Here is a 62,796-nt window from a genome sequence, read left to right as displayed (position 1 = left end):
TATAAAAATAACCTTAAACACAAGGCCAAATAGACACTGGAGTTGTTTACCAAGACATTTTTTTTTTTTTTACCTTTATTTAACCAGGCAAATTCTTATTTTCAATGACGGCCTGGGAACAGTGGGTTAACTGCCTGTTCAGGGGCAGAACGACAGATTTGTACCTTGTCAGCTGGGGGTGTTGAACTCACAACCTTCCGGTTACTAGTCCAACGCTCTAACCACTAGGCTACCTGAGTTGCCTAGTTACAGTTCAGACTTAAATCTGCTTTAAAGACTTGAGGATGGATCTAGCAATGATCAACAACCAATTTGAAAGAGTTTGAAGGATTTTCAAAATTATAATGTGCAAAGCTCTTAGAGACATACTGAGAAAGAATCACAGCTGTAATCGCTGTGAGAGATGATTCTAACGTGTATTGGCTCAGGGCGTTGAATACTTACTGTATCTAATCAAGATATATTGGTGTTTGACTATTCATTACTTTTTATTTGACAAATGTTCGAATTTTTCTTCCACTTTGAAATTACACAGCATTGTGTCGATCGTTGACAAAAATGACTAAACTAAACCCATTTTAATCCCAATTTGTAACACAACAAAATGTGGAAAAAATAAAGGCATTTGAATACTTTCTGAATAACTTGTCTTCATAATGTGCGAACAGAAGCAGATGAAGGTTTGTCTTCATTATGTGCCAACAGAAGGACATGCCCCAACCAGAATCTATGGATTACAGGCAACATTCGCATTGAAAGGGTAGAGCTGCCACTTTCAAAGAGCGGGACTCTAACCCAGAAACTTATAAGAAATCCTGCTATGTCCTCCGGCGAACCAACAAACATGCAAAGTGTCAATACAGGTCTAAGATCGAATCGTACTGCTCCAGCTCCGACACCTTGAAAACCATTACAGACTACAAAGGGAAGCTGCGAGCTGCCCAGTGACACAACCAGACGAGCTAAATCACTTCTATGCTCGCTTCGAGGCAAGCAACACTGAGGCATGCATGAGAGCATCAGCTGTTCCAGACGACTGTGTGATCACGCTCTCCGCAGCCGATGTGAGTAAGACCTTCAAACAGGTCAACATTCACAAGGTCAGATTAGCAGGAAGTGTACTCCAAGCATGTGCTGACCAACTGGTAAGTGTCTTCAATGACATTTTCAACCTCTCCCTGTCCAAGTCTGTAATACCAACATGTTTCAAGCAGACCACCATAGTGCCTGTGCCCAAAAACACTAAGGTAACCTGCCTAAATTACTACCGCCCCGTAGCACTCCAGTCTGTAGCCATGAAATGCTTTGAAAGGCTGGTCATGGCTCACATCAACACCATTATCCTAGAAACCCTAGACCCAGTCTAATTGTCATACCGCCCTAACATATCTAACAAAAGGAACACCTATGAGCGGCCCAGTGCATCACCGGGGCCAAGCTTCCTGCCATCCAGGACCTCTATTCCAATTGAGATGTTGTGGCAGGACCTTAAAAAAGCCGTTCCTGCTCGAAAACCTACAAATGTTGCTGAGTTAAAAGGGATTTCACCCTGGCTCTGCCACAACATGTAGTCATTATCATATTAACAACGATACGTTTTGATCATAAACATCCAATCCACAAGCCAGAACGAGCACATTTTCATTTCCCTGGTAGAATTAGGAAGTTTCGACTTGCTGTGTTTTCGTGTTCTCATAGTGAACCACGTCACTCATAGTGAATGTAGACACCACGCCCCTCAGGCTCTGCCAACAAACTTAGATGATGCTATAAGGTGTTGTTTACTTGTGCTCAGAACTTCTCTCGGTGAGAAAGATTTTTTTTAAACGTTGTTTTTTTTCCCACTTAACGTTTGTCTTTATGCTTCTGTTGTGTTCGGTGCCTGGCTTTGTTAAAGGAAAGGCTCACCCATAATGAATGTTATATCGATTCCCTGGATCATTTCATGTTTTCATTGTGTATCTGAGTTATTGGCGTTCACGCAGGCACACATCCGTCCAGTATGATGTAGCACTGTGAAAAAGTCTCTCACTCCACCGGAAGTTCATAGGAATATAACTGTTATATCAGTAACCTATCGTACATGTCAGATTTCAACACTGGCTGATGTCATAACTCGGGAGAATGTCTTCTCTCAAATCAGCCATTCTTACCTTGAGAAATGTGTCATTTAACAGAGAGTCAAGCACATTTATCCTATTTGTCTGCTGTCTGTTTCGTCCAGGGTGCATTTCATGTTTGTCGTTGGCAGAGATATTATAGAAAGGAGATCGGAATACAACTTATAGCCACGCCCAGCAGACTGTCAACCAATCGTGTTCCCGTTGTCATGTTGCGTCAAGCGGTTGCTTAACTAATTGTCATGGAATCCCTTGTCAAAATCAGTGTATATATTTCGAGAAACGTTGCCTATTTTCCTCAAAAGTATCTAATCTCACGATTCCAAAGCTTTTACGATATTACATTACACATAGCAAGTTAATTATATCACATCTCGGTAAAAGATATGTAATGTTGTACTTCTTGTCGACGAAATTCGTGCAAGTGTTGTGTTTTTGAGCTGGTACCCAATAGCCTCCCATTCACTCCTTGTCCCAGAATCACCCAGAATGCACCGTGCTGCACGTTGACATAACAACGGAGAACGTTTCCCATCTCCTCATAAAGTGTCTCTGCCGTTGTGAATGTCAGAGTTCACATCGATCTGCAGATTGAACAGGATGAGATTGATCGGGCAGTTTATTTAGGCGATTTTACAGTTAAAATATATCTACGTTATATTCCGATTTTGTCTTTGGTATTATTGTGTGTAGCTATGTTTGCTAGCTAGCTTGGCCAGCCTATAGAGAGAGCATTGTATTGTGGATTTTGTAGTTGCCTTGAGCTTCAACAGAATACACAATAAGCATTTCATAAACATGAATTTGGGTTGTGTTTGTATGGGTTTGCTTTTGTGTTATCAAATCAATGATAACTTGGCTATATGCAAATGGTACCAGTATGGATTTCATGATAACTTGGCTATATACAAATGGTATCAGTACCGAGTCCATGGGTGTCCTGGCAGATATACATAAAACACTATATACACAGCAGTATGAGGACACCCCTTCATCCACTATATATACAGCAGTATGAGGACACCCCTTCATACACTATATATACAGGACACCCCTTCATCCACTATATATACAGGACACCCCTTCATCCACTATATACACAGGACACCCATTCATCCACTATATATACAGCAGTATGTGGACACCCCTTCATACACTATCAAATCAAATCAAATCAAATGTTATTTGTCACATACACATGGTTAGCAGATGTTAATGCGAGTGTAGCGAAATGCTTTTGCTTCTAGTTCCGACAATGCAGTGATAACCAACAAGTAATCTAACTAACAATTCCAAAACTACTGTCTTATACACAGTGTAAGGGGATAAGGAATATGTACATAAGGATATTTTTATTTTATTTTTTTATTTCACCTTTATTTAACCAGGTAGGCTAGTTGAGAACAAGTTCTCATTTGCAACTGCGACCTGGCCAAGATAAAGCATAGCAGTGTGAACAGACAACACAGAGTTACACATGGAGTAAACAATTAGCAAGTCAATAACACAGTAGAAAAAATGGGCAGTCTATATACAATGTGTGCAAAAGGCATGAGGAGGTAGGCGAATAATACAATTTTGCAGATTAACACTGGAGTGATAAATGATCAGATGGTCATGTACAGGTAGAGATATTGGTGTGCAAAAGAGCAGAAAAGTAAATAAATAAAAACAGTATAAAACAGTATGGGAATGAGGTAGGTGAAAATGGGTGAGCTATTTACCTATAGACTATGTACAGCTGCAGCGATCGGTTAGCTGCTCGGATAGCTGATGTTTGAAGTTGGTGAGGGAGATAAAAGTCTCCAACTTCAGCGATTTTTGCAATTCGTTCCAGTCACAGGCAGCAGAGTACTGGAACGAAAGGCGGCCAAATGAGGTGTTGGCTTTAGGGATGATCAGTGAGATACACCTGCTGGAGCGCGTGCTACGGATGGGTGTTGCCATCGTGACGAGTGAACTGAGATAAGGCGGAGCTTTACCTAGCATGGACATGTTGATGACCTGGAGCCAGTGGGTCTGGCGACGAATATGTAGTGAGGGCCAGCCGACTAGAGCATACAAGTCGCAGTGGTGGGTGGTATAAGGTGCTTTAGTGACAAAACGGATGGCACTGTGATAGACTGCATCCAGTTTGCTGAGTAGAGTGTTGGAAGCCATTTTGTAGATGACATCGCCGAAGTCGAGGATCGGTAGGATAGTCAGTTTTACTAGGGTAAGCTTGGCAGCGTGAGTGAAGGAGGCTTTGTTGCGGAATAGAAAGCCGACTCTTGATTTGATTTTTGATTGGAGATGTTTGATGTGAGTCTGGAAGGAGAGTTTGCAGTCTAGCCAGACACCTAGGTACTTATAGATGTCCACATATTCAAGGTCGGAACCATCCAGGGTGGTGATGCTAGTCGGGCATGCGGGTGCAGGCAGCGATCGGTTGAAAAGCATGCATTTGGTTTTACTCGCGTTTAAGAGCAGTTGGAGGCCACGGAAGGAGTGCTGTATGGCATTGAAGCTCGTTTGGAGGTTTGATAGCACAGTGTCCAATGACGGGCCGAAAGTATATAGAATGGTGTCGTCTGCGTAGAGGTGGATCAGGGAATCGCCCGCAGCAAGAGCAACATCATTGATATATACAGAGAAAAGAGTCGGCCCGAGAATTGAACCCTGTGGCACCCCCATAGAGACTGCCAGAGGACAGGACAGCATGCCCTCCGATTTGACACACTGAACTCTGTCTGCAAAGTAATTGGTGAACCAGGCAAGGCAGTCATCCGAAAAACCGAGGCTGTTGAGTCTGCCGATAAGAATATGGTGATTGACAGAGTCGAAAGCCTTGGCGAGGTCGATGAAGACGGCTGCACAGTACTGTCTTTTATCGATGGCGGTTATGATATCGTTTAGTACATTGAGTGTGGCTGAGGTGCACCCGTGACCGGCTCGGAAACCTCACACTCAACGTCAACAAAACTAAGGAGATGATTGTGGACTTCAGGAAACAGCAGAGGGAACACCGCCCTATCCACATCGATGGAACAGTAGTGGAGAGGGTAGCTAGTTTTAAGTTCCTCGGCATACACATCACAGACAAACTGAATTGGTCCACTCACACTGACAGCGTTGTGAAGAAGGCGCAGCAGCGCCTATTCAACCTCAGGAGGCTGAAGAAATTCGGCTTGTCACCAAAAGCACTCACAAACTTCTACAGATGCACAATCGAGAGCATCCTGGCAGGCTGTATCACCGCCTGGTACGGCAACTGCTCCGCCCTCAACCGTAAGGCTCTCCAGAGGGTAGTGAGGACTGCACAACGCATCACCGGGGGCAAACTACCTGCCCTCCAGGACACCTACACCACCCGTTGTTACAGGAAGGCCATAAAGATCATCAAGGACATCAACCACCCGAACCACTGCCTGTTCACCCCGCTATCATCCAGAAGGCGAGGTCAGTACAGGTGCATCAAAGCTGGGACCGAGAGACTGAAAAACAGCTTCTATCTCAAGGCCATCAGACTGTTAAACAGCCACCACTAACATTGAGTGGCTGCTGCCAACACACTGTCATTGACACTGACCCAACTCCAGCCATTTTAATAATGGGAAATTATGTAAATATATCACTAGCCACTTTAAACAATGCTACCTTATATAATGTTACTTACCCTACATTATTCATCTCATATGCATATGTATATACTGTACTCTACATCATCGACTGCATCCTTATGTAATACATGTATCACTAGCCACTTTAACTATGCCACTTTGTTTACTTTGTCTACACACTCATCTCATATGTATATACTGTACTCGATACCATCTACTGTATGCTGCTCTGTACCATCACTCATTCATATATCGTGTTCCAAGATGGCGTAGCAGCCGGACGTGTGTTTTGTCTTGTCCCGTCCTGTCTAGTGTAAATATAGTTTTCTTCGTTTTTTTTCTGTATATATTTCGTATATCTATCTATATAATATATCTATAGTCCATCTATATAATATATCTATAGTCCATCTATATAATATATCTATAGTCCATCTATATAATATATTTATAGTCTATCTATATGATATATCTATAGTCTATCTATATAATATATCTATAGTCTATCTATATAATCTATCTATAGTCTATCTATATAATATATCTATAGTCCATCTATATAATATATCTATAGTCCATCTATATAATCTATCTATAGTCCATCTATATAATCTATCTATAGTCTATCTATATAATATATAGGAACAATTCCAAGATGGCGTAGCAGTCGGACGTGTGTTTTGTCTTGTCCCGTCCTGTCTAGTGTAAATATAGTTTTCTTCGTTTTTTTTCTGTATATATTTCGTACATATTTTAATCTCACTTTCCAACTAGAGCTGAATATACTCTCCTGCAACCCGCATCACCCAATGTGGTACGGATCTGCTTTTTCTATACTTTACTTTAGAACCGGAACCACCATCAGAAGCTAGCCAGCTAACTAGCTACTAGCTAGTACTCAGTTAGCCATTGCTAGCGGTCTTCAAAGCTAACTAGGACACCAGCGACATCAACCCAGAGCATATCAGACTGCTCTTTCTCTACCACATCTCCGGATTCCTACCGCAAGCTCTGAACCTTTACACCGGATCATCGCAACTAGCTAGCTGCAATCCGAGTGGCTACTCCTGGCTAACGTCTCTGTCCCAAAACAAGCAACAGTTAGCCTTGAGCTAAGCCCATCTCCCGACTAGCCGAAGAGGCCCAACAATACCTCTTTTGCCAATTGGCCTGGACCCTTTACTGCCGACACGGAGCCCCGCCGATCCATCACGACTGGTCCGCCGACATAATCGTCCGAGGTGGTTTCAACAGGCTTTTTCGTTGCGACATCGCCAAAGATCCATCTGCTGGCCAAGGCCCGCGAGCTTTCTGAAACGCTGTGTCTCCAGCTCACCTAGCGTACTAGAGCTCCTGTAGCATACTCCTGGGCTACAATTACCCGGGCCCACGACCGGTCTGTCGATGTCACCGCAAGAAGAGGAATAAACAGACTCACCCCATCGCGACGTCCCCCAAAGGTTAGCTCTCTAGCCCTCGCTATCTCCCTGCTTGCTAATTCGGCCTGCTAACGGCTAGCTTGTCTAGCCCGGGCCTACGAACTGTTAGCTTGTTAGCACAGGCCTGCTAACCATCTGAATCACCGCATCCCAAACACTCTGAACCCATTTACTTTCTATCTCTAAGTAATCCTTCTCACCCCCCCCCCTAAAAAGATTTAGATGCACTATTGTAAGTGGCTGTTCCACTGGATGTCATAAGGTGTATGCACCAATTTGTAAGTCGCTCTGGATAAGAGCGTCTGCTAAATGACTTAAATGTAAATGTAAATGTAATCTCTCTTTGATTTTTATTTTGTTTATACCTCCCGGAAACCTGCCTCACCCACTGTGATACGGAATCGCTATTACTTTTAATTTTTATTTTATTTTTATGACACACTCAAGAACCTCCAGACGCTAACCAGCTAACTAGCTACAAGCTATTTAGTCATTGTTAGTTTTTTATTTTTTTTATTTTTTTTTTAAAAACCTGGATAACACTCGCCAGCCCAGCTTCCCTGCCCAAAAAAGTTATTTAGTCTGCCTGGGAGCAAGACATCCTGGTCCGTGACTGGGCTGGGTTTCTTCTTGTAGTCCGTGATTGACTGTAGACCCTGCCACATGCCTCTTGTGTCTGAGCCATTGAATTGAGATTCCACTTTGTCTCTGTACTGACGCTTAGCTTGTTTAATAGCCTTGCGGAGGGAATAGCTGCATTGTTTATATTCGGACATGTTACCAGACACCTTGCCCTGATTAAAAGCAGTGGTTCGCGCTTTCAGTTTCACGCGAATGCTGCCATCAATCCACGGTTTCTGGTTTGGGAATGTTTTTATCGTTGCTATGGGAACGACATCTTCGACGCACGTTCTAATGAACTCGCACACCGAATCAGCGTATTCGTCAATATTTCCATCTGACGCAATACGAAACATGTCCCAGTCCACGTGATGGAAGCAGTCTTGGAGTTTAGAGTCAGCTTGGTCTGACCAGCGTTGGACAGACCTCAGTGTGGGAGCCTCTTGTTTTAATTTCTGCCTGTAGGCAGGGATCAGCAAAATGGAGTCGTGGTCAGCTTTCCCGAAAGGGGGGCGGGGCAGGGCCTTATATGCGTCGCGGAAGTTAGAGTAACAATGATCCAAGGTTTTACCACCCCTGGTTGCACAATCGATATGCTGATAAAATTTAGGGAGTCTTGTTTTCAGATTAGCTTTGTTAAAATCCCCAGCTACAATGAATGCAGCCTCCGGATAAATGGTTTCCAGTTTGCAAAGAGTTAAATAAAGTTTGTTCAGAGCCATCGATGTGTCTGCTTGGGGGGGCATATATACGGCTGTGATTATAATCGAAGAGAATTCTCTTGGTAGATAATGCGGTCTACATTTGATTGTGAGGAATTCTAAATCAGGTGAACAGAAGGATTTGAGTTTCTGTATGTTTCCTTCATCACACCATGTCCCGTTAGTCATGAGGCATACGCCCCCGCCACTCTTCTTACCAGAGAGATGTATGTTTCTGTCGGCGCGATGCGTGGAGAAACCCGTTGGCTGCACCGCCCTGGATAGCGTCTTCCCAGTGAGCCATGTTTCCGTGAAGCAGAGAACATTGCAGTCTCTGATGTCCCTCTGGAATGCCACCCTTGCTCGGATTTCGTCAACCTTGTTGTCGAGAGACTGGACATTGCCAAGAAGAATGCTGGGAAGTGGTGCGCGATGTGCCCTTTTTCGGAGTCTGACCAGAACACCGCCGCGTTTCCCTCTTTTTCGTAGTTGTTTCCTTGGGTCGCTGCAAGCGATCCATTCCGTTGTCCTGTTTGTAAGGCAGAACACAGGATCCGCGTCGCGGAAAACATATTATTGGTCGTACTGATGGTGAGTTGACGCTGATCTTATATTCAGTAGTTCTTCTCGACTGTATGTAATGAAACCTAAGATGACCTGGGGTACTAATGTAAGAAATAACACGTAAAAAAAAAAAAAAAACTGCATAGTTTCCTAGGAACGCGAAGCGAGGCGGCCATCTCAGTCGGCGCCGGATATATACAGCAGTATGTGGACACCCCTTCATACACTATATATACAGCAGTATGAGGACACCCCTTCATCCACTATATATACAGGACACCCCTTCATCCACTATATATACAGCAGTATGAGGACACCCCTTCATCCACTATATATACAGGACACCCCTTCATACTCTATATATACAGGACACCCCTTCATCCACTATATACACAGGACACCCCTTCATCCACTATATATACAGGACACCCCTTCATCCACTATATATACAGGACACCCCTTCATCCACTATATACACAGGACACCCCTTCATCCACTATATATACAGGACACCCCTTCATCCACTATATATACAGGACACCCCTTCATCCACTATAAATACAGGACACCCCTTCATCCACTATATATACAGGACACCCCTTTATACACTATATATACAGGACACCCCTTCATCCACTATATATACAGGACACCCCTTCATCCACTATATATACAGGACACCCCTTCATCCACTATATATACAGGACACCCCTTCATACACTATATATACAGGACACCCCTTCATCCACTATATATACAGGACACCCCTTCATCCACTATATATACAGCAGTATGTGGACACCCCTTCATCCACTATATATACAGCAGTATGAGGACACCCCTTCATCCACTATATATACAGGACACCCCTTCATCCACTATATATACACAGGACACCCCTTCATCCACTATATATACAGGACACCCCTTCATCCACTATGTGGTCCTTCTGTAGCTCAGTTGGTAGAGCATGGCGCTTGTAACGCCAGGGTAGTGGGTTCGATCCCCGGGACCACCCATACGTAGAATGTATGCACACATGACTGTAAGTCGCTTTGGATAAAAGCGTCTGCTAAATGGCATATATTATTATTATTATTATATATACAGGACACCCCTTCATCCACTATATATACAGGATACCCCTTCATCCACTATATATACAGGACAACCTTCATCCACTATATATACAGGACACCCCTTCATCCACTATATATACAGGACACCCCTTCATCCACTATATATACAGGACACCCCTTCATCCACTATATATACAGGACACCCCTTCATCCACTATATATACAGGACACCCCTTCATCCACTATATATACAGGACACCCCTTCATACACTATATATACAGGACACCCCTTCATACACTATATACACAGGACACCCCTTCATCCACTATATATACAGCAGTATGTGGACACCCCTTCATACACTATATATACAGCAGTATGTGGACACCCCTTCATACACTATATATACAGCAGTATGTGGACACCCCTTCATACACTATATATACAGGACACCCCTTCATCCACTATATATACAGCATTATGTGGACACCCCTTCATACACTATATATACAGCAGTATGTGGACACCCCTTCATACACTATATACACAGGACACCCCTTCATACACTATATATACAGCAGTATGTGGACACCCCTTCATACACTATATACACAGGACACCCCTTCATACACTATATATACAGCAGTATGTGGACACCCCTTCATACACTATATACACAGGACACCTCTTCATCCACTATATATACAGCAGTATGAGGACACCCCTTCATCCACTATATATACAGGACACCCCTTCATACACTATATATACAGCAGTATGTGGACACCCCCTCATCCACTATAATTACAGCAGATGGAGGACACCCCTTCTTCCACTATTGTAATGCGGTCTGTGTGCAGCTGGTGTAGAGTAGTCAGGCGCAGGACAGATATGAGTAAATAAACGTACTTTACTCAAAATATACAAATGCGATACAATAAAGAGAGCCCACATCAATGGACTGTACTACATACAAACAATTACTCACAAACAGACATGGGGGAACAGAGTAATTGGGGAATTGAGACCAGGTGTGTAAGACAAAGACAAAACAAATGGAAAATTAAACGTGGATCGGCGATGGCTCGAAGGCCGGTGACGTCGACCGCCGAACGCTGCCCGAACAAGGAGAGGGACCAACTTCGGCTGAAGTCGTGACAGATTAGTGGAATCTGTGTGGGTAGCTGGACAGGTAGGATGACTGACAGTGAAGGTGAACAGGAATGGATGAGACTGAGGCAGGAATTCCTTTAACCATAAAGTGGTATATTTACTGAGTAGTCTGTGGTAGTCTGTGGTGGATTCATGAACGCACAGAACTTCTGGATCAGATGGAGTTAAGGAAGAGAAAGCAGCGAGATCAGGCGAAGGCAATTTCCTCCTTTTATGGAGTTGAGATCTGTCGGACATTTCCACCTGACCTAATTAAAGCGCCCCTGGCTCTGCTATATGGCAATGAATTAACAAATTATTCCACCATGGGCCTTTTCTACAGCCACCCTGGAAATTTGTTCAATTCCACACTCCTCACAAAAGGCTCATTGCTCCCCGTCCTCTGTCATCTCAGGGAGAGGAATCAGTCGGGCAACTGGCCGGATATATGTCTGGTTCTTCACCTGGATCTCCACTGATCTAACACGACCATGGGTCCCAGGCATGGTCTTAGTTATACGGCCCACCGGCCAGGAGGCTCGAGGCAGCTGAGTGTCCACCATCATTACTACTTGGCCAGTTTCCAGGCTGGCCATTTCTCTCCGCCATTTCCCTCTGTGCCGTAGACTTGGTAGGTAATCCCGAATGAATCGGGCCCAAAAATGGTCAGCTAAGATCTGGCTGTCGCCACCGGCGTCTGCCTACGAGGTTGGTATCAGCATACATGGCTTGAGGAAGTGACGCATCTCGGCGTCCCATCAAGAGCATATTCGGTGTAACCGGATCGGGGTCAGCGATGTCTGCAGAGAGATATCCCAAGGGTTTTGAGTTCAAGACAATTTCAGTGACAGTTTGGTCCCCCAGTACGACTCGTAAGGCCGTCTTTACAGATTTGATCTCTCGCTTCCATGTTCCTCCAAAATGAGGAGCTCCTGGAGGGTTAAATTTGAATGAGATTTGTTGGTCCATCAGCTGATCCTGGAGGCTGGGTTCCATGGCTTGGAAGGCTTCCTCCAACCTGGCTTCTCCTGCCCTGAAGTTCGTACCTCTGTCAGCCAGGATCTCGAAGGGTTTCCCCCGTCGGGAGATAAACCGCCGTAGGGCCATGAGAAAGGCTTCAGTATCCAAACTCTCCAGTAGGTCCAGGTGATCACATCTAGATGTCAAACACTTAAATAGAATCCCCCAGTGCTTTTCCGCGTGACTACCTAGCTTGATCATCAAGGGGCCAAAGCAATCTACTCCTGTTGACCAGAAGGGTGGTTTAAGGAGGCACAAGCGAGCAGGAGGTAAATCTGCCATTTTGGGCACCGTAGCTCCGGCTCGCCATCTCTGACATTCTACGCAGGCGTATTGGTGCTTACGAATGGCTCCTCATCCTCCAAGTATCCAGTACTTCCACCTCATCTCCCCATAGACCCTCTCTGGCCCTGGGTGGAGAAGCCTCTCATCATAACTCTTGATGAGGAGCCGGGTAAGAGGGTGTCTGGAGTCAAGGATAATTGGGTGGATAGCATCTGGGTTCAAAACCTCTGCTTGGCGCAGCCTCCCTCCGACTCTGATCACTCCAAGGATTGGATCATATCATGGGGCAAGAGAGAGAAGACGGCTGTCCTTATCCACTTCCCTACCGGCTTTCAGAGCTTTTAACTCCTCAGGGAACCTAACTGCTTGTGCTTGCTGGAGGAGTAGTGTCTCTGCCGCGAGGGAGGTAGGTATCGAAGCCACCCCATCTGAAGTCTGGTTTGTGGAGGCGATCAGATCCGGCAGTGTTTGGGATTGTGCTAGGTCAGGGAGAGCTGTTGTTGGTTCCGTAGAGATGCTGTAGCATTGGGCGGACTTCCTTAACCTCTTGCTCCTACCTGACACGCAGGCGTCCCATCTAGACATCTGGAAATGCAAATGCGCTACGCTAAAGGCTAATAGCACTCGTTAAAACTCAAACGTTCATTAAAATACACATGCAGGGTATTGAATTAAAGCTACACTCGTTGTGAATCCAGACAACAAGTCAGATTTTTAAAATGCTTTTCGGCGAAAGCATGAGAAGCTATTATCTGATAGCATGTAACACCCCAAAAGACCCGCAGGGGACGTAAACAAAATAATTAGCATAGTCGGCGCTACACAAAACGCACAAATAAAATATAAAACATTCATTACCTTTGACCATCTTCTTTGTTGGCACTCCTAGATGTCCCATAAACACTATTGGGTCTTTTTTTAGATTAAATCGGTCCATATATAGCCTAGATATCGATCTATGAAGACTGTGTGATCAACGAAAAAAATAGTGTTTTATAACGTAATGTCATTTTTTAAAATTAAAAAAGTCGACGATAAACTTTCACAAAACACTTCGAAATACTTTTGTAATGCAACTTTAGGTATTAGTAAACGTTAATAATCGATCAAATTGATCACGAGGCGATGTATATTCTATAGCTGTACGTCTGGAAATAATGTCCGGGTAAATCTCAACCAAAATATCCGGTCGGAGACCGGAAGAACTGCGCTGTTTGACCAAGAAACAAATAGTAGGCAAATGACAAGACTGTTGACATCGTGTGAAAGCTGTAGGTATTGCAACCTCGGCCCCATTTAATTTGGTTCACGTTTAACAATTGGTTGAAGTCGCATGGATATATTTTCCCATTTTCAGTGATCAGATTTTCCTGCACTTTTCGATGAAACGCACGTTCTGTTATAGTCACAGCCATGATTTAACCAGTTTTATAAACGTCTGAGTGTTTTCTATCCACACATACTAATCATATGCATATACTATATTCCTGGCATGAGTAGCAGGGTGCTGAAATGTTGCGCGATTTTTAACAGAATGTTCGAAAAAGTAGGGGGTAGGAGTAACAGGTTAACTCATGAGCTTCAGTTGGCTGCGGAGGGGCCGCACGCCAGGGGGCTGTTGGCCACTCGTTCTCTGGTTGGGACAAGAATTGTGGTCCCAAGCTCCAGCGATGGGGTTGAGCCAGTTCCTTAAGGGTTTTGCCGCGAGTAACGTCATCAGCAGGATTGTTTATGCTATCAACATACCTCCAGTCCTGGACTTCTGTTAGGTCTTGGATTTCCGCAATGCGAGTTCCGACAAACACCTTATACCTGCAGGACTCCGACTTGAGCCAGGTCAATACAGTGGTCGAATCACTCCAGGAGATGACCCTTTGGATTTTTTATTTATTTATTTGACCTTTATTTAACCAGGCAAGTCAGTTAAGAACAAATTCTTATTTTCAATGATGGCCTAGGAACAGTGGGTTAACTGCCTTGTTCAGGGGCAGAACGACAGATTTTGTACCTTGTCAGCTCAGGGATTTGAACTTGCAACCTTTCGGTTACTAGTTCAATGCCTAGTTCAATGCTCTAACCACTAGGCTACCCTGCCGCCCCCATTGGCAAGGTGAGCTCGGCTCGCAAGGTAGAGGCCAACTGGGCTCCAGAAAGGGCGGCACTGAGTTCCAGCCTGGGCATTGACAACTGCTTCTTGGGTGTGACCCTGGACCTGGCCATGACAAAGGAGACATTGGTGTGGCCTGCCTTATCCTCCACTCTTAGATAGGAAACAGCCCCATAAGCTCGCTTCGAAGCATCACAGAACACATGGAGTTCCAGGCATGATCCCAGTTGGTCAGCACAGGATGGTACATGACATCTTGGCATTTGGACATCAGAGAGCTCCGTTAACTCAGTTTCCCAACAGATCCATCGTTCCGCTAGGTCAGCCGGGTGGATTGGTTCATCCCAGTCCCTCTTGGTCTGCCACAGGTCCTGGACTAAGACTTTGGCCCGTGTTGTGTATGGCAGGATATACCCAAGGGGATCGTATTGACTGGCCAGGGTCCGATAGATGGTGCACAGAGTGGGGGTTTCGGTACTCGGGGATGAGCGGTGCTTATGCCCCAGGGTATCCGGTATGCAGCTCCACCTCAGTCCTAGAGTGGGCTCTTCTGGGTTAGCACCAGACTGCGTTAGCCATAGTTCACTGCTACTGGACCTGGCTGGTGGCGGGAGGTGCTGGATAACCTCTGCTCTGTTACTCGCCCACTGTACGTACTCTATGAAGGAGTGCTTTCGCTTCAGCCGTGGATGGGACGCTCTGTAAGCAGTTATCCACACAGAAGGCATTTTCCACTGAATCCAATACCTCTGGGTCACTGTCTGGATGCTCCCGTGCGTGTCTCTGCAGAGTGTATATGGCACAGCAAGGACTGCAGGTGGTGCCAAATGGGAGTACCTGCCATTCATAGATTGTGGGCTCTGCATCTCGTTCCATATCTCGCCATATGAACCCGAGCAGTGTGGTGTCGGAAGGCAGTAAACTAATCTGATGAAACATGGCTTTGATGTCTCCACTGATGGCTGTAGAGTGCTGCCGGAACCGGAGAAGGACACCGAGCAAGGAAGGACCTAAGGTTGGTCCGGGGAGTAGACAGTCATTCAGGCTTTGACCAGCATCTTGGAATGAACAGTTGAAGACAAGTCTATACTTCCCACCATGTTGCTGGATAACATGGTGAGGGAGATACCAGGATTCACGGAGTGCGTTTCCCTCTTCATGAGCTGTCACTTCTGTGACGTAGCCTGCCTTCACAAGGTTATGAATCTCTCGATTATGAACTTCTGCAAGCTCAGGATTCTTCAGCAGGCGTAGCTCCGTTCCATGCAGTAGTGGTAGTACAGCCCGTGTCGTGGTTGCCAGAGGAGGATGGTTGGGCACCCGTAACAGTGGGGTTGCATACCTGCGAACGCCATCCATTTCAGTGGTGGTGGTGCTCTTCTCCAGGAGGTCTAATGCATAGCAGTCATGTTTCGAGCGAGTGACCTCCTGTAGCTTCCGGTTGGAGAAGGTGTCCATCTTCCAGAGCATCTCAACATTCCGAAGAATGTGCACAGGGGAATGGATCTGGATTGCTTCTGGTGAAGAGGACTTGCTGTGACTGTACAGCTTGGGTGGAGAGAAGTAGATGGGATGGACCTTGCACAGCCCAACCCAAGGGTGTATGGACAGCAATGGGCCCTCCTTCTGGTCCAGCTCGTATAGGCTCAGTCGGGGTGACGAGATGTGGGTGGTCTGACTCAATCAGGATAAGTGGCGCTACTCTGGCCAGGTTAGGAAGAGGCAATCCTCGTAGATGAGGATATTGTTTCTGTAGAACACTTACCGGGCAGGAGTGCTCTGCGAGATTCAAGCCATCTGCCGTGAAGACATTGGTGACGTTATAGGCCGCGTCCCTGTTTCCTGAAGGTGAAATGCTAAAGGTCACAGCAGAGCCTTTCATTTGGATAACATCATGGCGCACCGTTCTGAGATTAAGGGTCTCGAGGGTCCCCTCCAGGTTAAGCTGACGGGTGTTCTTTCTGACCCATCATCTAGAACGGCAAATGTATCGATGCTTCTCCCTTCACTTTGCAGAGTGACCTTGACGCCCTTCAACATGACCCTTGGAGACCGGTTCTGCTGGTCGAGGTACAGCTCCTTTGCAGCTCCTACCATGAGCATACTCTGCTCCTTCTGTGCTTGGGGAATTAGATCATGCAACACAGTGAGATGGATTTCTTTACAGCGGTTTCAGGGTTTCCTCAATGTGCAGGTCTCCGCCTTATGGTTACGGGCACACTTGTAGCATCGCTCGCCTGAAGTGATCCATGCCTTCAATTGAGTTTGAGTGAGCCTTTTTACCCTGGGGCATGAGCCAAGGAAGTGCCCCTTACTATTGCAATATGGGCAGTAAGGCTGGAATTTGATGTTCTTGCTCTTGAGAGGGGTCTTCTTCCCGGGTTCCTCCCCGGCTTCACTATTTAAGTACATGGTAGTGGGATTTGGCCTTTTCTGTCCCTCCTGGCGTTCAAACTCCTTCCTTCCCCCTGGTGGCTATGGCTGAGATTGTGGCCTGGTGAGCGATGCTCTTCGCCTTTGCCTTCACCTCCAACCATGCGGCCAGGTCTCCGAGAGCATAGGTGCTTCTCAAGCCCTCTTTCAGAATGCCCTTATTTAAACACTGTTCAATGAAATTGTCTCTGAGGTACACTGTAAGTTTGCTAAGAAGCCTGTCCACGTGGGAGCCACATTTCAGCTCGTTCCCGTCTTCTCCTTCAACGGATTGGAGCATCGAGGTCAGGGATTGGACAGCCAGGGACAATTCTTGGAAGATAGCCTTGTCTACCATCTTAATTGGAGATGTGTTCAGGATGTTGTTTAGTTCATTCTGGACGAGCTGACGTGGCTCACCATATCTCGCCTTCAGGGCCTGGAGAGCGGCAGTGTATGGTGTTGCGGAGTGCATAAAGGATTGGGCCAGCCTGTATGCACTGGGAAACCGCAAATTATCCATTAGTACTTGGTATTTGTAGCGTTCTGACAGGTGACTGTGAATACCCAGTAGGCTCTCCAATGCCATTTCATAAAGGAAAAAGTCACTCTCCTTTCCGTTTTCAAAGTATGGCAGTTTGGGTCTGTGAATTCCATAGGCTGAGGCTACGAGAAGTTTCTCTTCTGGTTGCGTGAAGGATAAACCCGGGACTTCTGATGAGCCCACTGTGGCCTCATTGGGCCGGTCCCCTACTGTCCCAGACCCTCCATTTGTGGCAGCCGGAATTGGGTGAGAGCCCTCCGACCTGATGTTTGGGGACTGGCCTGGCCCTGGACGAAAGGAACGATTTGCCGTGATTGGTAATTGGCGGAAAGGCGAAGGAGTGATGCTTTGTCCAGATGGAGGAATGCTAACTTGTGTCACTGGCATAGAGGGTGTTGGCGGGGAGGCCTGTCACACGTGCTCCGTGTTTGCTGTTGACCCCGGAGCCTCCGGGGACTGTGTGCCATGTTGTACCAGAGGGGCAGATTGGGAAAGAAAGGCAGACAGGTCAGGTCCATGTGGAGGGGTGGTCAGGTCAACTCCCTGTTCGTTCCTCTCCAGGAAGGATGAGACCATCCGTGCCTCCTCCAATTCCCTTCTGGCTTGACGGTGCCGTCGCTGCTGTGTCAGGTCCTTGGCAATGAATCCCTGTTCCTGTAGAGCTCTACGGGCCGGCACATCCAATTGGTGACACCGTTCGTCAGCCTGTCGTTCCTCCTCAATCTGACGCTCATTTCCTCCAGTGCTAATAGTTTCATCCTCTCTTGTAGGACAGCGGTCTGTGAATCACTGAGGGCTAGTGAATGGCGGCTGCCATGGCCACTTCTAAAGGGGTATCCACTGGTCGAACTCCCACTCCGTCTAGCGTACTTCGACGATTTCCCTTTAGATAACTCACTTAGACCAGGAAACTCCTTGACATCTCTGGCGAAGCAGTGACCGAACTGAAATGTGTGATGTTTTTAGTAAGCATTTTATTTCTACTGGTTTTCTTTTTTAAATAAAAAAATGTCCAACATGATCCTGACCGGTCTATTGTTTCAGTCCCTCGGCCTGATGTGGAAAACAGTAAGCCTGTTTTTAATTTTCAAGAAAGACACAGAAGATGAGGTCTTATCTGCACTAGATTCTAAGGAATCATTAGGCTCTGACAATCTGGATCCATATTTACTCAAGTGTGCGGCACCTATTATTGCTGGTGTAGTGACGCATATCTTTAATCAAACATTTGTCGTAGGAAAGATTCCTAAAGCTTGGGAAACATCTTTTGTTTTACCACTCCTCAAGGGAGGTGATGGTAGTGAATTGGATAATTATCGGCCCATCTCTAAGCTCTCCTGTTTGGCTAAACTTCTAGAGTCATTGGTGACTACAATCTTTTTTAACTGGTAACAATACACTTTCTAGTAATCAATCTGGCTTCAGACCTAAACGCAGTACTATTACGGCCACTGTACGTGTTGTAAATGATATTACTAATGCCCTAGATAATAGAAAGTACTGTGCCGCCTTGTTCATAGATTGATCTAAAGCTTTTGACACTGTAGACCATGCAATACTTTTGGGTAAACTGTCGCCAATAGGACTGGGACTGGATGCCTGTCGTTGGTTTCATGACTATCTAAAGGATAGAAGTCCGGCTGTTAGAGTAGACGGCATCCAATCAAAGCCATTGGAGTTGATTAAAGGGGTCCCACAAGGTTCTATACTCGGTCCATTACTGTTTACTCTCTACATAAACAATATCGGTGATGAGATAAGAAAGTGTAAAATTCATTTATATGCTGATGACACTGTCATGTACTCTATCGCTTCAACGGCTGACCAAGCATTATCACAATTGGACACAGATTTTTTTAAGATATTACAAGGGTCTTTTATACAACTGAGACTTGTTTTAAATGCAAAGAAAACACATTTTATGACGTTGAATAGGTTCAAAAAGTTCAAAAATACACTTACGAGCTTAGATGGTTCTCGATTTAATCAGGTCTCTGCATATAAATACATAGTGATATGGTTGGATGATAAACTGTCTTTTAAAATGCATATTGACAAACTTTTATAAAAGGCTAAAAATCAAGTGTGTGTGTGTGATGATCGTATTAATGAGTTATCGGTTCCAATGAACAGATCAATTAGGCAATTAAACACACCATAGGAGACCCATGTTTTAGATAGACAGGTATAATCTCTAGGATCACCATCACCTACTGATAAGGGTCTCTGCATATAAATACTTAGGGATGATGAACAGTCTATTAAAATGCATGTTGACGAACTTTATAAACGGCTAAAAATCAAGCTAGAATTCCTCTTCAGAAACAGGACATGTTTGTCCTCTACAAATAGAAGACAAATTGTGCAAGCTACTTTTATGTCTGTTACAGATTATTTACATGAAGGTTACGGCATCGACACTTAAATCGCTGGATGCTACTTATCATTGCGCACTTAGGTTTATTACAGGTGCTGGCTACAGAACTCACCACTGTGTTTTATATCAAAATGTGGGTTGGACCATGTTTTGGAATATTTGTATTCTGTACAGGCTTGCTTCTTTTCCCTCTTGTCATTTAAGTTTGTATTGTGGAGTAACTATAATGCTATTGATCCATCCTCAGCTTTCTCCTATCACAGCCATTAAACTCTGTGACTGTTTTAAAGTCACCATTGGCCTCATGGTGAAATCCCTGAGAAGTTTCCTTCCTCTTCGGCAACTGAGTGAAATCCCTGTTAGGAGGTTTGCGAGGCATTGGAAAACCTCCTTGGTCTTTGTGGTTGAATCTGTGTTTGAAATTCACTGCTCGTTACATATGTGTGGGGTTCAGAGATAAGGTAGTCATAAAAAATTATGTGAGTGAGTCCATTCAACTTATGTGACTTGGTGAAGCACATTTTTACTCATGAACATATTTAGGCTTGCCATAACAAAATGATTGAAAACGTATTGACTCAAGACATTTCAGCTTATTTTTTTTCTATTTTTTAAAAATCAATTTTAAATTCAGGCTGTAACACATCAAAATGTTGAACAAGTGAAGGGGTGTGAATACTTTCTGAAGGCCCTGTGGCTGCACGGTTGTTGTAGGTTTTAATAAGTTGATGTTGTTCCTGATATAAGTACAGATTTATAATTCATATAGATTAAAGAACATCTAATGGGCTGTATCTAATTAGTGGATACTAACACTGCTCTCAGGGCAGTGTCTGCTCATTTTTACTAACAGAAGTTACTTTTCTGTAGCAGGTTAAGAGAACTTACCCAGTGGTTTAGGAGAACTACATTAAGTTTAGGGAAAAGGGTAGGGTTACCTAAAATGGTAGAATTAAAACTATTTAGCTATAAGCAGGTCTGCCCTGAGAACAGTCTTGATTTCCAGTAATGTGATTCTGCTACTGGTGTCAGTGTTGTTTGGTTTTGTTCCTGTTCTTCCGGCAGGTTCTCCAGAGGATCCTGATCAGGAGCCCAGTAAAGAGCAAGACTCCTCCCCCGGCAGCCAGCAGCAGTAGCAGCACGTCCACAGAGTGGTAAGAGTACCAGGGCATCCTGTTGGCCGACGTACGGAGGTGAGACGCCCCCTTGTGTCGCATCACAAACTCCAACCAGAAGAGGGCCTTGTCCATGGGCTTGATGGGCTGGTCCCTGTGCAGGCGGGACAGCCTCTGCATGTTCTCCCTGTAGGGGGCGTGGGTGAGCACCTGGTTCAGAGCCTGCTGGAAACTGGGTCCGTTGAACATGGCCAGCTCCAGGATCTTGGCAGCGCCTCTCTCCTGCAGACGCAGAAGATTGTCATACTGGTCAAAGAACAGGGGTATCCCCAGCACTGGGGTGCCGTGGTAGATGGCCTCCTGGACCCCGTTGGTTCCTCCGTGGGCCACAAAGGCTCTGGTTTGGGGGTGACCCAGGAGGTCTTTCTGGGGCATCCAGTCCACCAGAAGAGTGTTGTTGCCCAGAGTGGAGGGCCTCTTGCCCCGGTGCCTCCAGATCACCTTAGATAGAAGAAGAAGAAGAAGATATTAATTTCTCTTTAAATAACTTCTCGTTTACATCACTTGCATTGCAGAGAGCTTTACATATAAATGCTAATCATGAAAAACAATCAGGATACCTTCTGAGGCAGCTTGGCGAACACGCTGGCGATCTGGTCTGTGATATCAACAGGAAGTGCATTGACAAGAGTCCCCAGAGACATGACGATCACCCCATGCTCCCCGGCACTCTGGACAAACTCCTCCAGGTCTGGAGGCAGGGGCTGGGCCGGCTTGCACTGGAACCCCCCCATGTAGACGACGTTGGGCATGGTGGGACGGGGGAAGTCAAACACAAAGTCAGACCTCATCAGCCAGATGTCAGCTTCCTGGATCAAGGAGATGATGTCACAGCCCCCTTCGAAGTACTTGAAGCAAATTGCGTCATAACTCGGCCCAACCATGAACGTCTGCTGATACACGATGATGCTGTAGTGCAGCATGTTTTGGACCCGTTGGACGAAGGTCATCTTGTCAGTGAATCCAGACCCTGGGACCGGGATGTAGGACAGGGGAGAGGGGGCGATGGCAAAATGGCCCTCCCCGCTGGTGATCCAACGGGCGTTGAGCACCACAGGCAGTTTGAGGTAGTGGGCCATCAGCAGCCCTCCAGCCATAGCAGGGTCGGTGAGCATCATGTCATACTGAGCGTCCTGGAGACTCTTCATCAGCTTCTTGTCGTCGAACATGCGAGCCAGTGTGTCGCAAGCCAGGATGTGCGCTTCTTCTATCATACTGAGGAACTCCATGGTTAGTTGGAAGAACCTCAGTGTTGATACCACCTCTTGCTGAGCCTGAAGTAAGATATTAAACAGAGATTGAATGTTTCTTAGACAAAATAAATGGATGTCTTGCTGGATGGTTGATTGGCTCGTTTGCTGGCTGGATCGATTGATCAACCAATCAACCAATCAAGAAGACACATCAAACCTTAATGTGCTTCTGAAGGCACGTTATGAAGACATACCTTCAGGGTCTTCAGTAGGCACATTGCAAAGACATACCTTCAGGTTCTTCTGTACTGTAGCTACATTATGAAGACATATACCTTAAAGTGCTTCTGTAGGAAGGCCTCGAAGAAGCTGTATAAGGATTCTTTCTCCTTAATGGTGATAGAGGTGTATAGAGGTGACTTCTCTGTGATGTACCAGCTGGTGGAGGGTCTGACCACCGTGATGGTGTGGCCTCTGGCATGGAGCTCCTCGATCAGTACCTACACATTGGTGACGTTAGTAAGCTCACAAGGGAATGGTATTATGTCAGAGGCATGTTGTGGAGAGCTGTCAACAATGTGCCGTTATAAAAGGTATTAATCCTTTAACAGTGTCAATCTAAGAAACAAAAAAACATTTGCATCAAAATCTTTCAGTTCAAGCTGGAGATATCATGACCTCTGATCTCAATCCACTGCATCTGCCTAGGTCAGCCTTCCACATCTGCGGTGGAAGTTGGCCGAGCTACAGCAGCGTTTGTCAGACTTTGAGACATCACGAAAACGTCTGTAGGGTCCCAACGGTTTGACCTACAAAACTAATATGACCAGTCTATGGAAGGATGATGGTGTTCTCTGTTTTGTTTTACGACCCACCAGCAATGTCACTGGACTCGTCCGAAGCTAACCCATGCAAGCAAATGGAGGTATGAAGGTCATTTTGTATAACAAATAAGGGATTAAATATTCAAAAAATGAAAATAAGATATAATACAGACACTTCAAAACCATTTTCTTTTTTCCAATGTCATGCAATGCATTTCTATGGGCTATAGTAGTAAAGGCCAAATTCAATATTTTATCAAATCTTTTTTCAATATATTTTTTTTAATACCTAAAGGGGTCCTATAATTCAACATCATTTAACATAATTTAGCTAAATGATCCACAGTATGACCATCCTAAAACAACTCCATATGTTAGCACAGTATACACAGTAGTCTCATCGAGATGCAGGGTTCTTCAATTCCGGTCCCGGAGGGCCGACACCCACTTTGGTGGTTGTGGTGAGGTGTGGCCTGATTAACATGGTTGAAATCATTCATTTGAAATAGCAAAACTTGTGCAGAACACCATAACGGTAAATGCCCAATGGCAGAGGTGGCTATAGTACTGAAAATCCGTATTTAAGTAAAAGTACTGCTACTTAGGTTGTAATTTACTTTTTTTAAAGTAAAAAAGTATCCTGTCAGAAAACTACTTCAGTACTAGTTACACATTTGGCTTGGTCATTTTTAACACCTTACTGTAAACTGTGTGAAAACAAAAACAGATTTTTCTTCTTCTTGCGGACCTAGCTATTTACAACGTTTAGCGTTGTGTTTGGCGGTCAAATGTCCAAAGTCTGCAAAGCTGTCATCAAGGCAAAGGGTGGCTACTTTGAAGAATCTAAAATCTAAAATCTATTTTGATTTGTTTAACACTTTTTTGGTTACTACATTATTCCCTATGTGTTATTTAATAGTGTTGATCTCTTCACTATTATTCTACAATGTCAAAAATAGTCACACAAAAAAACCTTAAAGGAGTAGGTGTGTCCAAACCTCCGACTTCAACTGTACTGTATATATATAAACTCAGCAAAAATGAAACTTCCCTTTTCCAGGGTCTTTCTAAGATAATTCGTAATAAATGTTTATCTTGACAGATATTCAAGGGTTTAAACATTGTTTCCTATGCTTGTTCAATGAACCATGAACAACTAATGAACATGCACCTGTGAAACGGTCGTTAAGACATTAATAGCTTACAGACGGTCGGCAATTAAGGTCACAGTTATGAAAACTTAGGACACTAAAGAGGCCTTTCTACTGACTCTGACAAACAACAAAAGAAATATGCCCAGGGTCCCTGCTCATCTGCATGAACGTGCCTTAAGCATGCTGCAAGAAGGCATGAGGACTGCAGATGTGGCCACGGCAATAAATTGCAATGTCCGTACTGTGAGAAGCCTAAGACAGCGCTACAGGGAGACAGGAGACAGGATTGACAGCTGATCATCCTCGCAGTGGCAGACCACGTGTAACAACACCTGCACAGGATTGGTAGGTACAGGATGGCAACAACAACTGCCCGAGTTACACCAAAATAGCACAAATCCCTCAATCAGTGCTCAGATTGTCCGTAATAGGCTGAGAGAGGCTGGACTGAGGCCTGTTGTAAGGCATGTCCTCACCAGACATCACCGGCAACAACGTTGTCAATGGGCAAAAACCCACTGTAGATGGACCAGACAGGTCTGGCAAAAAGTTATCTTCACTGACGAGTAGCTGTTTTGTCTCACCAGGGGTGATGGTCAGATTTGCATTTATCGTTGAAGGAATGAGCGTTACACCGAGGCCTGTACTCTGGAGCGGAAACGATTTGGAGGTGGAGGGTCCGGGGTCGGGGTCTGGTCTGGGGTCGGTGTGTCACAGCATCATCAGACTGAGCTTGTTGTCATGGCAGGTAATCTCAACTCTGTGCGTTACAGGGAAGACATCCTCCTCTCTCATGTGGTACTCTTCATGCAGGCTCATCCTGACATGATCCTCCAGCATGACAATGCCACCAGCCATACTGCTCGTCCTGTGCGTGATTTCCTGAAAGACAGGAATGTCAGTGTTCTGCCATGGCCAGCGAAGAGCCCGGATCTCAATCCCATTGACCACATCTGGGACCTGTTGGATCGGAGGGTGAGGGCTAGGGACATTCCCCCCAGAAATGTGCTGAGAACTTGCAGGTGCCTTGATGGATTAGTGTGGTAACATCTCACAGCAAGAACCGGCAAATCGAACCGGCAAAACATCTCACAGCAAGAACCGGCAAATCTGGTGCAGTCCAGGAGGAGAAGATAATAATAATAATAATAATAATAAGCACTGCAGTACTTCTTCGGGCTAGGGGGCAGTATTTTCACCTCCGGATGAAAAGCGTGCCCAAAGTAAACTGCCTGTTACTCAGGCCAAGAAGCTAGGATATGTATATACCTAGTAGATATGGATAGAAAAAACTGTTAGAATAATGTCTGTGTGTATAACAGAACTGATTTGGCAGGCGAACCCCCAAGCACAATCCATCCAGGGGAATTGTTTTATAGGTCATTGTGTTTTCCAATGGCTTTCTAAGGCTAACCTGACTAATATGGGCCCGGGTTGCAGTTCCTATGGCTACCACTAGATGTCAACAGTCTTTAGACATGGTTTAATGTTTTTCTTTTGAGAAATGAAGAAGTAGTGCTGTTCTTTCTTCGTGTCACTCTGAAGGGTTCTCGTCTTTTTGTTGCGCCCGAACAGGACTCTGTGTTGTTTTTCTATTATAGTATTATATCTATTATTATTCTAGTATTGGAAAGATTTGAATCTTAAATCTTGCATCGATTATTTACGTTTTAGGATACCTGAGGTCGGATTAGGAACGTTGTTTGAAATGTTTGGACCAAGTTTACAGGTAACTTATTAGATACTTTGTGGTCATGTTGGGCGAGTTTGAACCGGTGTATTTCTGAATCAAACGTGCCAAATAAAACGGACATTTTGTGGATATAAAGAAGGAATTTATCGAACAAAACGACCATTCATTGTGTCACTGAGACATTTGAGATTGCAAAAAAGATGACGATCTTCAAAGGTAAGACATTTATTATATGGCTATTTCTGACTTTCGTGTCGCACCTGGTTGAAAGTGGTTTTCATGGTTTTGTATGCGGGGCGCTGTCCTCAGATAATCGCATGGTGTGCTTTCACCGTAAAGCCTTTTTGAAATCTGACACAGCGGCTGGATTAACAAGAAGTTAAGCTTTATTTAGATGTATTACACTTGTATGTTAAATATTTATATTTCTGTAGCTTGAATTTGTGACTCTGCAATTTCACTGGATGTTGTCAAATCTATCCCGCTAACGGGATTGGAGAGTTAAGGGATCCCTAAAGAGGTTTTAATGCAGCTGGTGGCCACACTAGATACTGACTGCTACTTTGATTTTGACCCTCCCCCTTTGTTCAGGGACACATTATTCCATTTCTGTTAGTTACATGTCTGTGGAACTTGTTCAGTTTATGTCTCAGTTGTTGAATCTTGTTATGTTCATACAAATATCTACACATGTTAAGTTTGCTGAAAATAAACACAGTGAGAGGACGTTTTATTTATTTTTTGCAGAGTTTATACATAAATATATGTATTTTTTCCAAGCAGGCCGTGGATGACTGACTGCCCAGAAAGTTTCCATTAATAACATCCCCCGGCCAGCGGGCAGTCCTGTATGTCGAGCCCTGCGACATAATAGATAATAATATAAACCTATGTAACTGGAGGGATTTTGTCAAATGTAACTAAGTAAACAGTAAGTTGCAGTTCTTGACACACTGAAACATGGGCGCCTGGCACCTACTACCATACCCTGTTCAAGGGCACTTGAATATTTTGTCTTACACAGCCAGAAGAGGACTGGCCACTCCAAATATGCTCTCTCTAATTCTCTCTTTCTTTCTCTCTCTCTGCCCCAGGACTACCTGACATGATGACTCCTTGCTGTCCCCAGTCCACCTGACCGTGCTGCTGCTCCAGTTTCAACTGTTCTGCCTTATTATTATTCGACCATGCTGGTCATTTATGAACATTTGAACATCTTGGCCATGTTCTGTTATAATCTCCACCCGGCACAGCCAGAAGAGGACTGGCCACCCCACATAGCCTGGTTCCTCTCTAGGTTTCTTCCTAGGTTTTGGCCTTTCTAGGGAGTTTTTCCTAGCCACCGTGCTTCTACACTTGCATTGCTTGCTGTTTGGGGTTTTAGGCTGGGTTTCTGTACAGCACTTTGAGATATCAGCTGATGTACGAAGGGGCTATATAAATACATTTGATTTGATTTGATTTGGATGGCACACAGACACAATTCATGTCTCCATTGTCTCAGGGCTTATAAATCCTTCTTTAACCCGTCTCCTCCCCTTCATCTACACTGATTGAAGTGGATTTAACAGGTGGGATCATAGGGTTCATATATTTCACCTGGATTCACCTCATCAGTCTATATCGTGGAAAGAGCAAGTGTTCCTAATGTTTTGTACACTCACTGTACAATACGTTGCTTTTCAAAATTCCCTGATTTTTCAGAAATCCTGATTGGATTCCCGACATCAATACAATAATCAGCATGAAATCTTCGTAAAGTAACAAAACGACACAACATTGAGCACCTTCATGTTGATCCAGTGGCTTCCATCGACAGGAAAGACCAGGACTTTTCCTCCATGGCAGGACGGTGCAGGAAGGAGAAGGAGAAATGACACCAGACTTAGAAACGAGAGGTGTCCCCAAGGAGAGCGGGAATACATTGTGTCTACACAGAGGAAAAAGAGGACAAAAGTCACTTGTTTTTCCAACGAGTCACCTCCAGACGTAAAATGCTTTATTGACCTGAAAGCCTATCAAGTCTTACACTCATATAGTTAAATAACAGTTCATTAAGCTTAATCATTATGTTGTATACTTGTGTCAATAAGTTAATATTGTCTGCACAGCTTTGTTACACTATTACATAACAACAAACTACTTGAGTGTAGGTGAATAAGAATATGCATTACGAGTTGACTTACCGGTGCTATAGAGTCCATGCAGCACTAACAACGGAAATGATTACATATCGGCTGGCAATACTTTGAACTTCTGAAGGTTCATACTCCTGATAGTACAGAAGTCCTGCCATAGCCCAGGTAGATGATTTACAAACAGACAGTGGTGCCTCCCAAATTGCACTAGTTTTGCCCAGGGTCCTCAGGGCTCTGGTCGACATAGTAGACTATTGTAGGGAATAGGATGTCATTTGGGATTCAACCACTACATGGGCAATAACACTAGTGAGTTCTGGTAAAACACACCTGTCACATAACTGACCTCTTACCCAGTTTAAATGCCTACTTATCATTGATGCAGTCCATATGTGATTATGTCCATCTCTAGTCTGACTCCAGGTTGTAGTTATGTGCCTTCAACTATTCACCTGAACCTTTAAAACGTTTTGTTGTGTTACAGTCTGAATTTAATATGGATTAAATTGAGATGTTTGTGTCTCTGGTTTAATACCCTGGTTTAATGTCAAAGTGGAATTCTGGTTTTTAGATTTTTGTTACAAATGAATCAAAAATTAAAAGCTGAAATGTCCTGAGTCAAAAAGTATTCAACCCCTTTGTTATGGCAAGACTAAATCATTTCAGGAGTACAAATGTGTTAACCTGTTTGGGATAGGGGGCAGTATTTTCACGGATGACAAGTGTGCCCATAGTAAACTGCCTGCTACTCAGGCCCAGAAGCTAATATATGCATATCAGTCGTTGAGTTGGATATAAAACACTCTGATGTTTCTAAAACTGTTTGAATGATGTCTGTGAGTATAAAATAACTCAAATGGCAGGCAAAAACCTGAGAAAAATCCAACCAGGAAGTGGGAAATCTGAGGTTTGTAGGTTTTCAAGTCATTTGCCTATCGAATATACATTGTAAATGGTGTCATATTGCACTTCCTAAGGCTTCCACTATAAAGGAAAAAGATGTATGATAAAAACATCCTAAAGATTGATTCTATACATCGTTTGACATGTTTCTGCCATCTGTAATATAACTTTTTTGACTTTTCGTCTGGACTTTCGTCTGGACTTGCTCGCGCCTTGTGAGTTTCGATGGGTGAACTAAACGCGCTAACAAAAAAGGAGGCATTTGGACATAAAGATGAACTTTATCGAACAAAACAAACATTTATTGTGGAACTGGGATTCCTGTGAGTGCATTCTGATGAAGATCATCAAAGGTAAGTTAATATTTCTAACGCTATTTCTGACTTTTACTGACTCCACAACATGGCTTGTTTTCGTGGCTTAGCGCTGTACTCAGATAATTGCATGGTGTGCTTGTTCCGTAAAACTTTTTTGAAGTATATCTTTAATTCTATGCATAACACTGTATCTTTTATCAAAGTTTATGATGAGTATTTCTGTAAATTGATGTGGCTCTCAGCAAATTCGCAGGATGTTTTCGAGGCACACCATTACTAAACATAACACACCGATGTGCATTTTTGGATATAAATATGAACTTTATCGAACAAAACATACATGTATTGTGTAACATGAAGTCCTATGAGTGCCATCTGATGAAGATCATCAAAGGTTAGTGATTAATTTTATCTCTATTTCTGCTTTTTGTGACTCCTCTCTTTGGATGGAAAAATGGCTGTGTTTTTCTGTGACTAGGCTCTGACCTAACATAATCATATGGTGTGCTTTTGCTGTAAAAGCTTTTTGAAATCGGACACAATGGGTCGATTAACAAGAAGTTAAGCTTTAATTTGGTGTATTGCACTTGTGAATGTATGAAAGTTTTAAAAAAGTAAAAAATTGCGCTCTGCCATTTCTAGCAGAACCCCTAACCTTAATTAAGCAAGTCACATAATGAGTTGCATGGACTTATTCTGTGTACAATAATAATGGTTAAAACATGATTTTTGTATGACTTCTGTATCCAGGGGCATAACTTTGGTTTTAGAAGTGGGTGGGACATAATTCTAATATTGTAAAAAAAAAAAAATCAGGTCGGAAAAACACTCCAAGCAGCCTACCCGACCGCTTGGAGGTGTTCGCGTGGTCCTAAAGCAAACCATCACCTCCATTTGTATTACTTTCCAATGATAAAACATGATAAAACACATATCTGTAAGGCCCCTCAGTCGAGCAGTGAACTTCAAACACAGATTTAACCTCAAAGACCAGGGAGGTTATTCAATAGCATCGCAAAGACCAGGGAGGTTATCCAATAGCATCGCAAAGACCAGGGAGGTTATCCAATAGCATCGCAAAGACCAGGGAGGTTATCCAATAGCATAGCAAAGACCAGGGAGGTTATCCAATAGCATCGCAAAGACCAGGGAGGTTATCCAATAGCCTCGCAAAGACCAGGGAGGTTATCCAATAGCATCTCAAAGACCAGGGAGGTTATCCAATAGCATCGCAAAGACCAGGGAGGTTATCCAATAGCATCGCAAAGACCAGGGAGGTTATCCAATAGCCTCGCAAAGACCAGGGAGGTTATCCAATAGCATAGCAAAGACCAGGGAGGTTATCCAATAGCATCGCAAAGACCAGGGAGGTTATCCAATAGCATCGCAAAGACCAGGGAGGTTATCCAATAGCATAGCAAAGACCAGGGAGGTTATCCAATAGCATAGCAAAGACCAGGGAGGTTATCCAATAGCATTGCAAAGACCAGGGAGGTTATCCAATAGCATCGCAAAGACCAGGGAGGTTATCCAATAGCATCGCAAAGACCAGGGAGGTTATCCAATAGCCTCGCAAAGACCAGGGAGGTTAACCAATAGCATCGCAAAGACCAGGGAGGTTATCCAATAGCATCGCAAAGACCAGGGAGGTTATCCAATAGCATCGCAAAGACCAGGGAGGTTATCCAATAGCATCGCAAAGACCAGGGAGGTTATCCAATAGCATCGCAAAGACCAGGGAGGTTATCCAATAGCATCGCAAAGACCAGGGAGGTTATCCAATAGCATCGCAAAGACCAGGGAGGTTATCCAATAGCATCGCAAAGACCAGGGAGGTTATCCAATAGCATCGCAAAGACCAGGGAGGTTATCCAATAGCATCGCAAAGACCAACTCAGTTGCTGGAGAGGAAGGACATGTTTTGTATTTATATACATTTTTTAACATTTCACCTTTATTTAACCCGGTTCTCATTTTCAACTGTGACCCGGCCACGATAACGGAGGGCTCCCAGTATAGTCTACAGGGGAGGGCTCCCAGTATAGTCTACAGGGGAGGGCTCCCAGTATAGTCTACAGGGGAGGGCTCCCAGTATAGTCTACAGGGGAGGGGCTCCCAGTATAGTCTACAGGGGAGGGCTCCCAGTATAGTCTACAGGGGAGGGCTCCCAGTATAGTCTACAGGGGAGGGCTCCCAGTATAGTCTACAGGGGAGGGCTCCCAGTATAGTCTACAGGGGAGGGCTCCCAGTATAGTCTACAGGGGAGGGCTCCCAGTATAGTCTACAGGGTGATGATGAGACAGTGGAGGGCTCCCAGTATAGTCTACAGGGGAGGGCTCCCAGTATAGTCTACAGGGGAGTGCTCCCAGTATAGTCTACAGGGGAGGGCTCCCAGTATAGTCTACAGGGTGATAAGACAGGGGAGGGCTCCCAGTATAGTCTACAGGGTGATGAGACAGGGGAGGGGCTCCCAGTATAGTCTACAGGGTGATGAGACAGGGGAGGGCTCCCAGTATAGTCTACAGGGTGATGAGACAGGGGAGGGCTCCCAGTATAGTCTACAGGGTGATGAGACAGGGGAGGGGCTCCCAGTATAGTCTACAGGGGAGGGCTCCCAGTATAGTATAGTCTACAGGATGATGAGACAGGGGAGGGCTCCCAGTATAGTCTACAGGGTGATGAGACAGGGGAGGGCTCCCAGTGTAGTCTACAGGGTGATGAGACAGGGGAGGTCTCCTCGTATAGTCTACAGGGTGATGAGACAGGAGAGGGTTCCCAGTATAGTCTACAGGGTGATGAGACAGGGGAGGGGCTCCCAGTATAGTCTACAGGGTGATGAGACAGGGAGGGGCTCCCAGTATAGTCTACAGGGTGATGAGACAGGGGAGGTCTCCCAGTATAGTCTACAGGGTGATGAGACAGGGGATGGTCTATCAGTATAGTCTACAGGGGAGGGTCTCCCAGTATAGTCTACAGGGTGATGAGACAGGAGAGGTCTCCCAGTATAGTCTACAGGGTGATGAGACAGGGGAGGTCTCCCAGTATAGTCTACAGGGTGATGAGACAGGGGAGGGCTCCCAGTATAGTCTACAGGGTGATGAGACAGGGGAGGGCTCCCAGTATAGTCTACAGGGTGATGAGACAGGGGAGGGGCTCCCATTATAGTCTACAGGGTGATGAGACAGGGGAGGGGCTCCCAGTATAGTCTACAGGGTGATGAGACAAGGGAGGGGCTCCCAGTATAGTCTACAGGGTGATGGGACAGGGGAGGGCTCCCAGTATAGTCTACAGGGTGATGATGAGACATGGGAGGTCTCCCAGTACAGTCTACATGGTGATGAGACAGGGGAGGTCTCCCAGTACAGTCTACAGGGTGATGAGACAGGGGAGGGCTCCCAGTATCGTCCACAGGGTGATGATGGGGCAACCAGGAAGGCTAGTTGAGAACAAGTTCTCATTTTCAACTGTGACCCGGCCACGATAAAGCAAAGCAGTGCGACACAAACAACAACACAGAGTTACACATGGAATAAACAACCATACAGTAAAATAAAGTCTATATACAGGTGGAAGTGGAGTAAGGAGTGGAGTAAGGAGATAAGTGGAGTAAGGAGATAAGTGGAGTAAGGAGTGGAGTAAGGAGATAAGTGGAGTAAGGAGATAAGTGGAGTAAGGAGTGGAGTAAGGAGATAAGTGGAGTAAGGAGATAAGTGGAGTAAGGAGTGGAGTAAGGAGATAAGTGGAGTAAGGAGATAAGTGGAGTAAGGAGTGGAGTAAGGAGATAAGTGGAGTAAGGAGATAAGTGGAGTAAGGAGATAAGTGGAGTAAGGAGTGGAGTAAGGAGATAAGTGGAGTAAGGAGATAAGTGGAGTAAGGAGTGGAGTAAGGAGATAAGTGGAGTAAGGAGATAAGTGGAGTAAGGAGATAAGTGGAGTAAGGAGTGGAGTAAGGAGATAAGTGGAGGAAGGAGATAAGTGGAGTAAGGAGATAAGTGGAGTAAATAGTGGAGTAAGGAGATAAGTGGAGTAAGGAGATAAGTGGAGTAAGGAGATAAGTGAAGTAAGGAGATAAGTGGAGTAAGGAGATAAGTGGAGTAAGGAGATAAGTGGAGTAAGGAGATAAGTGGAGTAAAGCGATAAGTGGAGTAAAGCGATAAGTGGAGTAAGGAGATAAGTGGAGTAAGGAGATAAGTGGAGTAAGGAGATAAGTGGAGTAAGGAGTGGAGTAAGGAGATAAGTGGAGTAAGGAGTGGAGTAAGGAGATAAGTGGAGTAAGGAGTGGAGTAAGGAGATAAGTGGAGTAAGGAGTGGAGTAAGGAGATAAGTGGAGTAAGGAGATAAGTGGAGTAAGGAGATAAGTGGAGTAAGGAGATAAGTGGAGTAAGGAGATAAGTGGAGTAAGGAGTGGAGTAAGGAGATAAGTGGAGTAAGGAGATAAGTGGAGTAAGGAGATAAGTGGAGTAAGGAGATAAGTGGAGTAAGGAGATAAGTGGAGTAAGGAGTGGAGTAAGGAGATAAGTGGAGTAAGGAGATAAGTGGAGTAAGGAGATAAGTGGAGTAAGGAGATAAGTGGAGTAAGGAGTGGAGTAAGGAGATAAGTGGAGTAAGGAGTGGAGTAAGGAGATAAGTGGAGTAAGGAGTGGAGTAAGGAGATAAGTGGAGTAAGGAGATAAGTGGAGTAAGGAGATAAGTGGAGTAAGGAGATAAGTGGAGTAAGGAGATAAGTGGAGTAAGGAGATAAGGCATAGAATAGGCCATAGTAGCGAAGTAAATTACAATTTAGCAAATTAACACTGGAGTGATAGATGAGGAGATGATGATGTGCAAGTAGAACTCCTGGTGTGCAAAAGGGCAGAAAAGTAAATAAAAACAATATGGGGATGAGGTAGGTAGATTGAGTGGGCTATTTACAGATGGGCTGTGTACAGCTGCAGTGATCGGTAAGCTGCTCAGATAGCTGATGTTTAAAGTTAGTGAGGGAAGTATAAGTCTCCAGCTTCAGTGATTTTTTGCAATTCGTTCCAGTCATTGGCAGCAGAGAACTGGAAGGAAAGGCGGCGAAAGGAGGTGTTGGCTTTGGGGATGACCAGTAAACATACCCGCTGGAGCGCCTTGCTACGAGTGGGTGTTGCTATGGTGACCAGTGAGTTGAGATAAGGCAGAGCTTTACCGAGCATAGACTTATAGATGACCTGGAGCCAGTGGGTCTGGCGACGAATATCTAGTGAGGGCCAGCCAACTAGAGCATTCAGTTCACAGTAGTGGGTGGTATACGGGGCTTTGGTGACAAAATGGATGGCACTGTGATAGACTGCATTCAGTTTTGCTTAGTAGAGTATTGGAAGCTATTTTGTAAATGACATCGCCGAAGTCGAGGATCGGTAGGATAGTCAGTTTTACTAGGGTATTTTTGGCGGCGTGAGTGAAGGTGGCTTTGTTGCGAAATAGGAAGCCGGTTCTAAACTTAATTTTGGATTGGAGATGTTTAATATGAGTCTGGAAGGAGACTTTACAGTCTAGCCAGACACCTAGGTATTTGTAGTTGTCCACATATTCTAAGTCAGAACCGTCCAGAGTAGTGATGCTGGACGAGCAGGCGGGTGCTGGCAGCGAACGTTTTGTTTTTGTTTTTGCATTTAGTTTTACTAGCGTTTCAGAGCAGTTGGAGGCCACGGAAGGAGAGTTGTAATGGCATTGAAGCTCGTTTAGAGGTTAGTTAACACAGTGTCCAAAGAAGGGCCAGATGTATACAGAATGGTGTTGTCTGCGTAGAGGTGGATCAGGGAATCACCAGCAGCAAGAGCGACATCATTGATGTATACAGAGAAAAGAGTCGGCCCGTGAATTGAACCCTGTGGCACCCCCATAGAGACTGCAAGAGGTCCGGACAACAAGCCCTCCGATTTGACACACTGAACTCTGTCTGAGAAGAAGTTGGTGAACCAGACGAGGCAGTCATTTGATAAACCAAGGCTGTTGGTAAGAATACGATGATTGACAGAGTCAAGTTTGATGAAGATGACTGCACAGTACTGTCTTTTATCAATGGCCAGTACCATGTTTAGTACCATGAGCGTGACTGTGGTGCACCTGTGACCAGCTCGGAAACCGGATTGAAAATCACTCAGGGATTTCACCATGAGGCCAATGGTGACTTTAAAACAGTTACAGAGTTTAATGGCTGTGATAGGAGACAACTGAGGATGGATCAACAACGTCGTTACTCCACAATACTAACCTAAACGACAGAGGGAACAGGGAAACTGCAAAAATATGACAATAGAAATGAATGTCCTGAATCCAAAGTGTTATGTTTGAAGCAAATCCAACACAACACATCACTGAGTACCACTCTCCATATTTTCAAGTATGGTGGTGGTTACATTATATTATGGGTATGCTTGTCAACATCAAGGACTAGGGAGTTTTTCAGGATAAAAAAAGGAAGCAATAATCAACAACCAATTTGAAAGAGTTTGAAGGATTTTCAAAAGAATAATGTAGAAAGCTCTTTGAGACATACTGAGAAAGAATCACAGCTGTAATCGCTGTGAGAGATGAGTCTAACGTGTATTGGCTCAGGGCGTTGAATACTTACTTATATTTGTGTGTTTTACATTTACCATAACTTTCATTTTTTATTTTTACAAATGTTAGAATTTTTCTTCCATTTTGAAATTACACAGCATTGTGTCGATCGTTGACAAAAATGACTAAACTAAAACCATTTTAATCCCAATTTGTAACACAACAAAATGTGGAAAAAATAAAGGCATTTGAATACTTTCTGAATAACGTGCCTACAGAAGCAAATTAAGGTATGTCTTCATAACGTGCCTACAGAAGAACCTGAAGGTATGTCTTCATAACGTGCCTTCAGAAGAACCTGAAGGTATGTCTTCATAACGTGCCTACAGAAGAACCTGAAGGTATGTCTTCATAACGTGCCTACAGAAGAACCTGAAGGTATGTCTTCATAACGTGCCTACAGAAGAACCTGAAGGTATGTCTTCATAACGTGCCTACAGAAGAACCTGAAGGTATGTCTTCATAACGTGCCTTCAGAAGAACCTGAAGGTATGTCTTCATAACGTGCCTTCAGAAGAACCTGAAGGTATGTCTTCATAACGTGCCTTCAGAACAACCTGAAGGTTTGTCTTCATAACGTGCCTTCAGAAGAACCTGAAGGTATGTCTTCATAACGTGCCTTCAGAAGAACCTGAAGGTATGTCTTCATAATGTGCCTTCAGAACAACCTGAAGGTTTGTCTTCATAACGTGCCTTCAGAACAACCTGAAGGTTTGTCTTCATAACGTGCCTTCAGAAGAACCTGAAGGTTTGTCTTCATAACGTGCCTACAGAAGCAGATGAATGTACACTGTATACAGTCGTGGCCAAACGTTTTGAGAGTGACACAAACATAACATTTCCACAAAGTTTGCTGCTTCAGTGTCTTTAGATATTTTTGTCAGATGTTACTATGGAATACTGAAGTATAATTACAAGCATTTCATAAGTGTCAACAGCTTTTATTGACAATTACACGAAGTTGATGCAGAGTCAATATCTGCAGTGTTGACCCTTCTTTTTCAAGACCTCTGCAATCCGCCCTGGCATGCTGTCAATTTTGATCATAAACATCCAATCCACAAGCCAGAACGAGCACATTTTAATTTCCCTGGTAGAATTAGAAAGTTTCGACTTGCTGTGTTTTCGTGTTCTCATAGTGAACCACGTCACTCATAGTGAATGTAGACACCACGCCTCAGGCTCTGCCAACAAACTTAGATGATGCTATAAGGTGTTGTTTACTTGTGCTCAGAACTTCTCTCTGTGAGAGATTTGTTTTTTTTTTTACTTTGTTTTTTCACTAACGTTTGTCTTCATGCCTGTGTTGTGTTTTGTGCCAGGCTTTGTAAAAGGAAAGGCTCACCCATAATGAATGTTATATTGTTTTTGTCCATCTCTGAGTAATGTTCTTTCGATTCCCTGGATCATTCCATGTTTTCATGTGTATTTGAGTTATTGGCCTGGAGGTGTGTTGGGTCATTAACCTGTTGAGAAACAAATGATAGCCAAACCAGATGGGGAGTATATATATTTATTTAACTAGTCAGTTAAGAACAAATTGTGGCAATTGCAGCTGGATGCGATAAAGCCTGTAATCTAACCAGCCTGGATTCAAACCAGGTACTGCAGTGACACTTCTTGCACTGTGATGCAGTGTCTTAGACCACTGAGCCACTCAGAAGCGCTATGTATACAATGGAACAAAATGTGGAAAAACGTCAAGGGGTCTGAATACTTTCCACTATAAAAATATACAGTATATATATATATATATAATGTCCATCTTAATCTTTTCTTTTTATTGGCCAGTCTGAGATATGGATTTTTCTTTGCAACCCTGCCTAGAAGGGTGGTTGAATTAGTAGGGATGAATAGTGTCTCGTAGGGTGGTTGAATTAGTAGGGATGAATAGTGTCCCGTAGGGTGGTTGAATTAGTAGGGATGAATAGTGTCTCGTAGGGTGGTTGAATTAGTAGGGATGAATAGTGTCTAGTAGGGTGGTTGAATTAGTAATGATGAATAGTGCTGGTGTCTAGTAGGGTGGTTGAATTAGTAGGGATGAATAGTGTCTAGTAGGGTAGTTGAATTATTAGTGATGAATAGTGTCTAGTAGGGTGGTTGAATTAGTAGGGATGAATAGTGTCTCGTAGGGTGGTTGAATTAGTAGGGATGAATAGTGTCTAGTAGGGTGGTTGAATTAGTAGGGATGAATAGTGTCTCTAGTAGGGTGGTTGAATTAGTAGGGATGAATAGTGCTGGTGTCTAGTAGGGTGGTTGAATTAGTAGGGATGAATAGTGTCTAGTAGGGTAGTTGAATTATTAGTGATGAATAGTGTCTAGTAGGGTGGTTGAATTAGTAGGGATGAATAGTGTCTCGTAGGGTGGTTGAATTAGTAGGGATGAATAGTGTCTCGTAGGGTGGTTGAATTAGTAGGGATGAATCGTGTCTCGTAGGGTGGTTGAATTAGTAGGGATGAATAGTGTCTAGTAGGGTGGTTGAATTAGTAGGGATGAATAGTGTCTCGTAGGGTGGTTGAATTAGTAGGGATGAATAGTGTCTCGTAGGGTGGTTGAATTAGTAGGGATGAATAGTGTCTCGTAGGGTGGTTGAATTAGTAGGGATGAATAGTGTCTCGTAGGGTGGTTGAATTAGTAGGGATGAATAGTGTCTCGTAGGGTGGTTGAATTAGTAGGGATGAATAGTGTCTCGTAGGGTGGTTGAATTAGTAGGGATGAATAGTGTCTAGTAGGGTGGTTGAATTAGTAGGGATGAATAGTGTCTAGTAGGGTGGTTGAATTAGTAGGGATGAATAGTGTCTCGTATAAAATGACAAATACATTTAGTTTTGTTCTCCAACGGCCCTTAAATTGACTGGTATTTAATACCATCCTTTGTAATGATAACTGTTGCTGTTTACCGACTATTTATTAAACAGATGAATACGTGTTTACTATCCTTTGAAGACTCGTAAGTGTCTCCATGTGTATATTGCCGTACACATCTGGTACGCCCACTCAATCAGAGAAAGAAATATAACAATCCAATATGAACACATGGTCGAGGAGGATGCAACATCACAGGTTTGAATCAGACCTGTGGTTATAGGGTCAACAAATGAAATGCTGAGCAAACGGACCTGAAACGTTTTTTTTTTTTTTTTTTTTTTTTTTTTTTACACAAATGTTCAGACTCTGATTGGTTGACACGGAAGTCAGAGTTCATGTCTTGCCCATCTCAAGTTCGGGATTTGATGATTTTATGAATTGTCAAAATGGTCAATCTGGGATTTATTTGAAAAACCTTTTAAAGTTGTGATGTAATGATCTGTTAGCAATGTGATTCTGTTTGTAATTTTAAGGTTTTTACATTTAACTTGGTAAGACAGTTAAGAGCAAATTCTTATTCACAATGACGGCCTACACCGGCCAAACCCGGCCAACGCTGGGCAAATTGTGCACCGCCCTACGAGACTCCCAATCACAGCCGGTTGTGATACAGCCTGGAATCGAACCACAGTCTGTAGTGACGCCTCTAGCGCTGAGGTGCAGTGCCTTAGACCGCTGTGATACAGCCTGTAATCTAACCAGGGTCTGTAGTGACGCCTCTAGCGCTGAGGTGCAGTGCCTTAGACCGCTGTGATGCAGCCTGTAATCTAACCAGGGACTGTAGTGACGCCTCTAGCGCTAAGGTGCACTGCCTTAGACCGCTGTGATACAGCCTGTAATCTAACCAGGGTCTGTAGTGACGCCTCTAGCGCTGAGGTGCAGTGCCTTAGACCGCTGTGATACAGCCTGTAATCTAACCAGGGTCTGTAGTGACGCCTCTAGCGCTGAGGTGCAGTGCCTTAGACCGCTGTGATACAGCCTGTAATCTAACCAGGGGTCTGTAGTGACGCCTCTAGCGCTGAGATGCAGTGCCTTAGACCGCTGTGATACAGCCTGTAATCTAACCGGGGTCTGTAGTGACGCCTCTAGCGCTGAGGTGCAGTGCCTTAGACCGCTGTGATACAGCCTGTAATCTAACCGGGGTCTGTAGTGACGCCTCTAGCGCTGAGGTGCAGTGCCTTAGGCCGCTGTGATACAGCCTGTAATCTAACCGGGGTCTGTAGTGACGCCTCTAGCGCTGAGGTGCAGTGCCTTAGACCGCTGTGATACAGCCTGTAATCTAACCAGGGGTCTGTAGTGACGCCTCTAGCGCTGAGATGCAGTGCCTTAGGCCGCTGTGATACAGCCTGTAATCTAACCGGGGTCTGTAGTGACGCCTCTAGCGCTGAGATGCAGTGCCTTAGACCGCTGTGATACAGCCTGTAATCTAACCGGGGTCTGTAGTGACGCCTCTAGCGCTGAGGTGCAGTGCCTTAGACCGCTGTGATACAGCCTGTAATCTAACCAGGGGTCTGTAGTGACGCCTCTAGCGCTGAGGTGCAGTGCCTTAGACCGCTGTGATGCAGCCTGTAATCTAACCAGGGTCTGTAGTGACGCCTCTAGCGCTGAGGTGCAGTGCCTTAGACCGCTGTGATGCAGCCTGTAATCTAACCAGGGTCTGTAGTGACGCCTCTAGCGCTGAGGTGCAGTGCCTTAGACCGCTGTGATACAGCCTGTAATCGAACCAGGGGTCTGTAGTGACGCCTCTAGCGCTGAGATGCAGTGCCTTAGACCGCTGTGATACAGCCTGTAATTGAACCAGGGGTCTGTAGTGACGCCTCTAGCGCTGAGATGCAGTGCCTTAGACCGCTGTGATACAGCCTGTAATTGAACCAGGGGTCTGTAGTGACGCCTCTAGCGCTGAGATGCAGTGCCTTAGACCACTGCGCCACTCGGGAGCCCCAATATCCCTTAAATAATAATGGATGTTGTGGATCAAACATCTCCTTTGCGATGTCACTTGACAGATCATATATTCTGATCATGGAGTTCTGATCATCAAATCAAATCACATTTTATTGGTCACATACACATGGTTAGCAGATGTTAATGGTCACATACACATGGTTAGCAGATGTTATTGGTCACATACACATGGTTAGCAGATGTTATTGGTCACATGCACATGGTTAGCAGATGTTATTGGTCACATGGTTAGCAGATGTTATTGGTCACATGGTTAGCAGATGTTATTGGTCACATGGTTAGCAGATGTTATTGGTCACATGGTTAGCAGATGTTATTGGTCACATGGTTAGCAGATGTTATTGGTCACATGGTTAGCAGATGTTATTGGTCACATGGTTAGCAGATGTTATTGGTCACATGGTTAGCAGATGTTATTGGTCACATGGTTAGCAGATGTTATTGGTCACATGGTTAGCAGATGTTATTGGTCACATGGTTAGCAGATGTTATTGGTCACATGGTTAGCAGATGTTATTGGTCACATGGTTAGCAGATGTTATTGTAAGTGTAGCGAAACGCTTGTGCTTCTGCTTAATGCTCATGGAGTTCTGGTCATATAATCTGATCATGTATTCTGATCATGTATTCTAAACATATATTCTGATCATGTATTCTGATTATGTATTCTGATGATGTATTCTGATCATGTATTCTGATTATGTATTCTGATCATATTCTAATCATGTATTAGGGAGTTCTGGTCATATAATCTGATCATGTATTCTGATGATGTATTCTAATCATGTATTCTGATCATGTATTCTGATCATGTATTCTAATCATGTATTCTGATCATGTATTCTGATTATGTATTCTGATCATGTATTCTGATTATGTATTCTAATCATGTATTCTGATCATGTATTCTGATCATGTATTCTAATCATGTATTCTGATCATGTATTCTGATCATGTATTCTAAACATATATTCTGATCATGTATTCTGATTATGTATTCTGATGATGTATTCTGATCATGTATTCTGATTATGTATTCTGATCATATTCTAATCATGTATTAGGGAGTTCTGGTCATATAATCTGATCATGTATTCTGATGATGTATTCTAATCATGTATTCTGATCATGTATTCTGATCATGTATTCTAATCATGTATTCTGATCATGTATTCTGATTATGTATTCTGATCATGTATTCTGATTATGTATTCTAATCATGTATTCTGATCATGTATTCTGATCATGTATTCTAATCATGTATTCTGATCATGTATTCTGATCATGTATTCTAAACATATATTCTGATCATGTATTCTGATTATGTATTCTGATCATGTATTCTAAACATATATTCTGATCATGTATTCTGATTATGTATTCTGATCATGTATTCTAAACATATATTCTGATCATGTATTCTGATTATGTATTCTGATTATGTATTCTGATTATGTATTCTGATCATGTATTCTGATTATGTATTCTAATCATGTATTCTAATCATGTATTCTGATGATGTATTCTAATCATGTATTCTAATCATGTATTCTGATCCTGTATTCTAATCATGTATTCTGATCCCGTATTCTAATCATGTATTCTAATCATGTATTCTAATCATGTATTCTGAACATGTATTCTAATCATGTATTCTAATCATGTATTCTAATCATATTCTAATCATGTATTCTAATCATGTATTCTAATCATGTATTCTGATCATGTATTCTGATCATGTATTCTAATCATGTATTCTGAACATGTATTCTAATCATGTATTCTGATCATATTCTAATCATGTATTCTAATCATGTATTCTAATCATGTATTCTGATAATGTATTCTAATCATGTATTTTAATCATGTATTCTGATCATGTATTCTAATCATGTATTCTAATCATGTATTCTGATCATGTATTCTAATCATGTATTCTGAACATGTATTCTAATCATGTATTCTAATCATGTATTCTAATCATGTATTCTAATCATATTCTAATCATGTATTCTAATCATGTATTCTAATCATGTATTCTGAACATGTATTCTAATTATGTATTCTGATCCTGTATTCTAATCATGTATTCTAATCATGTATTCTGATCATATTCTAATCATGTATTCTAATCATGTATTCTAATAATGTATTCTGATCATGTATTCTAATTATGTATTCTGATTATGTATTCTAATCATGTATTCTAATCATGTATTCTGATGATGTATTCTAATCATGTATTCTAATCATGTATTCTGATCCTGTATTCTAATCATGTATTCTGATCCTGTATTCTAATCATGTATTCTAATCATGTATTCTAATCATGTATTCTGAACATGTATTCTAATCATGTATTCTAATCCTGTATTCTAATCATGTATTCTGATCCTGTATTCTAATCATGTATTCTAATCATGTATTCTGATCATATTCTAATCATGTATTCTAATCATGTATTCTAATCATGTATTCTGATCATGTATTCTAATCATGTATTCTAATCATGTATTCTGATCATATTCTAATCATGTATTCTAATCATGTATTCTAATCATGTATTTTAATCATGTATTCTGATCATGTATTCTAATCATGTATTCTAATCATGTATTCTGATCATGTATTCTAATCATGTATTCTGAACATGTATTCTAATCATGTATTCTAATCCTGTATTCTAATCATGTATTCTAATCATGTATTCTAATCATATTCTAATCATGTATTCTAATCATGTATTCTAATCATGTATTCTGAACATGTATTCTAATTATGTATTCTGATCCTGTATTCTAATCATGTATTCTAATCATGTATTCTGATCATATTCTAATCATGTATTCTAATCATGTATTCTAATCATGTATTCTGATCATGTATTCTAATCATGTATTCTGATTATGTATTCTAATTATGTATTCTAATCATGTATTCTGATCATGTATTCTGATTATGTATTCTAATCATATATTCTAATCATGTATTCTAATCATGTATTCTGATCATGTATTCTAATCATGTATTCTGATTATGTATTCTAATTATGTATTCTAATCATGTATTCTGATCATGTATTCTGATTATGTATTCTAATCATATATTCTAATCATATATTCTAATCATGTATTCTAATCATGTATTCTAATCATGTATTCTGATTACGTATTCTAATCATGTATGCTAATCATATATTCTGATCCTGTATTCTGATTATGTATTCTAATCATGTATTCTGATTATGTATTCTAATCATATATTCTAATCATGTATTCTAATCATGTATTATAATCATGTATTCTAATCATGTATTCTGATCCTGTATTCTAATCATGTATTCTGATCCTGTATTCTAATCATGTATTCTGATCCTGTATTCTAATCATGTATTCTGATCCTGTATTCTAATCATGTATTCTAATCATGTATTCTAATCATGTATTCTGATCCTGTATTCTAATCATGTATTCTAATCATGTATTCTAATCATGTATTCTAATCATGTATTCTGATCATGTATTCTAATCATGTATTCTAATCATGTATTCTAATCATATTCTAATCATGTATTCTAATCATGTATTCTGATCATGTATTCTGATCATGTATTCTAATCATGTATTCTGAACATGTATTCTAATCATGTATTCTGATCATATTCTAATCATGTATTCTAATCATGTATTCTAATAATGTATTCTGATCATGTATTCGAATCATGTATTCTAATCATGTATTCTAATCATGTATTCTAATCATGTATTATGATCATGTATTCTAATCATGTATTCTGAACATGTATTCTAATCATGTATTCTAATCCTGTATTCTAATCATGTATTCTAATCATGTATTCTAATCATATTCTAATCATGTATTCTAATCATGTATTCTAATCATGTATTCTGAACATGTATTCTAATTATGTATTCTGATCCTGTATTCTAATCATGTATTCTAATCATGTATTCTGATCATATTCTAATCATGTATTCTAATCATGTATTCTGATCATGTATTCTAATCATGTATTCTGATTATGTATTCTAATTATGTATTCTAATCATGTATTCTGATCATGTATTCTGATTATGTATTCTAATCATATATTCTAATCATGTATTCTAATCATGTATTCTGATCATGTATTCTAATCATGTATTCTGATTATGTATTCTAATTATGTATTCTAATCATGTATTCTGATCATGTATTCTGATTATGTATTCTAATCATATATTCTAATCATGTATTCTAATCATGTATTCTAATCATGTATTCTAATCATGTATTCTGATTACGTATTCTAATCATGTATTCTAATCATGTATTCTGATTACGTATTCTAATCATGTATGCTAATCATATATTCTGATCCTGTATTCTGATTATGTATTCTAATCATGTATTCTGATGATGTATTCTAATCATGTATTCTGATTATGTATTCTAATCATATATTCTAATCATGTATTCTAATCATGTATTCTAATCATATATTCTGATCCTGTATACTATATGTGTAATTCACTTTGTCTAATTCACTTTGTCTAATTGTCTTTGTGTAATGGTCTGTGTGTAATTGTCTTTGTGTAATGGTCTTTGTCTAATGGTCTGTGTGTAATGGTCTTTGTCTAATGGTCTGTGTGTAATGGTCTGTGTCTAATGGTCTGTGTGTAATGGTCTTTGTCTAATGGTCTTTGTCTAATGGTCTTTGTCTAATGGTCTTTGTCTAATGGTCTTTGTCTATTGGTCTGTGTGTAATGGTCTTTGTCTAATGGTCTTTGTCTAATGGTCTTTGTCTAATGGTCTTTGTCTAATGGTCTTTGTCTAATTCACTTTGTCTAATTGTCTTTGTCTAATGGTCTTTGTCTAATGGTCTGTGTGTAATGGTCTGTGTGTAATGGTCTTTGTCTAATGGTCTTTGTCTAATTGTCTTTGTCTAATGGTCTTTGTCTAATGGTCTGTGTGTAATGGTCTGTGTGTAATGGTCTTTGTCTAATGGTCTTTGACTAATGGTCTTTGTCTAATGGTCTGTGTGTAATGGTCTGTGTGTAATGGTCTTTGTCTATTGGTCTTTGTCTAATGGTCTTTGTCTAATGGTCTTTGTCTAATGGTCTTTGTCTAATGGTCTGTGTGTAATGGTCTGTGTGTAATGGTCTTTGTCTAATGGTCTTTGTCTAATGGTCTTTGTCTAATGGTCTGTGTGTAATGGTCTTTGTCTAATGGTCTGTGTGTAATGGTCTTTGTCTAATGGTCTTTGTCTAATGGTCTGTGTGTAATGGTCTGTGTGTAATGGTCTGTGTGTAATGGTCTGTGTGTAATGGTCTTTGTCTAATGGTCTTTGTCTAATGGTCTGTGTCTAATGGTCTTTGTCTAATGGTCTTTCTCTAATGGTCTTTGTCTAATGGTCTTTGTCTAATGGTCTTTGTCTAATGGTCTGTGTGTAATGGTCTTTGTCTAATGGTCTTTGTCTAATGGTCTTTGTCTAATGGTCTTTGTCTAATGGTCTTTGTCTAATGGTCTGTGTGTAATGGTCTTTGTCTAATGGTCTTTGTCTAATGGTCTTTGTCTAATGGTCTTTGTCTAATGGTCTTTGTCTAATGGTCTGTGTGTAATGGTCTTTGTCTAATGGTCTTTGTGTAATGGTCTTTGTCTAATTCACTTTGTCTAATTGTCTTTGTCTAATGGTCTTTGTCTAATGGTCTGTGTGTAATGGTCTTTGTCTAATGGTCTTTGTCTAATGGTCTGTGTGTAATGGTCTTTGTCTAATGGTCTTTGTCTAATGGTCTTTGTGTAATGGTCTGTGTGTAATGGTCTTTGTCTAATTCACTTTGTCTAATGGTCTGTGTGTAATGGTCTTTGTCTAATGGTCTGTGTGTAATGGTCTTTGTAATGGTCTTTGTCTAATGGTCTGTGTGTAATGGTCTTTGTCTAATGGTCTGTGTGTAATGGTCTTTGTAATGGTCTTTGTCTAATGGTCTGTGTTTAATGGTCTTTGTCTAATGGTCTGTGTGTAATGGTCTTTGTAATGGTCTTTGTGTAATGGTCTGTGTGTAATGGTCTGTGTCTAATGGTCTGTGTGTAATGGTCTTTCTAATGGTCTTTGTCTAATGGTCTGTGTGTAATGGTCTTTGTAATGGTCTTTGTCTAATGGTCTGTGTTTAATGGTCTTTGTCTAATGGTCTGTGTGTAATGGTCTTTGTAATGGTCTTTGTGTAATGGTCTGTGTGTAATGGTCTGTGTCTAATGGTCTGTGTGTAATGGTCTTTCTAATGGTCTTTGTCTAATGGTCTGTGTGTAATGGTCTTTGTAATGGTCTTTGTCTAAAGGTCTGTGTCTAATGGTCTTTGTAATGGTCTTTGTCTAATGGTCTGTGTGTAATGGTCTTTCTAATGGTCTGTGTGTAATGGTCTTTGTCTAATGGTCTGTGTGTAATTGCTGCTGGCCTTGTAGTGCAGGGTTCCTCTGTAAAAGACACCTCAGTAACAATAGGAATCACTGCTAAAATAAAGATTGAATACAATACACATATGACCAGACATGATAAAAAAACATTTATTGAACATTTATTTCTAATACATGTTGGTTAGGTCTATGTTGGGTAGGTCTATGTTGTGTAGGTCTATGTTGGGTAGGTCTATGTTGGGTAGGTCTATGTTGGGTAGGTAGGTCTATGTTGGGTAGGTAGGTCTATGTTGGGTAGGTAGGTCTATGTTGGGTAGGTCTATGTTGGGTAGGTCTATGTTGGGTAGGTAGGTCTATGTTGTGTAGGTCTATGTTGGGTAGGTCTATGTTGGGTAGGTCTATGTTGGGTAGGTCTATGTTGGGTAGGTAGGTCTATGTTGGGTTGGTCTATGTTGAGTAGGTCTATGTTGGGTAGGTAGGTCTATGTTGGGTTGGTCTATGTTGGGTAGGTCTATGTTGGGTAGGTCTATGTTGGGTAGGTCTATGTTGTGTAGGTCTTATGTTGTGTAGGTCTATGTTGGGTAGGTAGGTCTTATGTTGTGTAGGTAGGTCTATGTTGGGTAGGTCTATGTTGGGTAGGTCTTATGTCGGGTAGGTCTATGTTGTGTAGGTCTATGTTGTGTAGGTCTATGTTGGGTAGGTCTATGTTGGGTAGGTCTATGTTGTGTAGGTCTATGTTGGGTAGGTCTATGTTGGGTAGGTCTATGTTGTGTAGGTCTATGTTGTGTAGGTCTATGTTGTGTAGGTCTTATGTTGGGTAGGTCTTATGTTGTGTAGGTCTATGTTGTGTAGGTCTATGTTGTGTAGGTCTATGTTGGGTAGGTCTTATGTTGGGTAGGTCTTATTGTACAACTGAACATCAACAGTCTCAATAACAAACCCCAACAAATGAATCAGAAAACAGTAATCGAAACAGGAAAAACTAAAAACTAAGTAAAACTAAAGAAACCTGGTAGGTTGTCAAGTTTCGATAACTACAGCATCTTTAAAGGATAAAAAGTATTGCTTAATTTCTATTGGTTGAGATGCATCCATAAAACAGAATGCTTAAGTCTTATTGGTCAAGAAGCAACTATAAGACAGAGTGCTTCATTTCTATTGGTTCGAGATGCACAATACAGAATGCCAGCACCATAAAAAAACGTACAAAATGTCTTCACCTTATTAAACCATGTGATTAACAAAAAACAAACGTTTATTATTTTCCACCAAACAATTATTATTTCCAATGTTCTACCTCATCCATACCAAAGCAAAAGTTGATAAAAGTTGATAAAAGTTCCTTTCTTGGCATACAGTGCAAACATTACGTGTAGGATAACTGATTCTCTTAGCATTGTTAAAACATCATGTCCGACACCATTGGCCCAGTTGATTCACTCTAGGTTGATTTCATTGTTCACCGCTGCCCAGTGAGCAAAATTGGTTGAAACTATGTATTTTAAACCTCTTTTCATCCCCCAAAAATGCGTATTTCCAACACCTTTTCAACCTCTTTTGCTCCCCAGGGCGATTACTTAATTGTTATAGATGTTCCACATGGGTTCTTCCTTTTGTTTCCCATCAAGGGAACTTAGAAAGTGTTTTTGTGTTGCTGTATACCTTGGCGAGCTCCTTGCAGTGTCTCTATGGTGATCTGTAAAGATATTCCTGCAGGGCTAGTCTGCTCTAGACTGGTCATTACCGGTTCTTACTAGTCTGGACTGGTCTTTACTGGTCATTACCGGTTTTTACTAGTCTGGACTGGTCTTTACTGGTCATTACCGGTTTTTACTAGTCTGGACTGGTCTTTACTGGTCATTACCGGTTCTTACTAGTCTGGACTGGTCTTTACTGGTCTTGACTGGTCTTTACTGGTCTGGACTGGTCTTTACTGGTCTGGACTGGTCTTTATAGGTCTGGACTGGTCTTTACTGGTCTTTATTGGTCTGGACCCCACATAGCCTGGTTCCTCTCTAGGTTTCTTCCTAGGTTCCTGCCTTTCTAGGGAGTTTTTCCTAGCTACCGTGCTTCTACACCTGCATTGTTTGCTGTTTGGGGTTTTAGGCTGGGTTTCTGTACAGCACTTTGAGATATCAGCTGATGTACGAAGGGCTCTATAAATACATTTGATTTGATTTGATTTGGACTGGTCTTTACTGGTCTGGACTGGTCTTTACTGGTCTGGTCTTGTCTGGATTGGTCTTTATTGGTCTTTACTTGTTTGGTTTTACTGGTTTAGACTGGTCTTTACTGGTCTGGGCGGGTCAGGACTGGACTGAAATGGACTGGTCAGGGCTGGACTGATATGGACTGCGCAGGCCTGGACTGGTATGGACTGGTCTTGGCTGGATGTGACTTTTGGTTGTTGTGGCGTCTAACCAGCCTTACCTTCTTCCTCCTTACACCAACTGTAGAGAAAGAGATGGACAGAAGAAAAGTCACCGAAGAGGAAGAAGAGATGGAAAGGAAAAATAAGAGTATAACAGAAAAATAAATGGAAAGAGAGAAACAGAGACAGAGAAAGAGAGGTAGAGACCACCAGTATGAATCACAGGTTAGGGTTTTCCAACGATAACAGATATTTGATCGGTAGACTTAGGGACTGTCTGCATATTGTTGAGTTGGTGACTGTCTGCATATTGTTGAGTTGGTAACTTGGTGACTGTCTGTATATTGTTGAGTTGGTGACTGTCTGCATATTGTTGACTTGGTGACTGTCTGCATATTGTTGACTTGGTGACTGTCTGCATATTGTTGACTTGGTGACTGTCTGCATATTGTTGACTTGGTGACTGTCTGCATAGTGGTGACTTGGTGACTGTCTGCATAGTGTTGAGTTGGTAACTTGGTGACTGTCTGTATATTGTTGAGTTGGTGACTGTCTGCATATTGTTGACTTGGTGACTGTCTGCATATTGTTGACTTGGTGACTGTCTGCATATTGTTGACTTGGTGACTGTCTGCATATTGTTGACTTGGTGACTGTCTGCATAGTGGTGACTTGGTGACTGTCTGCATAGTGGTGACTTGGTGACTGTCTGCATATTGTTGACTTGGTGACTGTCTGCATATTGTTGACTTGGTGACTGTCTGCATATTGTTGGTGACTGTCTGCATATTGTTAACTTGGTGACTGTCTGCATATTGTTGACTTGGTGACTGTCTGCATAGTGTTGACTTGGTGACTGTCTGCATAGTGTTGACTTGGTGACTTGGTGACTGTCTGCATATTGTTGACTTGGTGACTTGGTGACTGTCTGCATAGTGTTGAATTGGTGACTGTCTGCATAGTGGTGACTTGGTGACTGTCTGCATATTGTTGACTTGGTGACTGTCTGCATATTGTTGACTTGGTGACTGTCTGCATAGTGGTGACTTGGTGACTGTCTGCATAGTGTTGACTTGGTGACTGTCTGCATATTGTTGACTTGGTGACTGTCTGCATAGTGTTGACTTGGTGACTGTCTGCATAGTGGTGACTTGGTGACTGTCTGAATATTGGTTGTCTGCATATTGTTGACTTGGTGACTGTCTGCATATTGTTGACTTGGTGACTGTCTGCATATTGTTGACTTGGTGACTGTCTGCATAGTGTTGACTTGGTGACTGTCTGCATAGTGTTGACTTGGTGACTGTCTGCATATTGTTGACTTGGTGACTGTCTGCATATTGTTGACTTGGTGACTGTCTGCATATTGTTGACTTGGTGACTGTCTGCATAGTGTTGACTTGGTGACTGTCTGCATATTGTTGACTTGGTGACTGTCTGCATAGTGTTGACTTGGTGACTGTCTGCATATTGTTGACTTGGTGACTGTCTGCATATTGTTGACTTGGTGACTGTCTGCATATTGTTGACTTGGTGACTTGGTGACTGTCTGCATATTGTTGACTTGGTGACTGTCTGCATAGTGTTGACTTGGTGACTGTCTGCATATTGTTGACTTGGTGACTGTCTGCATAGTGTTGACTTGGTGACTGTCTGCATAGTGTTGACTTGGTGACTGTCTGCATAGTGTTGACTTGGTGACTTGGTGACTGTCTGCATATTGTTGACTTGGTGACTTGGTGACTGTCTGCATAGTGTTGACTTGGTGACTGTCTGCATAGTGTTGACTTGGTGACTGTCTGCATATTGTTGACTTGGTGACTGTCTGCATATTGTTGACTTGGTGACTGTCTGCATAGTGTTGACTTGGTGACTGTCTGCATAGTGTTGACTTGGTGACTGTCTGCATATTGTTGACTTGGTGACTGTCTGCATATTGTTGACTTGGTGACTGTCTGCATATTGTTGACTTGGTGACTGTCTGCATATTGTTGACTTGGTGACTGTCTGCATATTGTTGACTTGGTGACTGTCTGCATATTGTGGTGACTTGGTGACTGTCTGCATATTGTTGACTTGGTGACTGTCTGCATATTGTTGAGTTGGTGACTGGTCTGCATATTGTCTGCATATTGTTGACTTGGTGACTGTCTGCATAGTGGTGACTTGGTGACTGTCTGCATATTGTTGACTTGGTGACTGTCTGCATATTGTTGACTTGGTGACTGTCTGCATAGTGTTGACTTGGTGACTGTCTGCATATTGTTGACTTGGTGACTGTCTGCATAGTGTTGACTTGGTGACTGTCTGCATAGTGTTGACTTGGTGACTGTCTGCATAGTGTTGACTTGGTGACTTGGTGACTGTCTGCATATTGTTGACTTGGTGACTTGGTGACTGTCTGCATAGTGTTGAATTGGTGACTGTCTGCATATTGTTGACTTGGTGACTGTCTGCATATTGTTGACTTGGTGACTGTTGACTTGGTGACTGTCTGCATATTGTTGACTTGGTGACTGTCTGCATAGTGTTGACTTGGTGACTGTCTGCATATTGTTGACTTGGTGACTGTCTGCATAGTGTTGACTTGGTGACTGTCTGCATTGGTGATTGGTGACTGTCTGCATATTGTTGACTTGGTGACTGTCTGCATAGTGTTGACTTGGTGACTGTCTGCATATTGTTGACTGACTGTCTGCATATTGTTGACTTGGTGACTGTCTGCATAGTGTTGACTTGGTGACTGTCTGCATATTGTTGACTGTCTGCTTGGTGACTGTCTGCATATTGTTGACTTGGTGACTGTCTGCATATTGTTGAGTTGGTGACTGTCTGCATATTGTAGAGTTGGTGACTTGGTGACTGTCTGCATATTGTTGACTTGGTGACTGTCTGCATATTGTTGACTTGGTGACTGTCTGCATATTGTTGAGTTGGTGACTGTCTGCATATTGTAGAGTTGGTGACTTGGTGACTGTCTGCATAGTGTTGACTTGGTGACTGTCTGCATAGTGGTGACTTGGTGACTGTCTGCATAGTGTTGACTTGGTGACTGTCTGCATATTGTTGACTTGGTGACTGTCTGCATAGTGGTGACTTGATGACTGCCTGCATAGTGGTGACTTGGTGACTGTCTGCATAGTGGTGACTTGGTGACTGTCTGCATATTGTTGACTTGGTGACTGTCTGCATAGTGGTGACTTGATGACTGTCTGCATAGTGGTGACTTGGTGACTGTCTGCATATTGTTGACTTGGTGACTGTCTGCATAGTGTTGACTTGGTGACTGTCTGCATATTGTTGACTTGGTGACTGTCTGCATAGTGTTGACTTGGTGACTGTCTGCATATTGGTGACTTGATGACTGTCTGCATATTGGTGACTTGGTGACTGTCTGCATAGTGTTGACTTGGTGACTGTCTGCATATTGTTGACTTGGTGACTGTCTGCATAGTGTTGACTTGGTGACTGTCTGCATATTGTTGACTTGGTGACTGTCTGCATATTGTTGACTTGGTGACTGTCTGCATAGTGGTGACTTGGTGACTGTCTGCATATTGTTGACTTGGTGACTGTCTGCATAGTGGTGACTTGGTGACTGTCTGCATATTGTTGACTTGGTGACTGTCTGCATATTGTTGACTTGGTGACTGTCTGCATATTGTTGACTTGGTGACTGTCTGCATAGTGTTGACTTGGTGACTTGGTGACTGTCTGCATATTGTTGACTTGGTGACTGTCTGCTTATTGTTGAGTTGGTGACTATCTGCATATTGTTGAGTTGGTGACTTGGTGACCGTCTGCATATTGTTGACTTGGTGACTGTCTGCATAGTGGTGACTTGGTGACTGTCTGCATATTGTTGACTTGGTGACTGTCTGCATATTGTTGACTTGGTGACTGTCTGCATATTGTTGACTTGGTGACTGTCTGCATAGTGTTGACTTGGTGACTGTCTGCATATTGTTGACTTGGTGACTTGGTGACTGTCTGCATATTGTTGACTTGGTGACTGTCTGCATATTGTGGTGACTTGGTGACTGTCTGCATATTGTTGACTTGGTGACTGTCTGCATATTGTGTTGACTTGGTGACTGTCTGCATATTGTTGACTTGGTGACTGTCTGCATAGTGTTGACTTGGTGACTGTCTGCATAGTGGTGACTTGGTGACTGTCTGCATAGTGTTGACTTGGTGACTGTCTGCATAGTGGTGACTTGGTGACTGTCTGCATATTGTTGACTTGGTGACTGTCTGCATAGTGTTGACTTGGTGACTGTCTGCATAGTGGTGACTTGGTGACTGTCTGCATAGTGGTGACTTGGTGACTGTCTGCATAGTGTTGACTTGGTGACTGTCTGCATAGTGTTGACTTGGTGACTGTCTGCATAGTGTCTTACAGTGCTGACAACAATCATTTGTTGTTTTGATCATCAGTGTTAAGTAGGGCTGTTGACGAACCTGCTGCTGAATGAGTTGTAATTTCACTGATGTGTGGTGTGTGTATGTGTGTGTCTTGTCATGTCTCTGTAGTTACCAGGAGCTCTTTTGGCAGGGGCCCCTATACCACCTCCACCTGTAGAGAGAGAGAGAGATAACAAAACATCACTCAAATGGAACATGCAGCCTAACACACAATATATACCTTATGCAAGTACCCAATGCAAGAACGCAAGACACTTTGTGAAATGGCTTTCCTGACACCTTTCTGTGTTACAAAATATGCATATTTCTGAAGCAAAAGCCATTAGCAACGCTATGCAGGGAGGATATCCTCACTGTTATTGCGTGCATGCTTGTGTGTTGTTTAAATTAGGCAAAGATACTTAACAGAGACAACTTGTCTTCAGGTCTGAAAATCTTATTCGGTTCTGACCTTGGATTAGTTTGGTGATCCTCTCTGACTCTTGGTCGACCATTTCCGGGTTGCCGTGGATGGTGGTGATCTTAGAGAATTCCGGGCCTGTGGGAGGAAACTGGAGCTGTTAGACACAAAATGGCGGATGCATGGATCCACAGATACGGTTTCACACTGCTGTACACAGCTCCCTAGTTCTGGTCCCGTACCCTCGACCCTGGTCCTGTACCCTCGACCCTGGTCCTGTACCCTCGACCCTGGTCCTGTACCCTCGACCCTGGTCCTGTACCCTCGACCCTGGTCCTGTACCCTGTACCCTCGACCCTGTACCCTCGACCCTCGACCCTGGTCCTGTACCCTCGACCCTGGTCCTGTACCCTCGACCCTGGTCCTCGACCCTCGACCCTGGTCCTGTACCCGCGACCCTGGTCCTGTACCCGCGACCCTCGACTACAACAGAACATGGACTACAACAGAATATGGACTACAACAGAATATGGACTACAACAGAACATGGACTACAACAGAATATGGACTACAACAGAATATGGACTACAACAGAATATGGACTACAACAAAACAGGGACTACAACAGAATATGGACTACAACAGAATATGGACTACAACAGAATATGGACTACAACAGAATATGGACTACAACAAAACAGGGACTACAACAGAATATGGACTACAACAGAATATGGACTACAACAGAATATGGACTACAACAGAATATGGACTACAACAAAACATGGACTACAACAGAATATGGACTACAACAGAACATGGACTACAACAGAATATGGACTACAACAGAACATGGACTACAACAGAACATGGACTACAACAGAACATGGACTACAACAGAACATGGACTACAACAGAACATGGACTACAACAGAACATGGGACTACAACAGAACATGGACTACAACAGAACATGGACTACAACAGAACATGGACTACAACAGAACATGGGACGACAACAGAATATGGACTACAACAGAACATGGACTACAACAGAACATGGACTACAACAGAACATGGACTACAACAGAACATGGACTACAACAGAATATGGACTACAACAGAACATGGACTACAACAGAACATGGACTACAACAGAACATGGACTACAACAGAACATGGACTACAACAGAACATGGGACTACAACAGAACATGGACTACAACAGAACATGGACTACAACAGAACATGGGACGACAACAGAACATGGGACGACAACAGAATATGGACTACAACAGAACATGGACTACAACAGAACATGGACTACAACAGAACATGGACTACAACAGAACATGGACTACAACAGAATATGGACTACAACAGAACATGGACTACAACAGAACATGGACTACAACAGAATATGGACTACAACAGAACATGGACTACAACAGAACATGGACTACAACAGAACATGGACTACAACAGAACATGGACTACAACAGAATATGGACTACAACAGAACATGGACTACAACAGAACATGGACTACAACAGAATATGGACTACAACAGAACATGGACTACAACAGAATATGGACTACAACAGAATATGGACTACAACAGAATATGGACTACAACAGAACATGGACTACAACAGAACATGGACTACAACAGAACATGGACTACAACAGAATATGGACTACAACAGAACATGGGACTACAACAGAACATGGACTACAACAGAATATGGACTACAACAGAACATGGGACTACAACAGAATATGGACTACAACAGAACATGGACTACAACAGAATGCAGATGCATTTCAAATATTCCAGAACTAATACACCTGATTCAACTTGTCAACTAATTATCAAGCTCTTGATCAAAAGTCCGTTTCGGTCTCTAAAACGCACTAGTTGATGTCTGCTCCCCTGCGGAGGTCTGTTTCAGAGATATTTGACAGACAGTATCTCAATACACTGCACCTGCCAATACGTAGAATGTATGCACACATGACTGTAAGTCGCTTTGGATAAAAGCGTCTGCTAAATGGCATATATTATTATATATTATTATTAATTCTTAACGTAGTTACAAGAAAACACGAAACACATTGTTGCTGGATTGAAAGTTGTCCAACATTAGCATTTGGGAACAGGAGAGGCTTCACCAACAGATCTCAGGCTTTCAACGTAACGTAGCACAAACGTGTCACATACAACATGACTAGGCGACGTGCATGTATGTAAATCTCCATCAACAACTGGTCAACATGTTACAAAGCTATATGGACAATATTAGGAGTAGATGCCTTTTCTCCAATGGCAAACATGCAAAAGCTTTGCATTAAATATTATTCAACTATATATATATATATATATCCCTGAGGAAATGAGGGACATGATGAGAATATATCATTATATTGTTAACATAAATTGACGTCTGGGGAATGTTAACATAACGTTGAGGTCTATAAAATGTCAACATACATTGACGTCTGTAGTGTAAGGGGCTTTTCCTCCTCTTCGTCTTAACATATATTGACGTCTATACCTTATATTGTTTAAAGACGTCCATATATTGATACAGATGCCGCATCTTAATTTGAGCCAGTTTGCTACAGCAGGAAAATAAAGGTGCAGGAACAGGAAATGTAAATCGTTATGTGGATAATAATTCCAGGACATTTCTTTTTAACGGTAAATCAAGTCTGAAATATTAAAGTGGAAATTACAAACGTAAGAAGCGTTTTTAAATCTCCAATACACCACCTTCGCACAGCAGGATGATCAAATTAAGAAACAGCATCTGTATACGTTTGATATGAATAGATATAACACTATGGATTATTTCTTGAAGTACTACATCTGAAGGATTAAAGTAGCAAATCTTTACTGACCTTCCTCAAGCATCTCGTTGATGTCTCCTTCAGTCTTCAGCCTTCCATCGGAGGAACCACGGTGAGCTGTGTGAGAGGATAGAGAGGAGTTATTTATGTCTCCCACTGTAATCTAACTCAACCCGGCAGCAGGTCAATGTAATATTTACATTAAACTATCCTCAACGTGACGTCAGAGAGCTGTGAGTCCCAAACCTTCGTTTGCTTCTCAAGGAAATCTTTCAAATGCTATCCTAACCCACAAATTGACCAACCCAAGCCTTAGCCACGGCCTTGCTGTGAGCCAATGTTCCAGATCCAACAATTTTGTGAAACATAACCCACACATTGGGAAGCCTTTACGGCCTCTGTGAGCCAACTAACCTAACCCACACATTGTGAGCCTTGCCTTGATGAGCCAATGCTAACCTAACCCACACATTGACCAACCCAAGGTAACCTTGCTGTGAGCCAATGCTTAACCCACACATTGACCAACCCAAGCCTTAGCCACGGCCTTGCTGTGAGCCAATGACCCATTGACCAACCCAAGCCTTAACCTTGCTGTGAGCCAATGTTCCAGATCCAACATTTTGGAAACATGGGAACTTACTCTCAATAACTCTGGTGACCTTTGTGATGGAAGGCACTCCTTCGATGACCCTGGTAACCTTGGTAATGCTTGGTTCTCCCTCGATGACCCTGGTAACCTTGTTGAAGGCAGGCTCACCCTCGACAACTCTTGTAACCTTGGTGATAGCGGGTTTGCCCTCGACAACTCTTGTAACCTTGGTGATTGTGGGTTCGCCCTCGATGACCCTGGTAACCTTGGTGATAGCGGGTTCGCCCTCGATGACCCTGGTAACCTTGGTGATAGCGGGTTCGCCCTCGACAACTCTGGTAACCTTGGTGATAGCGGGTTTGCCCTCGATGACCCTGGTAACCTTGGTGACGGATGGTCCTCCCTCGATGCGTCTCGTAACCTTGGTGACGGACGGTACTCCCTCGATGCGTCTCGTAACCTTGGTGAGGGTCGGCTCTCCTTCGATCACTCTGGTCACCTTGGTGATTTCAGGCACTGGAGGAGAGGAAGAAAGATGGATTAAATCCTCAGCATCTGAAGGGTCTATAACCCCAGCAAAGATACATTGGAAATGGGAGAAATGTACTGATTAACAACCAACCATTTATCAATACAAAAGGTTGATAAAGAACGGTATGAGTGAGAACCCACTGCTACCAATGTGCACCCATTAGAAGCCTTCTATCTTATCCCTTCCAAAACCCTGTGAACCCCTCATTGTTACTAAAACTAGCCTTCAATCAGCTATGGACTACCGCATTTCTGGAGTGAAGAGACACTATTTTATATCCCTGACGATATTCAGTGCTGCAGCATAAGTCAGTTTCTATTAGAGCCTTGAACAGCTGAAGGCTGACAGATCTGAGATCAGATCAACCCACAGAGATATCTGGAATCAGAACACAATAAAGAGATGGACAACCCACAGAGATATCAGAACACAATACAGAGATGGACAACCCACAGAGATATCAGAACACAATAAAGAGATGGACAACCTACAGAGATATCAGAACACAATAAAGAGATGGACAACCCACAGAGATATCAGAACACAATAAAGAGATGGACAACCCACAGAGATATCAGGACACAATAAAGAGATGGACAACCTACAGAGATATCAGAACACAATACAGAGATGGACAACCCACAGAGATATCAGAACACAATAAAGAGATGGACAACCTACAGAGATATCAGAACACAATACAGAGATGGACAACCCACAGAGATATCAGAACACAATAAAGAGATGGACAACCCACAGAGATATCAGAACACAATAAAGAGATGGACAACCCACAGAGATATCAGAACACAATACAGAGATGGACAACCCACAGAGATATCAGAACACAATACAGATAAGGACAACCCACAGAGATATCAGAACACAATACAGAGATGGACAACCCACAGAGATATCAGGACACAATAAAGAGATGGACAACCTACAGAGATATCAGAACACAATACAGAGATGGACAACCCACAGAGATATCAGAACACAATAAAGAGATGGACAACCCACAGAGATAGCTGGAATCAGAACACAATACAGAGATGGACAACCCACAGAGATAGCTGGAATCAGAACACAATACAGAGATGGACAACCTACAGAGATATCAGAACACAATACAGAGATGGACAACCCACAGAGATATCAGAACACAATAAAGAGATGGACAACCTACAGAGATATCAGAACACAATACAGAGATGGACAACCTACAGAGATATCAGAACACAATACAGAGATGGACAACCTACAGAGATATCAGAACACAATAAAGAGATGGACAACCCACAGAGATATCAGAACACAATAAAGAGATGGACAACCTACAGAGATATCAGGACACAATACAGAGATGGACAACCCACAGAGATATCAGAACACAATACAGAGATGGACAACCTACAGAGATATCAGAACACAATACAGAGATGGACAACCCACAGAGATATCAGAACACAATACAGAGATGGACAACCTACAGAGATATCAGAACACAATAAAGAGATGGACAACCTACAGAGATATCTGGAATCAGAACACACCTTTCAGATACATAGACCTCTACAAACCTCAGCTGTCTGAACAGCTCTCAACCAGATAGAAAACCACAGCTAGAGTTCTCTGGGTTACATTTGAAATAAGTACTTGGAACCATCTGGAGTCAATCAAGATTATACTTTGGGTTCTGATGGGGTACGACAGTTGAACTAAGCTCATGAAGCATTTCTAAGTTACATTCTTCAAGAATCAATGGGCAATACTGTATACCATTATTTGTATACCATTATTCCAAAAATGTATGCAGCAATTGCAGATTGCCCCTTTAACGGGAGGACAACCCTCAGAGATATCAAAAGCCACACCAAAGAGATTATCCCCACAGAGATATCAGAACACAGCCAGGCTCACGGTGGATTGGGACAGACCCAAAAGGACAGATACAGGATGGACAACCCACAGAGATACAGTGACAGCTCAATTACCTCATCAACAAGAGACCAATTACCTCATCAACAAGAGACCAATCACCTCATCAACAAGAGACCACTTAGAGGCTACATTATCAATAGGAGGTCAATATTAACATGGAAGATAGAAAGGGACAGAGGTCAATATTCCACAGCTGGGAGGGACAGAGGTCACATTTGAAATAAGTACTTGGAACCACATGGGAGGGACAGAGGTCAAGATTATACATGGGAGGGACTGAGAGTTGAACTAAGTCAATATTCCACATGGGAAGGACAGAAGCATTTCTAAGTTACATTCTTCAAGAATCCACATGGGACAGAGGTCAATATACCATTATTTGTATACAGAGGTCATTATTCCAAACATGTATGCAGCAGAGGTCAATATTCCACATGGGAGGGCAGAGGTCAATCTTACATCCTAAATAGTCAATATTCCAAACTAGTTATCCACATGGGAGGGACAGAGGTCAATATTCCACATGGGAGGGACCAGGCTCCACGGTGGACAGGGTCAATATTCCACATGGGAAAAGGTCAGATACTGGCCAGAGGTCAATATTCCACATGGGACAGTGACAGGTCAATATTCCTCATGGGAGGGACAAGAGACCAATATTCCACATCAACAGAGACCAATATCATCAACAAGAGACCACTTAGAGGTCAATATTCCACATGGGAGGGACAGAGGTCAATATTCCACATGGGAGGGACAGAGGTCAATATTCCACATGGGAGGGACAGAGGTCAATATTCCACATGGGAGGGACAGAGGTCAATATTCCACATGGGAGGGACAGAGGTCAATATTCCACATGGGAGGGACAGAGGTCAATATTCCACATGGGAGGGACAGAGGTCAATATTCCACATGGGAGGGACAGAGGTCAATATTCCACATGGGACGGACAGAGGTCAATATTCTACATGGAAGATAAACTACTGGATCAGCCGCTGTCTATCAGAGTAACCACTTGCCCGACACTTGAGCCATTATGAGATCCGAACCCCTTGACAAAGTTGCCAGGTCGCTACAGTAACATACAGGGCTGCCGCAGGGCCGAAGAGATTCTATTATATGAAACATAAACATCTGTTTACCTGAATCCACGTGTGATTCCGTTTGGACGTGAGTTGTCGTGGTGATTGTCCTCTCTGCAAAACAAAACGAACAAAAGCTGGTATTACGTCCGTGTTCAGAACAATCGACGACGATGATGATGAAGACGGTAATGATGAACTTACTGATGAAGGTGAGGGGGATTTTGGTGTAGGAGAATCCAGAGACATACTAAAACACAACAACACATGAGAGGTTGGGGGTAAAAGGTGAGACAGAAGTTAAATATATATGACTGAAGATATGGCCAGACAATAAAACACACACATACACACACTACACACACACACAGCTACCTTGATCTGGATGTACTTGATGAGTTTCTTCAGCAGCACCAGTAGGGACTCGCGACCCACAGGCAGGTCTGGAGATCACAGATACACGGTTACACACACACACACACACACACACACACACACACACACACACACACACACACACACACACACACACACACACACACACACACACACACACACACACACACACACACACACACACACACGCACACACGCACACACACGCACACACACGCACACACACACAAACTCACCCCCAGGGTAAAGGATGTTCTTTACTACGTGAATCACTCCATTGGTGGCCATCAGATCAATGTCTGGCACGTCCAGCGAGTTCACCTGGATGGACTTGTTCACCTGTCGTTAAGAACAAAGTCATAACAGTGCTATAACTACAGGATTACCAATAATAGACATGGAGTTGTTCAACAGTCATAACAGTGTTATAACTAACGCTATAACTACAGGATTACCAATAATAGACATGGAGTTGTTCAACAGTCATAACAGTGTTATAACTAACGCTATAACTACAGGATTACCAATAATAGACATGATGGACTTGTTCACCTGTCATAAGAAGGGTCCTAAGTGTTCTAAACAGTTATAACCATTGTTATTAATAACATTATTCATGTATTAATAACAATGGTTATTAATGGTTTATAACACTTAGGACCCTCGTTATGAAAGGTGAACAACTCCAAATACTATTGGTTACCTGTCATAACAAGGGTCCTAAGAGTTATAACCAGTTATAACCATTGTTATTACTGTAACCAATAGTAATAGGATGGGGTACAGTATACATGGATAGACTTGTGCAACTGGGAGTGCTAATAACATGATTACTTAATAATAATTATAATATTCAAATGAACTCCAAAACCCTAAAACATGATCTACGCACGAGCAGCGTTTTCCAGCTAACACAGAACTGTAACTCTGTTGGCTGTTTGTACTCCAACATTG

The 62,796-nt window shown here is 42.7% G+C and overlaps 2 protein-coding genes across 2 annotated transcripts; both read right to left on the bottom strand.

Moving 5' to 3' along the window:
• Positions 1 to 19,610: 19,610 nt before the first annotated feature.
• On the bottom strand, positions 19,611 to 28,332 carry LOC127932960 (UDP-glucuronosyltransferase 2C1-like). Its single transcript, XM_052528978.1, has 5 exons — positions 28,247 to 28,332; positions 27,848 to 27,990; positions 22,725 to 22,889; positions 21,757 to 22,470; positions 19,611 to 21,637 (listed from the first exon to the last, which is right to left on the bottom strand). The coding sequence occupies exons 2-5, from the start codon at positions 27,983 to 27,985 to the stop codon at positions 21,050 to 21,052; spliced, it is 1,605 nt and encodes a 534-aa protein (XP_052384938.1). The 5' UTR covers positions 27,986 to 27,990; positions 28,247 to 28,332; the 3' UTR covers positions 19,611 to 21,049.
• A 19,051-nt stretch (positions 28,333 to 47,383) lies between these two features.
• Positions 47,384 to 62,181, bottom strand: LOC118390626 (periostin-like; the record flags this gene model as incomplete). The annotated part of the gene is made up of 9 exons (XM_052457483.1): positions 47,384 to 49,699; positions 54,158 to 54,196; positions 54,497 to 54,583; positions 57,345 to 57,410; positions 57,937 to 58,401; positions 61,507 to 61,560; positions 61,651 to 61,696; positions 61,822 to 61,889; positions 62,079 to 62,181. Coding segments are annotated over 9 exons (1,047 nt in total), but the record flags the coding sequence as incomplete, so codon positions are not given.
• Positions 62,182 to 62,796: the final 615 nt, after the last annotated feature.

Source organism: Oncorhynchus keta, chromosome 11 (genome assembly GCF_023373465.1).
Source record: "Oncorhynchus keta strain PuntledgeMale-10-30-2019 chromosome 11, Oket_V2, whole genome shotgun sequence".
In the NCBI taxonomy this organism is placed as follows: domain Eukaryota; kingdom Metazoa; phylum Chordata; class Actinopteri; order Salmoniformes; family Salmonidae; genus Oncorhynchus; species Oncorhynchus keta.
The sequence above is the reverse complement of the archived record's forward strand: the minus strand, read 5'-3'. Positions and strand labels throughout refer to the sequence as shown.

Bases quoted from the DNA above. Each gene is read 5' to 3' on its own strand.
- LOC127932960 (XM_052528978.1), bottom strand. From the start codon at position 27,985: ATGTATTCCCGCTCTCCTTGGGGACACCTCTCGTTTCTAAGTCTGGTG. The intron at 22,471-22,724 runs GTATATGTCTTC...ATCTTACTTCAG, and splicing joins TCCTACAGAAGCACTTTAAG to GCTCAGCAAGAGGTGGTATC. The intron at 21,638-21,756 runs GTATCCTGATTG...CTTCTATCTAAG, and splicing joins TCGCCAAGCTGCCTCAGAAG to GTGATCTGGAGGCACCGGGG.